Source organism: Chelon labrosus (genome assembly GCF_963514085.1).
Source record: "Chelon labrosus genome assembly, chromosome: 6".
NCBI classification, from domain to species: domain Eukaryota; kingdom Metazoa; phylum Chordata; class Actinopteri; order Mugiliformes; family Mugilidae; genus Chelon; species Chelon labrosus.
Genome location: NC_140342.1, coordinates 20,092,265 through 20,153,212, shown reverse-complemented (window position 1 = coordinate 20,153,212; position 60,948 = coordinate 20,092,265). Strand labels below are relative to the sequence as shown.

Sequence of the window (60,948 nt, the reverse complement as noted above, 5' to 3'; positions counted from 1 at the left end):
ATGTATTAGTTTGTGTAATATTGATACTAATAAAAAAGTACCACTCTCTTCATTTAAATATGTTTGTATTTTCATATGACTCTTATTAAAGCCAAATATCTAGAAAAAAAACTTGAAGTAGTAACACTTTCCCATGTTATCCACTTAGCTTGAAAATGTGTTATCTCATACATGGGCTATGCTTGAGCATACATATAATTTTTTTTTTTAGCAATGGTCATTTATAGTCAGTGGAATGTGCATTAGCTTCACGGCAATTAAACATTTGAGGTCAGGCCCAAGAAAGGTCGAACTGCCTTGCTAGGCCGCACACGAATTAACTTAAATAAAATCAAACAGAAATATAAGAAATCCAAACAGACTTAGTCAGTATTTGGGAAGAGATATTGCCTTTTAAAATCAATACTGTCTGAAAAATAAATTTAAGTAGAAAAAAAAAAAAAAAGCTTTTAAATGGGTCATGGAACCACAAGCAGAACTTTGAGGATGTAAAACAATAATTAAAAATTGTGTGGAACAGTACGCTGTCCTGTAAACACTGTAGACATGCCAAGAATTCATGAATGTTAATCATTCATCAGAGGCCACTATACATAACAGTATTCCCGGACACGATAACCGACTCCCAGTGTAGAATTCAGCAAAAATACATCAATATAATCAATAATAAATCAATACTTATTAATGTCACAGTGTGTGCAGTGTGGCAACAGTTTGCATTTATCTCAAAAGTACTAGAGTAAATCCAACTTAGTTACATTCTACCTCTTAAGAATAGAATGATGTAAATGGAAATGTACTAATTTATAGTTTAACTTATACTTTTCCTCCTACTAGGTTGTCTTCCGTATTAATTTCATATCTCATTGCCAAGAGACTTCAAACTCCCTATTAGGCCGCATATGAATGAACTCATATAAAATCAAAAATAACAGAAATCCCAACAGACGTTTTCAGAGGAAGAGATATTGGGTTGAGAAATCAATAGAGTGTCTGAATAACTGATGTTAAGAAATGTTTTTTTGAGCTGTTATAAAGGTCCTTGGCATCCAGGGCCCGAAACATAACTTTTAAATATTGTACACTATGATTACATGCATGCAGGCAGTGTAGACAGTGTATAACTAATTAATGCGCATTAATGCAACAGCAGTAAAGTTTGAACTAATTTCAACAGCTTTACATATTGTTGTGTAGTTCAGCCTGTGAAGATACAGATTTTATACATTGATGTTGCACATACGTAACCTTGATATGAAAAATCAGTTTTAATAAATGCAGCCAAATAGGCTGGTATTTCCCTCTAAAACTTTCATTTACTCAAGTAAAGTAAGAAAATCTAATAAACTTTTCAAATTTAACCTGTTACAGAACCTACGAACGTGGAATAAAATAATCAGACCAGTGTGGGTTACACGTTAACTTGACCTGCAGGTTGCGTGTTAGATGCTTTGATGAAAGCGGTGAATGCAGCGTGGCCCCTTCGCCCTCGCAGCTAAGGTCAGATGGACGCCACCCCGTGGGAAAAGGCTTCTGTTGTGCCAGGGCTGGTTCAGTTAACTTGTTTTACATAAAGTATTTGACTTCAAGCCAACTTACTCCAGGATACCTTATCAGTATTGATTTTACCTCGTGTAAAGTCCACAATGACACGGCAAAGTCACATAAGATGTTTTGTAACTGCTGCGCCTCCTCTTCTCAGTGTACATATTGATTGATATTTTATTTATTACTTTGCCTGGTTTTGTTATGCTATGCTATGCTATGCTATGCTATCAAATGCTTCACTTTACTATGTTATGTTATGTTATGTTATGTCGTGTTGTGTTGTGTTGTGTTGTGTTGTGTTGTGGGTTACTTTACTTTACTATGTTATGTTATGTTGTTATACTTTAGGTTATGTTACGTTATGTTACGTTACGTTATGTTACGTTATGTTACGTTATGTTACGTTACGTTATGTTACGTTATGTTACGTTATGTTACGTTATGTTACGTTACGTTATGTTACGTTATGTTTTACCTTACTTTGTTATGTTTTACTTTACTTTATTATGGTAACTTAACTTTGTTATGCTTTACTTTTTTTACTGTCTTACACCTATTTTTCTTTTTACTAGTGGTTTTCAAGAGTGTTTTTTTTTTTTTTTTTTTTTGTAAATGCAACTGAGCTACTGTGACCAAACAATTTCCCTTGTGGATCAATAAAGTCTAAGTCTACAACAATACTTTTTCTATATGTTCAGTGAAATCCAACATATTCTTCAACTTTTCCATGCAAAGACTGAGGATTTAGGATTAACATGAAAATGAAGTGTCACTGGTGCGGCCTGCTTGAGATAAAATTGGTCAGTATGTGGCCACAGGCTACTTGGGCAAAGACAGTATTGTGTAACTTTCATGTTTTTATGTTTTCAGGTACGTATGTGAGAAAGAGCCACCTGTTTAACCGCCATACTGCTAACAGCAAGCCTCTCATTGGTCCATAAGAGAGACTTCATGTATATATATATATATATAGACTTCACAGTGGGGCAGCACGTCAGTGAAGTTTTCTCCCTCAACCAGGTCAAGCATGAAGTTGCTCATTCTGGTGGCTCTCTTAGGCCTCGGCCTCGCCCAGCACAACCCTCACACCAAGCACGGAAGGACGGCCATCGTCCACCTGTTTGAGTGGCGCTGGGCCGACATCGCCGCCGAGTGCGAACGCTTCTTGGCTCCCAACGGCTATGGTGGAGTTCAGGTATGTATGGCTGAGCACAGATGGTCAAGAAAGCGAGCCAGAGGAAGGAAAATATTCCTAGGATTTTCATCTGGTAAGACACCTGTAATTCTTTTAAAACCAGGTGTCTACGTTTATATACATAAGTCACTGAATTTCACATTTTCACATATTCTCTGCATGCATGAAATAATGTTTTATTTCAATGAAAAAAAATATGATAGAACAAAGATCTTGCCTTATACTAATAATAATTAACCAAGGGTTAAATAATCCCCCCTGACCTCTTTCCCTCCTCCTTCGCTCCTTCATTTAATAGATATTTGACTTTTAGTTACAAGAAAATCCTTCTTTCTTTAAGTTTATGGTTTCCTATTCTTTAAGTGCTATAACAAAGTGTCTTTTTACCTGTTCAATAATTTTGAACCTGGCATTCCATACGTAATAGTATAAACCCTTCAGATCAACAGTATTACAAGAATTAAGTAAATGTTGAGTTGAAGCCTGGACAACTCAGATGACCTTCTTCTGTTCAAACTTTAGAAATTTCTTCCGCAGTTGCATATTTCTACAGGCTTCTCTTATAAAATCGCTGGAGCGCTCCTCTTAATAACCCAATGCTACGCTCAATAAAACCTATTTAGCAACCATCTCTGGACAGTTGCTTTTCTAAAAATGATAATAACTTGAGTTTTCCCTCCGTGTGGCTCAGATCTCTCCTCCAAATGAGCACATCTTGGTGAACAGTCCCTGGAGGCCCTGGTGGCAGAGGTACCAGCCGATTGGCTACAACCTGTGCTCCAGATCTGGCAACGAGAACGAGCTGAGAGACATGATCACCAGATGCAACAACGTTGGGGTAAACTACATTATTACAGTGATTTAAAGCGTTAGAGCCGTTTGTTCTTCAGAATATGACAGCACCTTGTAAATCTACAGCCTCGTACAAAGGAACAAATTCTTACCAGATCCGTTCTCTGAAGATTTATTGCATTAGTATCAACTGTTTATGACCACGGACAACAATTAATCAGATGTTTAAGGCCTTAAATTGCTGAGTTGTAAAATGATACTGGATCGCTAATATTACACCAGCCCAGTATTGAGCAGTGCACGTTCATATGACCTGAGAATCAACTTAATGTGTGAAGAAAAGAAGAGATATTCATAAGGAATAAAATGTATGCGCTAAAATGTGGCACAGGTCAACATCTACGTGGATGCTGTCATTAACCACATGTGTGGAGCTGGAGGTGGAGAGGGAACCCACTCCTCATGTGGCAGCTGGTTCAGCGCCAACAGGAAGGACTTCCCCACTGTCCCCTTTTCCTACCAGGACTTCAACGACCACAAATGCAGGACTGGGAGTGGCAATATTGAGAACTACGGTGATGCCAATCAGGTAATGGATGTCACTGGGGAAGAAAAAGCAATGGTATCGATTGTTGTAAATCACAAATAACGCAATGAGATGTAAATGCACTGCTCCAGGTGCGCGACTGCCGCCTGGTCGGTCTGTTGGACCTCGCCCTGGAGAAAGACTACGTCAGAGGCAAGGTGGCCGACTTCATGAACAAGCTGATTGACATGGGTGTGGCTGGATTCAGAGTGGACGCCTGCAAGCACATGTGGCCCGGCGACCTGCAAGCTGTCTACGGCCGTCTGCACAACCTCAACGCCAAGTGGTTTTCCGGCGGCTCCAGACCCTTCATCTACCAGGAGGTAGGTTGTCAGTTTACTTTAGATGGGCTTTATTTTCACACTGAAATGGTAGAACACGTCAAGAATAAAGAAGAAAAGTATCAACCAGGATACAAGCACCAACTTCCGGTTCTATACTGTAAGTACATGTACTGTCGGTGACACTAATGGTCTAGTTTTTCTAGACTAAAAGCGCTTTAGTCAGTCACAGATACATCTACCCATTCGCTCACACAAGCACACAAGCACTGGGAGCAATTGGCAACTTGCTCGAGGACACTTCATTGGACAAACCGCTAACCCTCAAGTTTATGGACAACCCACTCTGCTTACTGAGCCACAGCCGCCCCACACCACTCTAAATGTTGTGTAACCATTAACAAAATACAAGCAGTCAGGAAAAGTATCCACAAGCTAGTATACTGTCCGACTGAACAAGCCAGGCAAGCCCTGAAGCTGTAAAGTGGTCTCTTTGGTTTTCTCTGATGGACAGGCTGCAGTATACAGCACACAGGTTTGTAATAGTGACCAGTCTCAGCTGTGAGTGCTGACTCTAAGATACGAGTAAAAAACATGTCAGTCACTCACAACCTGCACTGACTGAAGCTAAACTTGACCACACGGCGTTTAGTTGTAAGATATTACATTATTAGAAAGATGGCAAACGCCTAGAGTGCGAGTATGTCCTGTTTACTGTAGGCAGTAAATGCGTACAAGTTTATATATGCATCAAACTCACACAAATACTAGTTATTTTGTACATTTCTGGCAAGTACAAGAACATAAGTACAGGATGGTCTCGTGTTAATTTCCAAAATTACTTTGGAAACCCAAAAAATTGGTTGCTGTGACAACTTAAAACTGGTCCGTACACTCTGCGTCACTTGCACAATTTTTTTTTAAACTCATACATCAAACCTAGACAATATACCTACATACATTTGCAAACTTATTGTATTGAACTTCATCGCAATCATCATCTAAGCAATCTTGCAAGACACGTACACCGACAGCGAAGGGCAAGAATCATGTCTTGCTTTCTGCTGCTTTTTCTGCAGATCAGTTATTCTTTTTGTCTTCATCTTTGTAGTTAGCTCACTTTTAGCTTTCTTAATGCTGACAATTGTTTTGTAACTTATCGTTGATCCTCCATACACTGTCACCTGGTTTTTAGCATTATGTGCCAAAAACGGTCCTTTGTGAAACTGCCATCCTGGCGGTAGCGATTTCATTTAGCTGGGTAAAATAAATATAAATAACACCTGTATATTCAGGAGATAGTACTGAACATAAAACTGATTGAAACTGAAGGTGCTCAGTTAACCTAAATACATGTTTGGCAACACAATCCTGGTTTGATTCTGATTGTTTCATTATTATTTGTTGTGCATCAGTATTTGTCACTTCACAAATCACATAATCCATTCCTCCGTTTGAACACGGTGGTTTACTGTGAATTCATGTTGTTGTTTGCTCTAGGTTATTGACCTGGGAGGTGAACCCATCACGTCCAGGGAGTACACCAATCTGGGAAGAGTGACTGAGTTCAAATATGGCGCCAGACTGGGAACCATCTTCAGAAAATGGAACGGTGAAAAGCTGAGTTACACCAAGTACGTGTGTTTCTTTTGTTGTACCTAAATCACACATCACACTGACAACAGACAAGGTTATTTAAAACAATACAAAAAAAGCAATAACTATCAGCTGCATGAATTAAATACTGTATATAACAAGTTCTCACTTGCTGATTATGATTCTAGTTACAAGAAGTTTGGCAAATGTATTCTTGAATCATTTATGACTAGAACTATAATACTCCAAGTAATATTATGTCCAAACTTGGGTATTTTAGGATTCCTCATTATTAAAATTGTATTCACGTGTCTCTAGGAACTGGGGAGAGGGATGGGGCTTCATGCCCAACGGCAACGCCTTTGTCTTTGTTGACAACCACGACAACCAGAGAGGCCATGGTGCCGGCGGTGCATCTATTGTTACCTTCTGGGACGCTAGACTCCACAAGATGGCTGTCGCCTACATGCTGGCCCACCCTTATGGAGTCGCCAGGGTCATGTCTAGCTTCCGCTGGAACCGCCACATCGTGAATGGAAAAGTATGTGCTGGATTTAGTGGGAGTAAATGAGAAGGTACAATCGTGCATGGTGTATATTCGGAAGAGTTTACATTAAACCCACTTATTGATGACTGTAGGATCAGAATGACTGGATGGGCCCTCCCAGCCACGGTGATGGATCCACCAAACCCGTTCCCATCAACGCTGACCAGAGTTGTGGAGATGGCTGGGTGTGTGAGCACAGATGGCGTCAGATCAAGTGGGTTCTCAGACCTTAGACGCGCAACACAATTCACTTCTGTTTGGACATATGGATGTGTAAACTATGGACATCACAGCTGATTTTATTTTAAAATATCTCCTCTTTAGGAACATGGCAATCTTCCGTAACGTGGTCAACGGACAGCCTCACTCCAACTGGTGGGACAACGGCAGCAACCAGGTTGCCTTTGGACGTGGAAATCGCGGTTTCATCGTCTTTAACAACGATGACTGGTAAGGTTTTGTTCTCAAATTATTACTAAAACAGTCATTCACCCAGTCATTAAGCAATAGCTATGGTGAAATAAAATTTGCAAACTGTCACCATCTAACAGACTGTTATGCATTTTTACTCTGCTTCTTGTAACACACTGTTGACTTACCCGTGTTCATACATTTAGGCATGACTGACTGTGTGAGACTTGGAAACCCTTGCAGCATTCAGACTACTACAAATTCATAATTCAACACTGCATTCAAAAAGAATAAATCATGTTGCGAACATGTGACTATCTAGACCTTGAACATAAAAGAGCTTCCACTTTCCAAATGTAACTTCCAGAAAAGAATATCTCATATTCTGGAAGTATGGTGTTACTCTTTTATGTTTCTCAGCCTAAGGCAATGCATGGCTCTCCCTAACCAAAATCTTGTAAGTTTACACTGTCTTCTTGTTGTTTTTAAAATAAAATGGACCTCGTCTTCACCTCCAGGGACCTGGATGTGACCCTGAACACCGGCATGCCCGGAGGAACCTACTGTGACGTCATTTCTGGCCAGAAAGAAGGAAACAGGTGCACTGGGAAGCAGATCGGTGTTGGTGGCGATGGCCGTGCCCACTTCAGCATCAGCAACAGAGATGAGGACCCCTTCGTTGCTATCCATGCCGATTCCAAATTGTAAAGACTAATTCTAATGACTTAAATCAAAAGCAAGATGTTTATTGACAGAAATCCCTTAGTTTACTTAAAAAGAGCAATAAAAATATTTTTAAGCACACATTTTTACCTGTTTGCATCATTTGTGGAAAGTATTGCACCTACAAAGCACATTCAACGTGTCATTTCTACATCACTGCAACGAAGTTACCCCATGGCTAGCATTAAATCAAATATGTGCCATTTAACTTTTACAGAAGGTTTTGCAAATACAATGCAAACTGCACATTTAGTGCAATTTATTTAGTCGTACGAAACGTGCCAACTTTAAATGACAAATCCATGAATAACACATATGCAGTGATATGCATATGCATCATAAAGATGATGATACGGTTTGACCATCATCTGTTCAAAAGGCACTGTGTCTCAAATATATTGGTATGCTCGTGGTGGTATCAGACTTACAGTCGGCTAAAAAGTGACAGTTATTCCAGAAATATACATTTAGACATCCGCAATAAAATATCACATAAGCAAAAGTAAAATAAGGTAATTGGAAGCAAAATGTACTTACAGTATCAAAAGTAGAAGGACCATGTTCAGTGTACTGATATTTATTGTTAATTAATGTTGTGGCGAAAGTAAATCTTGATCCCCAAAATGGGACACTTTTAAATGGTAACATCTCCCCAATGAGGAAAAAAAATGAGTTACATTTAAATATACAGATATAAACTGCACAGCTAAGTAAGAATACATTTAGTACAATTAGTACAAGTAGTCATCAAAAAGAAATAATCGATCATGACTCCAAAACTTTCGAGGAAAATATAAATAAATAAAGATAGCGTACTGGCACTCCCACTGACACTCCCACTGCTAAAAAAAAAATATTTGGCCATGACTAACACTTGACATAAGGTGATAAGGACAGCCGAGGGGTGAACATGCACCTGTCATTTTGTGATAAAATGCCACATGATTTTGAATCACTTTGAATGAAGTAATGTTCTACTTACGGCTACATCTGCAAAGCACGGACACGAATTTCACGTAGGTCCCATTGTTACACTCCTTTAAGCAAGTCAGTAATAACAGACAGTGTTCTCTTGAACAAATAATTATTAACAAAAAAAGTATCAACAGAAGATCTTTAATAATTTCAGTATAGATCACTTCCTCCAATCACATGAAAGTCTTGGTATATCTCATTTAAGATGCAAAATTTAGGCCAATTAGAAAAACAATAATCATTATTATTATATAATCATATAACTGATGGATGACATTTTCCTTAATGAGAAAGAGAAAGGTACCAAAGCCCCACCCCTTCACATCTGATATCATTGAAAAGCCCTAAATGTCATCTGTAGATAGCAAAAGGAGTTAATTCAGTAGTATGAAGTGGGTGGGAGATATTCAGGCTTACAAATGTCCTCCACAGAGGACAAATCTGAACTACTGGTAGTCAGGAGGATAAACTAAAATCGATCTGACTAGTTACCTTGTGTGACAGTGACAAACTGTCACCTCAGACCAGCGTTCACAACCGGTGCTCCTGCAGTGTGGTCTGTTAGCTTAGGGGTGAAAGCGCTCACTGGAAGCCGTACACCAGAACTGATGTTTTTGTTTCATCTCGGAAAAAAAAACAAGACGAGCGTATCACCTGCCAAACTGTCAAGGACGTTCGCGCCCTTACACAATTTCAGATTAGGAATGAAAATGTAACACAAGTGGAAAAATAAATGTTGCAGAATGTCGTCTTTCCCACAGACACACACACCCACTGATCAGTCACAACATTATGACCACCTTCCTTATATTGTGCAGGTCTCCCTTGTGCCTCCAAAACAGCTGTGACTCATCAGAGAATGGACATGGGCAACAGGATGTTTTTAGGGGTTTTAATGTTGTCGCTTATCAGTGTATTATATAAAAGAAATTTTAAGGATTAGAGACTTATCTGACCACTTCTGTCATGTTATTGTTTTCATGTTATTTGAGGTGGTGATCTATACTGGAATTATTAAAGTTGAAGGATTTTACATTTTCTTTTACCATGTAGGGGATCTTCTGTTCACACTTGTTTTGATTAATTACAGTACAATGTCTGTTATTACTGACTCACTTAAAGGAGTGTAACAATGGGACCTGTGTGAAATTCATGTTCACGCTTTGCAGATGTAGCTGTAAGCAGAACATTATTAGTGATTCAAAATCATGTGGAATATTATCACAAAATGACAGGTGCTTGTTCAACCCTCAGTGTTAGTCTGTTATGGAAATTCTTTTATCAAGAATGAGAGACTCTCGTTTTAAAGTTTTACTTGCAGCAAGCAGTCAACACATGCACTACAGCAAGTACAGAATCGACTGGCAATAGTAAGGTTACATTCACTTTTCTACAGTAGGTCCTGACCTAGAGACGGTTACAGAGAGACAGCCTTGTTAGGGAACAATCAGCTAACAGTCATAACAAAGGAGCTGTAGACTTGGTGCATCGGTGCCTTATCTGTGGGAACTTTCCCCTACTATTTAATAAGAAGATGAGAGAAAATATCTTGTGCAACAGTTTAACCTCTGTATTTTTCCAACATAGTCATAACCAAATATTTTTTTCAGCAGTGGGAGTGCCAGTACACTATCTTTTCTCACGCTTTTTTTTTTTTGGGGGGGGGGCTCCTGACCAGTTATTTCTTTTTGATGACTACTTGCACTTGAGTATTTATTGTACTAAATGTATTTTAACTTAGCCGTCCAGCTTATATCTGTGTATTTTAATTGATCTCATTCTTTTCCCGAGTGCTGAAATCTTTTTCATCTTTGGATACTTTATATTTCCAAAGATCTATGTATATCTGGTGCTACTCCCCAAATGGATTTTTGTCCCAAATCAAAGTCTTGTATACATTTAAGCTGCCTGTTGCAACACCATCTGGTTATTGAACTCAGAGAACAAATACTAAAAGAGGATCAAACTAAGCTGTCCTATTCTGGGTGGTAAGAGCTTTGAAACACTATTTTATTTCTGAAATGTTTCCTAGTCTTGCAGCTGGCTATGATTGAAGTGTGTGGTCAGGCCGTATGACAAATGTGATTCTTCCGAGCTGCGCTGCAGTTTGTTTTTGATTAGGATCATTGACACATTTGCAGCCTCTTTCAAACCTAAATTTTCTATGTTTGGGTAAAGACATTACTCATACCTTCCATTTCTGTATTTGTAACTTGCTCAGATATGAGCTTGCCTCCGAGTAAACCCGGAAACCGCGATAAAACTGCACCTGTTTAATTGCCATGCTGATATTTGCCAAGCTCTCATTGGACCAGCAGAGGGAAGAATAAGTATAAATAGTGATAGTCTAGCAGAGGGTGAGTGTGGTTTTTTCCCCTCTCATCCAAGGAAAGCATGAAGGTCCTCCTTTTGCTGGCTCTCTTTGGGCTCGGCCTTGCCCAGCACAACCCCAACACCAAACACGGAAGGACGGCCATCGTCCACCTGTTTGAGTGGCGCTGGGCCGACATCGCTGCGGAGTGCGAACGCTTCTTGGCTCCCAATGGCTATGGTGGAGTTCAGGTAGGAATGGCTCAACACAGGTGTGTAGTGTATTTTTATTTCACAGTATTTAACAGTTGGCACACATAGGCTGCTCAAAGTGTAGTAACAACTGTTAAATAATATATATGCAAACACATACACACACACATTAACAGAAAAAAATTGCCTTTAAAAGGTTTGAGTAGCCCCAAAGATACAGGCTGAACTGTACTTCTTATGAAGATTAAACTGAACGTCTTGGAGTGGCCCCTTTAATCATTTATTAATAGTACACAATAACATTTTAAGCAACAATATTCTGCCCTCTGATATTTGAAGTGATAATAACTGTTGGGTTTTTTTCCCTCCGTGCGGCTCAGATCTCTCCTCCAAATGAGCACATCGTGCTGAACAGTCCCTGGAGGCCCTGGTGGCAGAGGTACCAGCCAATCAGCTACAACCTGTGCTCCAGATCTGGCAGCGAGGCCGAGTTGAGCAACATGATCACCAGATGCAACAACGTTGGGGTAAACTACATTATTGCAGCGGTTTAATGAAAAGCATCAGGGGCATTGTTCTCCCGTACTTGACAGCACCTTGTAAATCCACAACCTCGTACAAAGGAGCAAATTCTTACCAGATCCCGAGCTTCTTAGATTGGTGCCGCTTGTTTATAACCACGGACACCTGGCATCTTAGTACGAAACGAACAAAAGCGACAATTTTTCTGATAAATAAACTTGCTCGGGAAATTGGTGAAAGGGATGATGGCTAGAAGGGAATAACTGATTTTGTGTGTCGCACCTTCAATACTGTATATTCCCAACAGGTCAACGTCTACGTGGATGCTGTCATCAACCACATGTGTGGAGCTGGAGGTGGAGAAGGAACCCACTCCTCATGCGGCAGCTGGTTCAGTGCCAGCAGGGAGGACTTCCCAAGTGTCCCTTATACCAGCTGGGACTTCAATGACTACAAATGCAAGACTGGCAGTGGTGAAATTGAGAACTATGGTGATGCCTATCAGGTAAGAGCATTGTTTTTTTACAATGCTTTTTGATTGCATTAGAGGATCAACAGGACACAATAACATACAAAGTTCCTATTCGACCTGGTCCAATCATTTCGATTTTGCCGGATGTTGCACAGATGTTTTATTTGTTGTTGTAGCAAAATGGTAAATTTGGTCCATTGCATCGGTAAGAGAAGTTTACACACATCCATAAATGTATGAATATTCGTTGCTCCAGGTGCGTGACTGTCGCCTGGTCGGTCTGTTGGACCTCGCTCTGGAGAAAGACTACGTCAGAGGCAAGGTGGCCGACTTCATGAACAAGCTGATCGACATGGGTGTGGCTGGATTCAGAGTGGACGCCTGCAAGCACATGTGGCCCGGCGACCTGCAGGCTATCTACGGCAGTCTGCGCAACCTCAACACCAAGTGGTTCCCCAGTGGCTCCAGACCCTTCATCTTCCAGGAGGTACTTTTTCCAGGAGGTTTTCTTTTAGGAGTTTTCTTAGAGGAATGATAAAATATAACCAGCAGCTTCCTCTATACATTCATAATAGCGTTTATTGCCCTCGTGGGTGGATGCACACTTCCTTCTGCACAATGATGCAGTTGGCGGATGTATTTAGGCAGATGTAGAATGATTCTATTTTCATTATATTTAAGAAAAGGCAGAAGTCTCTGCAAAACAATCTGGGTGAATAAAAAGCACTACAGGCTAGATTTTGAGGACTTTAATATACATTGTTCAGCTACGTCCTCTTCTAGTTGACAGCTATGTGGGTCGACAGGACTGGATGAATGCATTTGAACTTGATTTGCATGGCGACACGCAGCGAGCGAGCAGAAAAACTTCCTTGCGTTCAAGAGGGTGATTGGTTAAGGCCCGCCTGTGATCTACGTTTATGCAAGCATGTGACTGAAGCACTAAGCGCCCACATGTCCGATGTTTATGACTGATAACTCAAAGCAGCAGTCAGCACGGCCGTGGGAAAAGAAGCAGAGACATCAAGATGACAAATACAAACACTCTGGGAACAGATGTTGCCATAAATGCAGTTATTTGTTGACATGCACTGGAATGGCACATGCTACGAAACGAAATGTTGAAGCTCAAGGTTCTTAATTGAAAAATCAATGGAATTAAGCTGCAGAAACAGATGTGACCTAAAGAGTAGAAATGTTGCCTAAAGACACGATGGTTTAAACAGCATGGTTCCTGTTACTACAAGGATTTTTTTTGTTGTGTTGATGATATGTTACCATTAATCTGAACCATTCCTAGATTACAGTGCACGGATGCCGTAAACTGTTCGTCATTTTCGCTGTAGGTTATTGATCTGGGAGGTGAGTCCATCGGCGCAAAGGAGTACACCCATCTGGGAAGAGTGACCGAGTTCAAATACAGCGCCAAACTGGGAACTGTCATCAGGAAATGGAACGGTGAAAAGCTGAGCTACACCAAGTATGTGTCAAAGTCTGAAATCACACTGAAACTGACGTTCAACTGATGACAAATTATTATTTAATATAAAAACAGTGTTTATCAATAAAATACTTGTTCTATGTCGCGTCTCTAGGAACTGGGGAGAGGGATGGGGCTTCATGCCCAACGGCAACGCCGTTGTCTTTGTTGACAACCACGACAACCAGAGAGGCCATGGTGCCGGTGGTGCATCTATTGTTACCTTCTGGGACGCTAGACTCCACAAGATGGCTGTCGCCTACATGCTGGCCCACCCTTACGGAGTCGCCAGGGTCATGTCTAGCTACCGCTGGGAACGTAACTTCGTGAATGGAAAAGTATGTGCTGGATTTAGTGGGAGTAAATGAGGAGGTACAATCGAGTATATTGGAAAGTTTACATTAAACCCATTCATTGATGACTGTAGGACCAGAATGACTGGATAGGCCCTCCCAGCCACGGTGATGGATCCACCAAGTCCGTTCCCATCAACGCTGACCAGACTTGTGGAGATGGCTGGGTGTGTGAGCACAGATGGCGTCAGATCAAGTGGGTTCTCAGACCTTAGACACGCAATACAATTCACTTCTGTTTGGACATATGGATGTGTAAACTATAGACATCACAGCTGATTTTATTTTGATGTATCTCCTGTTTAGGAACATGGCAATCTTCCGTAACGTGGTCAACGGACAGCCTCACTCCAACTGGTGGGACAACGGCAGCAACCAGGTTGCCTTTGGACGTGGAAATCGTGGTTTCATCGTCTTTAACAACGATGACTGGTAAGAACTTGAATAAATACAACTAATGTGTAGGACAGGATGTACTGCATATCAGCAGCTTACAGGTTATTCAGACATATACTAAAATATAACTGATGATCAGCCATTGATGGCACCTATGGCACATGGTAAGTGCCAAAATATCTAACTTCCTGAAATCTGTATTGTGATATTGCGGTGATTTGAAAACTAAGCTGGACCTTATCTTCACTTTCAGGGCCCTGGATGTGACCCTGAACACTGGCTTGCCCGGCGGCACCTATTGTGACGTCATTTCTGGCCAGAAAGAAGGAAGCAGGTGCACTGGGAAGCAGATCAGTGTGGGCAGCGATGGCCGCGCACGCTTCTATATCAGCAACTCAGAAGAAGACCCCTTCGTTGCTATCCACGCGGACTCCAAATTGTAAAGACTATTTTTAATGACTTTAATGAATCTTTAACTCACTTAAATCATGAATTAGATCTTTACTGGCAGAAATCCTACATCCTAAGCTGTAAACTGCTCCTGTATGAGTTCAAATAAATTCGACCTTCAAAACTGCACATTTCTGAGACATTTCTTTAGAAAATGTTGACGCTTTTCTTCTGTAATAGACGGAGAATACGCACAAAACTGAGTGAGAACAAGGCTGACAACACTGGTAGAAGTGTGAGAAGTGTTAAATTATACGACAAGTGACGTCAATTCACACCCTATGTACGACAACTTAAAGTAGCATGAATCACACGTATGCAGACAATTTGTCCATCTGCCGGTAAAATCTGGTCAGATCTAGCCCTAGGAACAATAAAATGGTTCTGTTTGACCATCATCTGTTCAAAAGCGAACATTTGACAAACTTCAGTACCCTTCAAACCCTCTGACTGGATGTGTTGCCGTCTTGAGGGGCTACACTATATCTACATAGAACAATATGATGTTAGAAATTCAGAAAAGTAAAACTGGGTAAAATGAGTTCAAACATATAGACAACATTTAATATACACAGATCAGGCATAACATTATGACCACCTTCCTAGTATTGTGCAGGTCTCCCTTGTGCCTGCAAAACAGTTCAGAACAGAACAGAATGTTGTACTGATATATGTAGACTCAAGATGAGGTCAGATAAGTAACTTAACTTATATAATAACTTACTCTAATTTTTTTACCTTTAGATATTTACTAAACAGATTGAAACAACGGGATGGGTCAGATTATATCACACATAACTAGCTAACATAAGCTAATGCCAACACTAAAACTGTTAGCAGTGGGTTGAAAGCACAGATTCTGCTTGATTTTTTTAATGCTATCAGCTCATTTATATTAAAGCATGAACCCCATATGGGGGTCTAAAGTATACTCTTAATGGGGACATACTGTATGTGGCATAATAAATAGACCGAAGCTAAAGTTTGAAAGCTTGGCTAATCTTGCTTTGCGTGTCAAATTTCCACTCCGTACGTCACCAATGCTCACCATTAAAATTGCACCATACTTTTTAAACAACAGTAAAAACAAAGATGAAAAGCAGCCTCTCACTTGTAGCCTTTATCAGCTAAAGTTAAATTTCAGATGCAGTATGGAGTTGATTATTTTTTTTTAAAATAAATTTTAGAGGGTGTTTTTCTTTAGCTACAAGGTCAGTGAGTGTCCTGTACGAGACCTGCGACGCCTGCAAATGTCCTCCCTGCATTGTGTATTCTCCTCCACTGGGACGACTCCTCGCCATCACACTGCAGCCACTTCAGTTTCACCTGAGTGCAGTGTTGGCATCCCTCATTAGGGTAGCTCTGGGGCCCAGAGGTCCAATGTGCCGACTTTCCTTCCTTTACTTCCTCCTTGTCTCTCTCTCTCTCTCTCTTTCTCTCTCTTTCTCTCTCTCTCTCTCTCTCTATAGCCTACCTGTCCCCTCTTTCCGTCTCCCATCTTCCCACCTTACCTACCGGGCACTCCTCGCCATATCTGGGCCGGAGACGCCGTAGAGTGCCAGCCACCGGAGGTGAGACAGCAAAGGTGATACCTGCCAGAACATTCAGCTCATCTTGGTTGTCATGGCAACAAAGCACATGAGCGGAGGAATCGGGAATTCCTGAAGGTCTCATGGAAAGAAAAAAAAAAAAAGAGAGAGACAATGAAATGAAATAAAGGGGTCTCGTTTACTCAGTGAGGATGGGAGTCCTGTGGTTTGCCACGTGCGGCGATATACAGGCGATTTCTTTTTTTTATTAAACCAGTTTTCAAATCATGCATATTATTATAGAAGGCAATACTGTGTACCTACATTCTCCTCTCACCTGAAAGCCTCTTAAGCTTTTTACACCTCTAAAGTTATGAAGTGCTGTTTGATTCAAAGCCCCACGTGGCAGGTGAGGATTCTTTATTCACAAAATGTGCGAGAATGAAAGTCAGACAGAGACAATGAGTACAGGAGAAGGACGGAAGGAGACCTTAACGTTGGACTAGCCTCAACATATTGCAACTGCTGAATTATTGACCCGCTCTCCATCTTTTGGTCCGGCAGCCGTGAGGACCTGTACCTTCCGATTAGCTGCAGGGATGTCAGCGTAGCAGACCGGGGTCTTTGGTCTTGTCATCCTCCCTGATGCTTTGTGACATGGCTGTCAACGGTGTCCCCATCCTGTTTCATATTTCATATGGTGCACCAGACCTGCCTGTCACTTCACCCAAGGAGAAAGACAGTCATCAACTTAAAGCGGAAGAGCTTCGGATCCACGGTGTTCGGCTCTTTCCCGCACCGCTCTGAGGAAGTCAGATTGACGCAGGTGAGGCTCCTCATGCCGTGCTCTGGTAAAGACAAGAAATGGGGACTGAGTTTAAAATAACGCATAACACAATCACAGATCTTCATGTTTAAATGTTTGAGCAAAGAAACAAGCTGTCTTAAGGTGGTTTTAATTTATTATCCATGCATCCTCTGCTCAATTTTTAATTTTGTGTTGATAAATGCGGCTGCCATGGACAGAATATATCAAGGTTCTCCTGGTACCTGTTAATATTCCACTTCCTATCACTTGGGGGCAGTGTTGAAGCAAAAACTATAGGACCCAAACTTTTTCTAAAACAAGGTTTAAAAAGGTCCCTGAGACATTTTATTCTCTGTGCATTTTACTGCTTGAAATTCAGTGCAGAATTATTCAAGACGAAGAAAGTATTCATGATTGATAATTCGGAGAATTGAGCATGAATTATATATATTGTCAATGACAGAGAAAAGGAGGTGAGTGATATATGACTGCATCGCTCATACAAACTTAACACATGCAACACCGCAAAATGCCTGCGTGCCAGTGTTTGTGCTCGCCCCGTCCTTCAGGATAAGCCGAGCAGTCCATTGTTTGCATCGGCGTGATATTAACGTCCGCATTTCCAGCGAAACGTTTCGATGATTAGAACTCACATTACAGCGGAGGGGTATCGATCCCGCAGCACTTGGCAGGGTCTTCATCCATTTTCTGGTCACAGGCGGACCCTGACAACCCTTCCAGCTCTCTCACCCTATAGCCGTCACTCCACATCTCTTCTGTGTAGTGGCACTTTCACCATGGCAACATGCTATGGCAACTTGTGCATCCACGAATAGGCCGCTTTTGAGTAGCTTTAAAGGCAATTTAGAGGGACTGAATGGAGAAATTTCATGTTTCCTCTAAATGATCTTCCTCTAAACCAGCTTTAAGGTTCAGTTTAATTTACCCCAACATTCGTAGCATATTTGTTGTATACTTTTGCCATTGTTTTGTTCCCTTATATGCCGAACTGATTCACTTTGGCTCATTTGAGTATTTGACATTTGATAGACTTCTGTTTTGTTTTGCTTTTTTTTGCTTTTTTTACTGTACTATGTTAAAACTGAATGAAATGCCAGGTTTTTGTCTAATGCAAAGGAGGATGTATTATTTTTATTTTGAACATTTTTGGAATCTCACACCTTTATGCTTCTTATTGAATATTATTTATGTGATTTTTAGAAGATAGGAGTCTTATTCCGTCTCATTTCTGAAGCAAAATGTAGACCTCTTGAGTACAAACAGAACTCAGTGAGACTTAAAATAAATAAAAGGGGTACGTAAGTGAGTAGAAGTTTGACATGAAATGATAAAATAATGACTGATTAGCGCCATTTGGTCGCATGCCATGGTGGTTTTTACTGACCTTGTGTTTCATGTTAACATGGTGCTGAAGGAAGCCCACTCAGCTTTGTCACAGCATCCTAGTGTTCTCAGATTTCCCCTCTATGTGTGACGGTTTTCTCAAACTTAGCTATTTAACCAAACCAAAAGCTAAACTGAAAACATTTCCACATAAAACACTGCTGCAGTATGAATAAGGAAATATGCATTAGTACATGGACGTGTGTCACAGTTACCCTTTTCCAACACCTTTGCTGTCCTTGCAGCGGGCTTATTCATACCCCCCACCGACAGCTTATACAGTAGCACACAGAGCAACGTGAAGGTTGGCCTTTTGTGTCCTCGTGCATTTCTCTGCTTTAGTCTTTAATGATATCATTGCCGAGCTCAGTCATCTTTTATAGCTGACACCCCACAGGGTGGTCAGGCCAGCGTTCGCTCCGTGCGGCGTGTTCATGTGTGTGTACGCCTGTGCGGTCACTACCTCAGGCGTCCTCAGCGGCGGAGAGCGACGGGCCCTCCTTAGCCCTGAATCTTGAAGCCGAGACACTAATACGAAGCTAAAATACCGCTATGCGAGACGGGCTCCCAGCACAACTTTGAAATAATTGAGACAAACTCATTCAGTCGCGGCTCATTTAATATAATGAGCGAAGTGAGCTGTTCAATTTGCATACTGATAAGATGCCTCCATCAGATTACACAGGCCCCCCATCCACCCTCCCCCCCTCCACAGATATTCACTGTGGATATTATGTTTCATCGGAGCATGGATTTACTTTACAAACACACTCTGAGAAGTGCAAACTAAGACTTTCAATTAGTCCGTTGCCAGGTCTTAATCACCTCCAAACCAAATTGGGCAAAGGGTCAACAGCTTCCTGAGTCCTGCTTCCAAAAGAAGAGGTTTATATAACCAAAAGAAAAAGAAAAAAATCGAAACCCAATAGACATTTAATATTTGGCAATTTGTTGTAAACTGAAATCCGGCCAATTTCAGAACCATATATATTTCATGTGTTGGCTTTGGGATCTTGTGATGACCCCTTTCAACTCCTGCCCTTGCTCCTTTTTTTATTGATTCCTGTTATTGCTGTGGAAGTCCCTCGCCGTTCGTATTTGCTCCCTTAAATTTTCTCCCCATTCCGGCAGATTCCGGTCGCGCAGGTGCTCCGGCTGGTTGTTTGTATTGCTCACGGTTATATATTGCCGACACCGAAACAGTGAGGGCGGCGGCGCTGGCTGGTCTGAATCACATGTTTGTGCAGTGACTCCGTGCACTGCTGGAGGAATTGGACCAGGGACGCGCAAGCCCACACAGCCTGGTTCCAGAGCTCACCGACCTGTGGAGCAAGACATCTCTGAAAGGGAGCAGATGGCGACATGAATAGTGCAGCAGGTCCCTTCCACCCCCGCCCATTGCCTTGCGTGCTGCACATTACCTCAACAAATGCTTCTCATAACTGATGTGCTGGAATGGGTCCCATCATCTCTGGATTTTGCAGAGTGGCAGAATCATCAAGGTCACTACTCCTACTCTGACATACTTACTATACTGTAACACTCAGACTTCTTTAAGAAGAGCGGACTACTTGAAACTTCTCAAAAACCGCTAAACTAGATTTGTTTGTCTTTGTAAGCTATAGCTGTAGTACCGGTGTGGAAGATTGATCTCCTGGCATTTGATGCAATCAACAGCTCGAGCAACATGCCTCATTGGGCTATATTTTTATCTAATTTGCCTCTTTTTAGCACATATTTACATCTCTCTGAGTGATTTAAAGAAGAAAAATGTGTTTTTTCAACTAATTCCCTATCTGTCTACCAGGCATTTCAAGGAGGGAAAGCCCATAGAAGTTCCTTAATTATACATGGCAGCCCTGGGCAACATATAACATTAAACTTGCATGGCTTGGTTTAGCCAGAGTGTGTCAAAAATCCGCTCTGTGACCCAGCTTTCCCAGTGCTATTGCACCTCAACCCCAGTTTAATTTATAAAAAAACAAGAAATCTTGTGGTTTTCTGATTAAATCATTTGGAGAAAAAAAAAATAAAAATGAACCTATGTCTTAAATCACTTCCTATATATTCCACATCAATATTTAACAGCGTTCCTGTTTAACAGTCAGTTTACAGCGACTGCTCCTGCAGCCCGCATCCACCACTAGTGTGCACGACGCAGCATATGCAGACTGGCAACGTTTAATCATCTCGAAAAACAAAAAACAAAAAAAAAAATGCGTGCCATCTGTCAATACGAGCTCAGAGAATGCTAATGATAAATTAGAGAATGAAAATCATCCGTGTTTTCAAAATACGGAAAATGGATATTGCGTTTTGTTAAATAAAGTATGGAAGGAGGAAAATATCCTATAACTTGTAAGGGTGCACTGGGTTTCGTGGATGCAAATGACGAACTCCATGGTTTCGCACAGCCATTCGTGAGGTAAAGCTATTAGGTTTTGGTGATCTGGGGTTTTCCTCCACTTGAGGTTGATATTTTTAGTTTAAAAAGAAATGTCGGAAACGGGAAATTTAGTGCAGATATCATGTTCTCTTTGGGATTAATTCTAATAACCTACTATTTGTCCATCATCTGGTCAAATGCGAGTGAGTCTAGTTGAAGTACGAGTCAGGGAATCAATAACATGGTCCACTCTCAGACAGTACCCCGGGATCCTAGCCTCACTTTTGCCCAATGGGAGGAAGTGGAGACGCGTCATCCTTTCTTTTTCTACAGTCTATGATTTCAAATAAGTATTTTGGAAACAATTACTTTCTTTTAAACCCCCAAGAACTTGTTTGTTTAACCTTTTTATGTGCAGGGCACAGCGTGTCGCATCCATTGGTTACCATATTTCCTACGACTGCTGTTTACTAAGAATGTCCTCTGTGTAGTGTATGCTTGCCATGAAAATTAAATCAGCAAGCAACCCTGCCAGCTGTGAAAAAAATAAATAAAAAATTGCTGCGAATCATCAGAAGTATTTGTTAAACTGTCCCTCACAATGCAGGACTTCCAAACTATGACCAACTGGTGGGTTGAAGACATGCAACCCCAAGGGAACACACAACATTTCCTGGGGATATTCATGAGTTTTCTTTTTAAATCTGCATAGGAGAAAACAACAACAGGAAATAGGCCTCTCCAAGGTGAAGTGTTATTTTATTTATGCCCTGCCCAACTCCCACCCTCCCGTCGCCGTCTTCTATGTGTCCTCTCCCTGGGGAGCAAGGCGGCTGTGCCCCAGAAAGCTGACGTGCCCGGGCTGAGGGGGAGCCGGAGCAAGAGGGGGAGATGGGCAGCTCCGTGGTCACCACAGAGCAGAGCTGGCACCGAACACATGCGGCAGTTCTCCTCCGCTGCACCAAGGCACGCTTTCTCCGTTCACTTTTGTGGTGACCTTCAAGGACAACAAGAGGGTGGGTGAGGATAAAGAGAGTCAACAATTTGAGGGACGAGAGGCATGGCACAGTTAATATAGTGTAGGCTAAAGCTTCGTAGCTATAAGTTCTTCTTCTGCTTTATGTTTTAAAAGTGAATGTGTGTGTGTGTGTTTTTTTTTATTTTAAACCTATATGATGATATAAGAAGCAGCCTGGTACTCTTCCATCCCCTCACCCTAGTCCCCCTTCTGCCAGAGATTGATTGGCTGAGAGGCAGATTGACATGTCAACGACAGCTGCCCGGCACATTAGCTCTGTTAGGTCAATGCACCCTGACAGCTAGCTGACACCCCAATTTCCTGATGAGCTGCCTCCCGCTCGCCGTCTTTTAAGGAAAAGCTTAAGAAATCTTCTCCACAGCCCTCCCCGCTCGCCCTGCTTAATTTCTTTCCATCACTTGTCGTCTGATTATGCGGTTGCTCACTTTGTTATGTCAGCAGATGGAGAGGGGGTTAATGACTGGGAGCTGAGTGCTTCAGTACACCCCCGCCTCCCAGGACATGGAACTTCAGAGTGTGTAATGGATTAAAAGAAGAGGGATAGAGTGAGTGCCACATATGTGATTTTAAAAAGCCATATGCACTCTCTTCAGTCTGTTTAACGTGTTGTCTGTATCCTTCAGAATGTGACATGCTTAGACATGGTGGATTATACGTTTGAATTCATTCAAACCCTATTTTTAAGTATATTTTCAAGGATAAGCAAATATATTTTGAGTCAACGTGACAAAATCTGCTTTTTTGCAATTTTATATCATGGCTCATACTGTAACTAATGGTTCATTGGGGAATATATTACAGTTCATAATGAAATTTGCTTTATGCTTTCTAAGTGTTTACAGCTATCCCAACATACCAGCAATGCACAACATGGTGGTTTAGTCCGACAGTAAACTCAAGAAGCATACACACAGTTAGAGGTTAGCAGAAATGTGGTGGGAAAACTGGGTAAATGCCAAGTTGAATTAATTTCAACTTTAAAGCTATGCAACTGAGTAGACAACCAATGGGACGCACCAATTGATTGACCAATCAGGCATAACATTATAAGCACCTTCCTAATATTGTGAATGTTGTTAATTGGGGCCTTCGAGGGGAGGATCCTCTGTGGATCATCCCACAGATACTTGATCTCTTTGGGATCCAGTGAATTTGGAGGCCAGGTCAACACCTTGTATGTTCTTCATGTTTTTTTTTTTTTTTAGTTGTTCCTAAAGCGTTTGTCAGGCTGCATCCTGCTCAAGGAGTATCATTGCTATGGGGTGGGGGTACCTAGTCTGGTTGAGGTGGGTGCTACATGTCTGAGTAACATCCACAAAAGTTCCAAAAGGTCCAAATGTTTCCCAGCAGAACATTGTATTGTCACAAGATGATCATTGTTATTCACTTCTTCTGTCAGTAGTTTTAATGTTGTGGGTGATCAGTGTGTAATGGGAAAACAGACTCAGTGATGATAAAATGATAACACCCACCCTTATATTTAAAATGCTGTGCAAGATATTTAATATTTACTATGGTAGTATTGTTTATGATTGCATGTTGAAGAGTATTTTATGTATGTTCATGTTTTGTTATTTTTAAAGCATCGCTGTAATGGGTATTTGATTTTTCGTTGTATTCTGCATACAATGACAAGAACATCTCTTATTTCATTTCACTTCAGAAATTAAACCCAAGCAGGGTTGGAGCATTGGGTGAACTCAGTTTGGTAGCATTACTTACACTAATTTCTTTTCAAATATAGAGCGGCGACGGCAAGAAGAGTTAGCTTCGTAATGACATACACTAGCATTATTTACACTGTATGTTGGGTTTGTTTTACTCTGAAGCATCTTGGGGTTGGGGTTCACCAAGGCAACCATAGCCTTGAACATCCACCAGCGATCGTCAGCTACAAAGTGACGGGCGATGAGAGTGGCTTAAGAGTTGGTTTCAGCGCTGTTGCAACGCGTTCACTTCAACGAGCTAATCGCTAGCTTCATTGACAGTAGGCCTAATGTGAAATGTAAAAAAAATTTGCTAAATTACAAGTCCGCTCTTATAAAACTGCTTTAATAGAAGATTATGCTCACAGAACGGAAACAAAGAAGATAAAAGACGCCTGGTGATACCTGTTTGTTCGTGTCTCATTAAATGGTGGATGTCTAAAAAAATGTCACCTACACTGCTATTAACTGAGCAGGTAGCTGTTGCTACTAGCAACGGTGTTTAACTGAAACCAGGTGCTGGAAGCAGAAGATCACTCTAAGTCTGTAAAATTACTGATCAGGTTTGCCTATGAATATCTAAATCGATTGTAACATTAATAGTTAAAGTAATAGTTTTAACTTTAAGCAAGGAAGAATATACTGTTTTCACAGATCCTTAGGAAAATGTATTGGAACTGATTGACTGAGTTAAACTGGCAGAATTCATTGTCCTTTTGCGATCACATTTTTTAGTTTTTACTTTATTTCTTTTTAATAATTTGTCTAAATTAAGACCGCAAGCCAAAATGTGCTTGTATTCGTGTTATTTTCTGCATTAATGCAAGCAGTACTTGCATTTCCATCTTTAAAACGTCCACTTCAGAATACAGTAAATGTTTCAGCCCCCAAATAACCTGATAATAGCTACTGCATGTGGCTCTCGTGTCAGGTAACATAAACCTCCACATATTCCTTCTTCCGTACAACAAGAAATATCATCCCCTCAGACATCAGACATGACTTAATGAGTCAGCATTAACAGCCTTCCTCCACCCTCAGATTTGGATCCGATTATAAACATGGCACCCCGAACACACAAACACTGCTGGGCCTTCCTTGTCTTCCTGGGAATGAATTCACTTCGTACCGTATAATGAGAGTCAGTATGGGGTCCATATGGTTACAGCAGGGTTGGGTAGGAGCAAAGATCGGAAGACAGGAAGGGGGTAATGCACGTTTTAATGAGATGTGAGTCTCTGCGGCGCACCTGCACGCCAGCGATCCGTGAGGATTGCTCACTAGAGCCTAGAGAGGAATAAGGCCCGAGTAAAGTGCAATAGAAAAGCCCCTCAGAGTGGCTAAGATGTGGCACTGACTTCTTCAGCAATTGAAAGTGCATTAACCTGACTGATTTGGACGAAATCACAGCTGGAGCTCCCCTCCGCTTCCCAATGAACGGCACAGAAATTTAAGCAGGTATTACTTCTAATTTTCTTAACATGTGTTTGATGGTCATTTGGCTCTCTGCGGGACGCCGTGGGGCTTGGATACGGCCCGAGCGGATTGTGACTCACGCCGTCTGTGACTCAGCCTATGTTATCTGTCTCTGTAGCAGCTAGTTGGGCATTTGCCCGCCGCGCAGCCATCTCGGAGCCATTCATTTCTGCCATGTGCTCGCAGCTTGGCGTCGCTGCCTTTGGGCCGTCTGCGTCCCCTGACAATGATGTGATTGTGAGGGTTTGCCAGCGGAGGTGACAGCCACATCTCAGGTACTGTAAGGACCTGCAGGGGATGCCGCACGACAGTTTAGGTGGGTGTTTAATCTGTTCTGTAAATATTAATGAAGTCAGCTTTGCCAGATCAAAGAGAATAATTCATCCCATTATTAGAGACAATCACACACGCACGCCCACGCACAGGATTGTATCTATGATTGTTTTGACCTTGACGTCTTGAAGAAAAAGGATCAAAGTCCCTCTGTGGCATGGCATTCAGTTCATTCAGAGCAATACAATAACTGTAGGAGCTTTTATTGCCATTCAGCACTGCTCTGTGATTTCATATGGCAGCCCGACTGGACTAAATTATCGTGGTTTGACTGGGAAATAGCCGCTCAAGGTCAAACTAAGACAAACAGCATGTTATCCCGAGCCAGAGGGGGACCGAGTTGACTGATCTCACACAAGAAGACCACACCAAGACCACCGGGGGCCTATTAGGGGCTACAGATTGTAGGGCCTTGTCATGCATTCACTCTATTTATGCCTCTCAGTTGTCTTTTAAATAATGCATCTCGGTTTAAGCAGAGTCCTGCTTTTTTAAACGCAGCACCTGGCACGCTTTGGTATTCTGCAGTTCGCTCTCTCCCGGGGCATAGATTTTTATAAGGCTTTGTGAGGGGGCTTTAGTTCGGAGATGTGAGGGGAGAATATGACTGAACTGGGAGCTACTGCATGACAATGATGTTAGTTGGAGGAACGGTTGGTTTGTGTAGTCGTTGGAATGCACAGTGCATAGCAGAACAGGAGAGGAAAGAGGAGGTTAGAAAAACACAAGCACGGCACTCTCACAATTATGATTCAGTGAATATTTCTGTCTTTCTAAATATTCCAATTCAACTCAGGAACTTTAACTTAAAGCATTTTCAAATGCTACAAATCTACAAATGCACTCCTACTGAACTGCAGCTTTCATTGCACCCAATTTAATATTATTCTCCAGTTGATTGTCTTGTACTGTATTGTCTCACAGGAGAAAAGATAACATTAATATCTTCAAGTGGGAATACATTTCTTCCAGCAGCAGAGCGAGGGCTTGTATTTAGGTGCATGTGCCTTCAGATTTGGCCTTGGAAGTGTGTGTGTGCATCATTACAATTCATTCCACGTTACTTTTCATTTCTTGTTCGTCTTCATTCTTGAGTCAGACATTTTAAAACTTGGGCTTTGCTAAGTTCAAATGTATGCAGCTAATGAGGCCTCACTGTTAGAGACTCCGGCCACTCTGATCTGGGCAGTTAGCGCCCCTTTCCCAACGGACCTTTGATTCTGACTCAATTTGTGGGAAAAAAGCATAATGAGCCGAACGCTGCTAGGTCTGTTCTCACATTAGCTCTGACCTGCGACGGCCGTCCTCTACAATAGAATTTACATATTCTCTATTGGTTCTCCGTTAACTTGTTCAAGCATCAGTGAGTAACTGACAGGAGAGATGCCTGCTGAGAATTTGATACTGTTTGTCAAAATTTTTCCATACATAAGTTGCAACCGTGATGTCACCCGTTGGTTCGTGGACTACCGTATTAAAACCACTGGTTTGGCGCTTTGGCCATTGCCATTTTGTTTGGATTTGACTGAAAACTTGAGGCCACTTTGCAAACATAACCACGCGATAAAACGTACCCTGCTTCACTGTATATTTTAATCTTCTTTACAGTGCCTTTTACTTTTGAACTTGAGGTTTGTTTTCACTCACTGGGTTTTGGGGTTAAAATAGACTTATACAGTGATCAGGCATAAAATTATGGATATGAGAAGTGAATAACATTGACCATCTTGTGACAATTCAATGTTCTGCTGGGAAGCTTTTGGACCTGGCATTCATGTGGATGTTACTTAGACATGTAGCACCCACCTAGACTAGACCAGGCACCCCCACCCCATAGCAATGATACTCCTTGATGGCAGCATCCATCCCCAGCAGGATGCAGCCTGACACAGGCACGCACACAAAAACAGTTTAGGAACAACACAAAAAAACATGAAAAACAGCACAAGGTGTTGTCCTGGCCTCCAGATTCACTCCTAAACTGATCAAGTATCTGTGGGATGATCCACAGAGGCCCCTCCCCCTTAACCCACAGGACCCGACTGGTTTACATCATTTGGACATAACGTTGGATATGGTGTGTCATGGCACCAGTGCCACCGGATCCTTGTGTGTATCTCTGCGACAGCTTTGGCAAACCGTACCCAAAAGAACAAAAGCCGGAACAAACAGGAATTTTAATTATGAACTCCCCGCGGTTTGCTTCAATGTCAAATAGGACTTACCAATTATTCTTACACATTATGACACCGACATAGTACCTGCTAGTAAATTAAATCTTGCTTCCAAAGATCTTAAAACCTACATTTCATGATACTCTGGTTCTAGGTATCAAAAGGACATTTCCACATTTTTTCCTTCCCGGGGATCACAGCAGCACTGCTATGATTGGTTATCAAACACATGTCTTCTCAATCACAGAAGGCTGCACAGCGTGGGAGCGTCTGACTCTGCAGTTGAACAAAAAGTCCTGAGACAGGCCTTGGATGGAACTGGAGGTAATTAAACAGGTTTTACAGTCATTTGATTCCACTCTGCTGGAACCTGAAGAACATTTTCACTCAAATTTCAGGCGGATCACAGACTGCAGGCTTGTGGGCTTTCGGGTCAACGGGATAAAGTTCAACATCAAATACGGACATGGTGCCCTGCGGGGCTTGTGACTAGTGAAAACGGTACAGTTTGTTGAAATGCATGGCTGCTTGTCTGGGGAAGAAAATAACTCAAAGCTTCACTGTTAAAGGCGGATTTTTTGTTCTTTTGGGTACGGTTTGCTCAAGACACTTCAAGACGCTGGGAAAAAGAACAAGCCTGTTCACGTTGCTAATGCACCATATACTTTTGACACAGCTGCTGGTGTCGCAGAGATACACACAAGGATTCGATGGCACTGGTGCCATGAGACGCAGTATTTGATACATTAACCCACCCATTAGATTTGAACCAAACGATGTACACCGATAACATTATGACCACCTTCCTAATATTGTGTAGGTCTCCCTTGTGTCTCCAAAACAGTTGTGACTCATCAGAGAATGGACATGGGCCTTCTGAGGGTGTCCTGTGGTGTCTGGCAACAGAATGTTGTTAATGGGGGGCCTTTGGGTCCTATAGGTTGAGGGGAGGGGCCTCTGTGGATCATCCCACAGATACTTGATCAGTTTGGAATCTAGTGAATTTGGAGGCCAGGTCAACACTTTAGTTGTTCCTAAACTGTTTTTGTCTGTGTGCCTATGTCAGGCTGCATCCTGCTGGGGATGGCTGCTGCCATCAAGGAGTGTCATTGCTATGGGGTGGGGGTGCCTGGTCTGGTCTAGGTGGGTGGTACATGTCTAAGGGTGTATTCACACCTGCCTTGTTTAGTTCGATTAAAACGAACTCAAGTTTGTTTCCTTGCTTGGTTCGGACCTTTTTGACTGGTGTGAATACAATCACTCGAACTCTGGTGCGGACCAAACAAGCGGACCGAGACCCAGCTGAGGAGGTGGTCTCGGAGCGGTTCCTACCGAACCCTGGTGCGGTTCCTTTATGGTGTGAAAGCAGCCCGACCTCGATCCGACCCAAGTTGCAAAAATCTACCTTTTTGGATTTGACGAGCTCCCGTAGTTTTCGCGCATCTATCAAGAAGCGTCTGTGTGTCTGTCTGTCTGTGGCACGCATATGTCGCGAACCGTTGGCCCGATTGATTTGAAACTGGGCAGGTGTCTCGCTACGGGCACGAAGATGTGCACTGCTAAGTTTGACGTTGTTTGGATAAGAAATGTAAAATATATCGGTAAAATAGAATTTCTCCGCTCTAATATTTCCAGTTGCCTGATGACAGTTCTAAATTATTGCGCTGGCTCAAACGCTAGATGGTAACCATGGCAACGGAGACTCAACGCTATTTTACAGTTTACAGACAAAACATGAGTGATTTGATCATCTATCTATAAATCAAGAATTTATTTTAACTTATTTGGTGAGTTTGTGTCTGTGGCACGCTGATTTGAAACTGGGCAGGTGTCTTTGTGGGGAGGAGACATGGGTCACGACAATGGTCACAACTGAAAAATCTTCTTCAGCTCCCACTATAGGAATACATACTTCCGACGGGCACTGCACTAGTTATGGGAAATGTAGGATAGCCCAGTGACACACACAACAGAGAGAGACACGTGAAGCAAACAAACGCAGGTAGGTTAGGTAGAGATGAGCCGTGGCTTAACCGAGCTCTGAGGAGACACGCTGCCTCCTAGATATCTGGGCAGATGTCCAGATATCTCAAATGCTGGAGAAAACACATAAAAATGCAGAAGTATATAAGATTTTTAGTAAACAAATGAGAGAGAGGGGATTCCAGCGCTCAGTTTATAAACCATATTGCTAGCATAATAACAAGTAGACCTACAGTACGCAAAGTCTCCATTGTTGCCTATTTACGTGGGACATTTGGCTTCCTTCTTTACCCCGCCTATACGTTTACCAGCCAATGGCTGAACGACCTTAGCACATGTGTTTTTGTTTATAAATTCTGGTCCGGTTGCAATTAATCACAGTGTGAAAGCGAACCGCACTAAAAAAAAAAAAAGAAAAAAAAAATTGGTCCGGACCAAAGCAAGTGAACTAACGGACCTTCCTGGTGTGAATACGCCTTAAGTAACATCCACACAAATGAATGCCAGGTCCAAATGTTTCCCAGCAGAACATTATATTGTCACAGGATGGTCAATGCTTTTTAGGGTTAGGACTTCTCCTGTCAGTGGTCATAATGTTATGTCTGTTGGGTGTATATGTCTATTTTAACCCAAAACTGTATAGTTTTAGTGCCTAAACCTAAAAGGTAAAGGCTGTGACACATCAAGTCGACAGCCGGCCATTTGCAGGAATGGGTGAGTGTCTGTGGTCCTAGCACCGTTGGCTCTAGTTGGACTCTCCTGTTGGCAGCTTGTCAGCTGATTCAGCAGGTTTAATCTGCGACAGAATGAGCCAATCTGGGAGATCACTGTAACTGGCCTACCAGTTTAGCAAGCCAGTGCACAAGATGAGAAATGGAAGAGGCCAACAAAACAACTCTTCTTCTTTAACATTTATATTTTGCAGCAGCATCTAGAAAGAAACATGATTCAGGAGAGACACGCTCTGTGTGACAGTCTGTTGTTGTTCCTAGCTTTCCAGCCTCCCAGCTAATAGTGTCTCTCTTGGTTTAACCTTTTGAATGACAAATACACTTTTTCCACTTGCTGATATGAAAAGTTATTTTATTTCTTGCAGGCGCAGAACATATGTTCTAGCTGGCTGTTTGCTGTAGTCTTTGCGGTGTGTTCAAGTGCAACTCTTTGGTCTGAACATGGGCTCTTAACTCTGCAGTTAAAACCTGGTGCATCTTTCTGAGACACCAATGGCTTCGACCAAAGAACGAGGCAAGTGTTTACTTCTGCAGCCCTTTAGCCAGTTTACTTACGTTCTTATGAAGTTCTCCCCAAACTTAGAACGAGCAGTAATAGACTTTAAACGGGTAAAACTCCAGCCGAGGAGAATGGACTTGTGTTTTAAAAATGAAGCAGTGTCTGGAGAGCTCAACCTCAAAAGAAGATTACAAACACTGAAGCACACAAGCCTCCCGGATTCTTGGAAAAGGCTGGAGTAGGATCTTAACATGTGAGAGAGCGATAGAGAGTATACACACTAGTATAGAAGAATGGAAGAACGTGTGTACACACATCTTCACTATGAGGAGATTACATGTCTCAGCCAGAAAAGCCATTTAGAAATCAGCTCAGTACAAAGGCAAACATCAATAATAGAGGTATTAAGAATTTTAATCATGGGCTTATTTAACATGGTAATTGCCGGTGACAAAAGCAAAGGACCAAGTGATTAAACGCTTGATGTTGAAAATTCTGCATCCTTTATTAGTGGTATAATTTAACAGCCATCCCCTACAGAGCGAGTCCTGGTATTCTGGAGGGGCGAGGATCGCTGATTTTCAAAGCTCCTCTGTCAGACAAATGTTTAGCATATTCAACACCCCGGGATCAATATGTTGTCCGGGAATAGCGTTTCTCGCACCCGGCAATTAATTCACCGCCGTCGACCTCTGGCTTGAGTTTTAGTGGAGCCAGCAGCACCTGCCTGCTGATGGGACAGGGAGGGACATAAAGCAAATGACCTGTTTTAATACTCCTCATCAAAACCCACAATAAAAGATCAAGCGGGGCAGCGGCAAACCGGGATCCCTTACAATGACCTTAAAGCTGAGGCGCTAAACGTTTTGTAGGTTGTGACAAAGGTCGGTCTGCTATCGATCTGTCCACGGCAAGTCAACATTTACCTTCATGTTTGATGGCAGCCAATGCAAGTTTGTGGAGTGATTTTTAATAGCATATGTACAGTACACAGTACATATATATATTCAGTCATTCATCTTCGGTGCACCCTGGACAGGTCGCCAGTCTATTGCAGGCCTAACACAGAGAGAGCATGTCTTTACGTCTCTTTTTTAATAATTTTCTCCTCTCATCTACGTTTTTTATAAGCAGTGAAGGTAGCTTCACGCCAAAAAAGGTGCAATATAACCATAAAGATGTATCATCATGACCTTTGTCTTGATATCATTTACCACATCCTACTCAGTATATTTTCCACGTGATATTTCTAACAACGACAATGAAACAAACCAGTTTTACTTTTCAGTATTGACGCATCATCCGAGCTGTCCGCCCATCCCGTCCTTGCAACTTTGATATTGCAGAAATAGCCTGACTCACCTGCTATTAAATACCGCCGTGATAATGTTTGCCAGACATATTCACTAATTTGTTTGCGCTCCATTTGTAATTACAATATTTCCAGCACCACTTTGAGGTACAACAGCTGAATACTAAGCAGTGACATTACACTTCTGCGCGTTGATGGGAGTCCTACTTGTTGCTCTTGTTTTTAAGCTCATGGTCATCAAATGAATGATTCATTCACTGTCTCCTCTGCTGCGTGAGTGACTGAATGCTGTTTCATGGTTTTAGTCCGAACCTAAGGTTATGCCAGATGCAATTATCCAAGTGTCGGGAAGATGGATGGAAAGGCTCTCTCCCCATAGAACCGGCAGTTGTTAGACAAGTCAAACACCCAGGAACTTAAAAATCTTTTTCTTCTTTACCTCACCTGCCTACAGGTTTTTTTTTAGTACATCACCAGCCGGGACAATGCAGTGAATAGCAAGTGAATGCAGTGAAAATGTAATCATGTTGATAGCACATAATCTAATGCACAGTACTTTGTGAGGCTTTTGTAATTACTCGATACATGTCTGCTTATTATGATAGCAGAAGTTATTTCTGTGTCGGTGCCGACTGCATTCAGGAAGCTTCATTACGCCACCACATCCTGAAATCCTATTTTCTCAGCCGGCTTGTTAATGAAATAGATACGGAGCATGTGAACACACACACAGAGCTCTGCTGAAGTTGCATCAGGTTTTGTTCATTCACATGACACATTTATATGTTTCCGTTCTGACTCTTGAGTTAAGCTCTTAACTTGAACTTTGGTTTTGACTGTTTTATATTTGGTTAGCCCTGCGATAGACTGGTGACCTGTCCAGGGTGTACCCCGCCTCTCACAGCTGGGATAGGCTCCAGCATCCCCCGCGACCCTTCACAGGACAAGCGGTTACAGAAGATGAATGAATGAATGTTTTATGTTGGTTCATTAATATTTAATGTCATATGAAGTTTTCCACGAGGGTCCAGTTGTGGATCTCAGATCAAAGGACGTCTGCAAGTAGTAGTAGGAAGAAAATCAGTTCCCCTAAAGTGAGATGCATCACTGGGTTTTCTGAGAGTCACCTTAAATGTGCAGTGCATTGTAGAATTGTAGTGCTAGACAATTCTAGTACTAGTACAAAGAATAAGAAAGAGTTGCCTTTGCTGAAACCAAGGTAATCCTTTAAAACATCTACTATTGAGAAGGCAAAATAAAATTCCAAGAAAGGCATACAGCGTGAAATACCCAGGTTTTACTGGGCAGATACACTGTAACTTTATCTTAAGGCTTTTATAAAGATGCCATTGTCACAAGGTGTAAATAAAAAAGGTGTAAAAGGTATTAACATTTGTCTGCAGCGCAGTGCTATCCTGAAAGAAGAGTAGTGGCAAAATGTTGAAAAAACTGTACTATTGACAGGACAAAACGGGGACAAAAAAGAGAGACAAAACGATTCCTGAAATGATTTTGAAGCTCAGTGTAGTGGTTCTGGTCATCGCCATCTTGGCAGTGCTAGGCTCCTCCTACCTTCTGACTATCCCAAAAATGGGTGATGACGTAGAGCTCAACTTAAAGCTAGTGACTTCTGAAAACCTCCACTTGTCTCTGAAACCAGTCACCTTTTTTTATATACTGAAAGCCTTGATATGTTAGAATTTAAACATGCAAGTTTAAACATCGCAGGATCAATATGTCTTAAACTGTCCTGTGAATTCAGGCATTTTAAAATGGAAGTCAATGGGGACTGACTCACTTTTGCTGCTTGCCTCTGGTGGTCGTTTGAGGAACTGCACCACTTTCACATTTTATTTTCGACCACTTCGCAGGTTACATTTTAAACAAGAAAGATTATTTAATTTTGCATCACAAAAAAAGTCCTGAGCAGACAAATGTGATCAGATGACCACTAATAGATGTGATTCCCCTGGGAATGTTGCTCCTGTTCCCATTCTCTCTACCGCTGGCTTCCAGACCTGGACTCCCAAGGCATTAGACATGATCGTAAGGTGTTACTTCTTAGTATTTAAACATGATATTTAAAAACCGGTGACCAAATAGGGCGATCATGTTATAGCAAATATAGCAAATATAGATAAACTGTCTGTCTGTCTGACCATTAGCCACATGTCATTTGTCCTGGTGGACTCTCTTTTGCGATGCTGCAGAATTGTAAAATGTTATAATGCCTCAACACTAATAACTACTTAATATGGTTATAATAAAAAATATTTTTTTCCACTCATTCAAACTGCAGAGTATGACCATCCAAATATGAATCCACCTCACTCACCACTTTTAGTCATCAGTGATCTGGGTGATCTGGGGATCAGTCTCTGCTGGCTATCCGACGCCAACAATGACAAAGATAGAAGGAACTAGGCAGATTAGAGGAGAGTGTTATATTTTTGCACCCTCTGATCAGGTGAAGGAAATGATGGATGGACTAATACCCGACTACGTCTTCTCCCTCTCCCGTCTTGGCGGTTAACCGAGGTCTTTAGATTCACTTACCTGCAGGCCTGCCGTTATCTGTCTCCGCTCCTTCAATGACAAGTGCCACCTCAGAGAAGCCCTGCAGACGCTCTCCCCCCTCGACAAAGGAATTCACGCTGCTGCCGTCGCTGTCCTCCAAAATTTAGATCAAGTTGTGCTCAGATGCGCCGACAACAGAATCAGTTTATTGCATTAAGGGGAGAAACAACTGAACACCAATTAAACCAGAACTAGTTATTATTAACAGACTTGATGACATCTTCTGTGTAGGAATGCTTTGTATGTATGAAAGTCATTGCATTTTTTATTTTTTTTTAATGCCGACTGAAAATTCCCCTCTGTTGTTCCAATGATCATTGTTGTCATTTTGAGTTTTCTTATCTAATTCCGCACACTGGACCACAACCAAATAAGCAGCCATACCTTTGCAAGGGTTTGAACATCTGTGTTTGATGATCGTCAATATTATGCCAGCTGTCCCTGTTTCTGGCCGACAGTGCAAACACACAGTGGATGGAAACCGAGGTGGCAGTCCACTTCCGTTTGTTTCCCAGTTTATCCTTTTCACCAGGCTGTATTTAAACTAATTTTGTAATCTCGCTGACTGGCATCTGTAAGGGCTGACCCAACACATTTACTGGGGCTTACATACCTCAGCTGGAATTAGCGATATGTTTCGAGGAGCCAGTGTTTGCCCTGAAATCGTGCGACAAACAGTTTGTTTTGTTTGAGTTCAGAGACACGCTCTTTAGAAGCTTTATTCCACACGTCAAATTTAGTTTAAATTGAAAAGTACTTCTCGCAAAGATGGCTTCTTTATTTGTATCAAAAACCCACTTTTGGATCGACAACAATTTTCCGTTTGCCGTGGTCATCCCCTTCAGACAGATGGGAGCCACGCAGAGGCATGCTTATCTAGCTCCCCTCCCACTGCCTCAAGGGAAAGTAGCTCCACTTTTCCCCATATGAGGCTGGATGGTGTCATTATCTAGGATCAACTCTAGATTTCCGTCACCATCACCACCAGGCACGACTCGATGGAGTATTGACAGCATGGACTGCTGATTCCTCTCACTGACGATAAACCAACCCTTAACGGATCCATTCAGTAACTAAATATGCATGCAACACACATCTGAATCTTACAAGGCACCCAGTCCAGTTTTCATCCGTGCACCCTGCAAAAGCACTAATCATTTCTAACGAACAACATACAACTGAAAGATTTTTACTGACGTGAACATTAAAGAACGGGTTAATAAAGGGAAATGCTCCACTGCAGCACACTCCTACCTCAGCAGAATCCATGTCAAGACAGTGCTGGAAAGTTTTGGCAGACACTTGGCAAAGTGTGACACTTTGCAAGGAGAAGACAGGAACACCGTGATGTCACCCGGCCCGCTTGCTTCAGATGTCCCGGCTTCTCTGCCTCAGATGGCTGAGTTGTTTCAAGGGACGCCCCGGGGCTACGGCGCCACAAAGAACTCCGAGAAATACCCTTGACCGTCTCAAGAGCACTCCCACTTCACAGCGCCGAGGCATTCAAGCAGAGAACAAATACCTAGCTGACTGTGCAGTGTCCACGGTAATGTTATTTATGTCGGAATTATACGGCTGCACGTTGACTTTGAATCTCGCGAGTTAAAGCCTCAAGAAATGCGACACAGATGCAGAAGAAAAGTAAAGAATTAAACTAAAATCTTTGTTTTACAGCACTGTTTTCCTTTAGTCATGTAAACGCTTTTATCTTTTTCTGGGACACAGCTCATTTAAGGTCACCTGAAATAATAATAATAAGATGAATAATTTGGATTCGTCCACAAACGGGTTCAGTGGCAATCCCTAGCTCAGTAGCAAGCTAAATATCACCGGTAAGATTCTGAATTGTAGTCTGGTCATCATGTTGGGTTTGTTAAAAATAAAATTATTAAAAACCTCAACAAATAATCTCCTAATGAGCACAAAGCTTGGTAAAAACTGTTACAAACCATGACAACTCTGCATCACTGACATCTGTGCGCACTTCTGATTGTACCATATTAAAAGTCCCTGCACGTGCGTGCCATACAACACCAGCAGGTGATGTATTTCAGTCACAACAGAGGTACCCACCCACTCAGTCACCAACAAGTTCACTCTGAGATACACATCTTCCTACATACGTTACCTGAAGTTAAAGAGTGGTGGTTCAGTGGCGTCGCTGTCTTGGCAGAGTGGGACTCTGCCTAACTCCCGTATAATTCAAAAATGGTCAAAGAGGTGCAGCATGAGTGGAGCTGAGGCAGGAGGCCTAGGAAGTAATCTGTGAGGGGAACTCTTAGCAGCCTGTCACTCATTGTTGCCATGGGCTTAATTATACATATGCCTTGATAGAATACATACAAATGAATGATAAAGAAAAAGAAGCACAGTTGTTATGAATGAAAAAATAAATAAAAAATAGCTACGGAAACTGCTCAAGGCAATAATCATGTCTGCAGCATTTTACCCAATTTTGGATCTTGCCTCAAGTGGACATTTGAGGAACTGCAGTATTTTTGTGTGTGTTTTTTTAAAACTCTCTCTCGCTCTGATTGCAGTATACTGGAAGTTTAAAGGAGTAGTTCGACATTTTTAAGGACTATACTTAATTTACTTTCTTGCTAAAGGTTAATAGAAGATTAATACAACAATTATATTTATTTAAGACCAGAAGGAACTGGTAGTAGCTTTATATTTAACAAAGTCTTAAAATTTGCACACACTATGCTGCAGTCAAACGTTTACAATCACCCTAACTCATACTCTGTTAGTCTTTTTATAGGTGCATTGTCTCCCGGGTGTTTTGCTCTGTCTCTTGTTCTTGCACTGTTGGCACTGTTTGTCTGCACCGTTTGCACTGTTCGTACTGTTTGCACTGTTTTGTATCATCTGCATAAGCTTGCACAGGCGCACTTTATGCTCAGTCCCTTGTATCGTACTTAGTCCTGTGTCTTGACGTAGCTCCACGGTCCTGGAGGAACGTCCTCTCATCCCACTATGTACCGCACCTGCAGTAGAAAGGGCAATAAAACCTTGAGCTTAATGCTGTTAGCATGCCAGCTGAATCAAGCTAAGTGTCCACTGGCTGCAGTCTTGTCAGACACCGCTGATGGTTTCCAGTCCAAAAGCTGTTCATAAACCTCCAACACGCACACAAAACCGCCCAAAATATTAGATCGATATTGTTTAGTACTTCTACCTGTCTGCTGTATTTTACTCAACTTCGGATCTAGCCTCAAGTGGACATTTGAGGAACTGCATTTTTTTTCTTTCCAGCCTGGAGGTTGCCACTGCCCCTCAACCAGTCTCGACTCCCCATCCCAATCCCAGGTTAACCTGGGGTTTCAGAGAAAATGTTAATTGTCTAGAGCTGTCTGTGGTAAATAACAGCCCAAGCAGTAGAACGAAAATAACTTCCGCTGTGAACAGACTTTTTTACCAACCAAACAAATTATTTGCAAAATATCACACCACTAATGTCTAAATCTTTGTCGGACAGACATATCTGATACTAATATGCATTCTCTGAAGACGATTATAAACCCACACCGAATTATAGAGGTTTATTATAGTACATTTACAGATAATCCAAGCTTAATTTGTGCATACCCTGTTACTATTTGTCATGCACATATTGCTGTCTGTGTATAATTCTAAGGGGATTTTCCATCTTTGAACAACATTCAGTCTTTTGGTGACACGCCTGTAGGTTTGTGCTGTTCTCCTCTGTCGGCTGGAGGCCCTGAGGACGGTTGAGTCTTTGCCCTCTGTCATCACATTAGTCATTTTAGTGTAAGGACAGCGACATCTGCAACACTGCTTTTGTTTTGTAATGGTGTTGGAGACGAATTCTGTTTTTGATATTTGATGAAATACACGTAAATATAATGAGACACGGTGTCTGCAGATAGATTCATTTTTATTATCTGATTAAGGAATGTCGTCAGGGTTCAATTGTTTTCACGTACCTTTTGTTTTCTACCTAGATATCCAGCCTTGTGTAGGTCATCCGGAACGAGACAGTGACACTAAAAGTTTTTATTCTTATTGGCAACAGATTCCACAACAAATGCGCCACAGTAATGAAAAATAAAGCCACTGATGCAATGATGAAGCAGAGTGAGGAGGAATAATGGGCGGTTTAGGCTTCGGCGTCAATCTGGCGACAGCCCAGACCCTACGCTGACCCCAACGCCATGGCCTGACGTGCACCTCCCCCAGAAAAGTAACTACTCGCTGCAAAAGCTGTGATTGGTCCGCTTGGTAGTAACGTGTTTCCGCTTTAGTATTTCCGGCAGCTGATTGTTTTGGATGCATAAAGATGGATCGAAGAAAGGTTAACTGAGGAGGTTCGGAGATACAGACATTTGTTTGACTTCTGTTCGGCTAAATTTCGGCGAAAGTTTCAGTCGAAAAAAAGGAAGCAGGAAGTGGCAAGCGACTGGCAAATAACACACAGCACCGACTAGAGTTTGGGTGGTGTTGTTACAGATCGGGCTATACTAACAAGCGCACAAGTGTAATTGGCGTGGGCTACGTGCGTAGGCTACGTGCGTAGGTTACGGCGTCTGATCCTGCAGTACTTTAAATGAGCCTTTAGAGGATACACTTTGTAGTTTCAGGCATTTTAAAATCAGCGTATGAATGGCGTCTAAATAAGGGCTATCACACTGGTTTGGACAGAATACAGAATTCTCACTGAGGAACTTATATAGTTGTAAAAGTTCGAAAACACTGAAACATGTTTGTCTAAAAGTGAGGAAAAAACTGCTGGATCAGCAGCGTCATGCATTTTGAAGATTAAAATCTCAAAGAGGAGCTGTTTTTTTTAAAAAAGTATCTGCCAGCTTCCACCAATGCATTCCCCGAATCCAATCTAGAGCCAGCAGCCGTGGTGACAGTCACTGAACAAGGGAGAAACAATCTTTAGCTCAACTATAAAACTATGGAAAGAATACCACCTTGTTCCGCCGAGATGGATCTAATTAATTTAGCAGAACAGGTGTTAGACAAAAACAATTATTTCTTATATTTATTATTATATATATTTTTTTATTTTTATGTTTTTGCAGTGAATACACAGTAGGTGCTGATTTCCAAGTAATTACCGCGCCATGCAGCTCCTTTTACCCGTCTCGAAAAACAAATCCCCAGTCTGAAAATTTCAACCTTAAATTCATCATGAGTTGAAGGACAATGTCAGATGAAAGATTATCCATCTGTTCTCCGTCCACTTGCTCTTCTCCCTGTGCCTCTCTCCTTCCCTCCCCTGGTGAGGCCGAGGCGACCTGCGCATTACAAGTAGAAGGCTGATGATTACATTGTTGGACTGAGAGCGATGCTCATGGTGCTGTAATCCCAGCAGTAATCAATATCTCTGGCCGCTTCCCCCATCGTCCCATCCCTTCCACTGAATGTAAAATATCCCCCGAGCAACACTTAGCCCACACTTTAATTATTCTCTCAAAGTCATCAGCGGCTGGAACCAGTACGGGTCTGGCGCGTACTTAGAAGCGAATCACAGTTTTTGTTTTTAGCGTCAGTTTACGACACCAGGGACCATGACGATGAGTACGTAAGTATTTAATTTCGGAAACATTTAGTGAAAAATCACTGGGCGCAAGTGAGACAATGACATCCAAAGAGTCTTCAACTATGATAAACATTTAATGGCCGTGTTTTCCGGCTGCAGCACAGATATCTGTTTGTTGCACAAAGCTGCACTAATACATCAATAGCTGAACGTGGCAGTAACATACATAAAATTCAACTATTTTTAAATGAAATACACTTTAACATTTAAGCTCACTTCTTGACTTGTCTGGTAAAGTTTGACCATGTACTTTAGTCTTTTTATAGGTGCATTGTCTCCCAGGTGTTTTGCACTGTCTCTTGTTCTTGTACTGTTGGCACTGTTTGTCTGCACTGTTTGCACTGTTTTGGATTGTCTGCATAAGCTTGCACACGCGCACTTTATGGTCGGTCCCTCGTATCGTGCTTAGTCGTATGTCTTCGCTTAGCGCCATGGTCCTGGAGGAACATCCTTTCATCTCACTGTGCACTGCTATATATGGTAGAAATGACAATAAAAACCTCCTTGACCTTTGACCTTCAATGCTGAGCTTAATCCTGAGGTCAGCATGCCGGCTGAATCAAGCTCACGTGGCTGCAGTGTTGCCAGATCTAATATTTTGCCACCCAAAATATTAGATCGATATTGTTTAGTACTTGGACTTAGCTCACACCTGCGGAAAAGGCAATACATTCGAAGCAAAGAAATCTACTCACACCCAGCTGCTATGAAGTCATTTAGTGACGTCATGTAGTCCACTGATAGGCAGATTTAGCACATCTCTACACTTTAGACAGCAGCACATTCGGTACGCTATTGCACACACACTGTCTTGGGAAGAGCAAATAAAAAAACACCTTGGTTCAATTTCAAATAATCAGCAATAAAAAGTAATTAGAAAAACTGCCAAAACGATTCTGTTCACCTGCCCAACTCTATTTTTACCCGCAAAATTAAATTAAAAATTGGGCGTGAAACCGCCCGATCTGGCCACACTTCCTGGCTGTGCTCTCGGCCGTGTGGCACAGTGAGTAATCCAGATTTGGATATGTTTTCTGGTGTGCAGATCTGAGCCAGTTTGGGAAAAGAATTGGAGACTGTGGCTGCATTTGGAACAACTATAGACCATGTGTGGTTACCTGAATTTGGGTAAGAAAACGACCTGGTTAATAAGCTGTGTTTATTATGTCATGTATCATAGTCGAGGCTACTGGACGCATTTAGTGCATAAACATGTTTGGTTTTTTTTGGTATAGTTTAACAGTTATGGCACCTGATATCGACTGAACACACATATGAGTGTTGTCAATCACAACTAAAATCTGGTTAGTGTTTGTAGCATTCTTTTGAAGCTATTACCTTTGAGTAAAAGTAATAGTTTTATAACCCATCCACACCTTTTAATTTCTAATACACTGCCCGTACTCAAGTTAATTCATGAGAACAACCACCAGGATGCCCTGTCTGAAACTGGGTCAGAGCTAAAGATCACCACTACGCTGACGACCACTGCTGAGTCAGAGAGAATCTTTTCAACGCTGTAAAAGCTTTAAGACATTTAAATGGACCACCGCAGGACATCAGAGGTTAAATTCACTGCCCTGGTTATCAATTAAAAACAAGCTCAGTTATTGACTGGTGGACTGAACAGTGACTGACAAGTTTGCTCAGATGAAAGATTGTCATGCAACTTTTCCTTTCAAGTAACGGACGTCCCTGGGGAGTCTATTTTACGCTATTGCAAGGTTGTTTTGACTAAGAACCTTATATCAATGGGTTTCCCTACTCTCAAATGCTGGATGCTTTGCTTTGGATGTGTTGTAACAGAAGTAATTTGCATATGGATAAATTTGGATTTGTCTCCACTCCACTTCGTCTCCACGTATGCTTACTTTTGCCCCGGTTGCATACGTGTGTTTGTGACCTAAGTGTGGTTTATTCCTCTGCGGGACATAGACTCCGTAACCTACGTACGTAGCCTACACTTGTACGAGCCATTTATACTTGTGCCTTGACATTCTGGTTTTGCTCTGTAACAACACCACCCAAACACTAGTCGGCGCTGTGTCTTTTTTGCCATTGTATCTCCAAACCTTTTGAATTTGTATCTCCAAACCTCCTCAGTTAACCTTTCCTCAGTGTGTTCCTTGTTTAATGATCCAAAACTGTCGATTTGAAAATTGCGAGATGGAGAAGCAGCCGGAAATACTAAAGCGGAAACACGCTACTACTAAGCGGACCAATCATAGTTCTTGTGGTCTGCATCACCTCAAAGCGTAGTTACATTTCTGGGGCACATCAGGCTACAGCGTTAGTGTCTACGTAGGGTCTGGGCTGTTGCTGTAGCTACAGCGTCAAAGTGGAGGGGATTATAATGAGGAACTGGTTAGAGGAGGACTCAAACGCACGACTCAGAAATCAGGTGGTGGATAGAAAGTCTTCACTTCCAAAAAGTAAGCAAATACAAAGTTCAAAAAGTAACAAAGAAAAAAGTTATCAGGCGCACAAGGAAAATACTAGAACAACGCAGGCACAGGGTACAATGACAAACTGGCAAAGGAAGGAGGAAGGAAACACTGAGACTAAATACAAGGGAATAATGAGACACAGGTGAGACACATCAGGGCGGGGCAAACAATCAGGGACAGCAACCACATGGTGGAAGGGAAGACATGTGAAACGATAGAGAGTTGGTGACTACAAAATAGACTAATGCCTTTCCCATTTAAGGGCAGCACCACTAACATGTCTACATTTCAAAAATTTGTATTATATAAGTATTTTTTAACTGGAAAATTCAACTGGCCTATGACGTGAGTGTCAGCTATGAACCTTATTCTTACACTTTCTATGACCACATTTCTTCCGTCTCATACTGGAGCCTGCAACACAGTCGGGAGATGATGATGAGTCCAAGAGACCCTTTTTTTTAGACCACAAAACTTAGAAAGTGATGATGAAAGAGCCAGGCGCTAAAATTAGACGACGGCCTACTACATATTTTATTTCCTCTCATCATGTAAAGGCGAGTTAGTGAGAGGTCAGCAGTCCAGCAGTGAGGCAGCTCCTCCAGCTCTGTGTTCCACCGCCGCCCGCAAAATGTGTCACTCCGGTCGGGCTTGAACTCCTCTTGCTTGCTTCGCAGCTGAAAATCCAGGGTTTTATTTTTGTTTCTGTTGCTGCCGACGTGTCTTTGAGTTTGAAAAATAAATGAGCATTGACTTATTAGGGTCATTCCACATTATACAACAAACAAGACAGGATTTAGCATATTATAAACCTTGCATGTCTTATTGTCTGTATTAATTTTATTTTTTTCAACCAAACAATTGTGTGGTGCTCTTAAATGCATCTCTAGACGCCTGCAAACCGGTATAAATGTGATAGCTCAGGTTTTTTTTGGCCTCAGTGACCCAGCTAAACAAAATTTCTTTTCTTCCAGCATTTATTTATGTTGATGCAGCTATTGATCACGCTCAGAAGAAAATTATGTCTCTAGGCTGCAGTGCTAGTAGGTGGGCCAGGACATTAATCAGGAAATCAATTGTACTGTCGATTGGCCTGGCTGCGTTTGGAAAAGGATTGCGATCTGAGGACTCGGCGGGATAAGAGTTGAAAAGCTACTCATTCTGCAATTACACAGCAATATTACAGATTCTGAAGAATTTGGAGAAGAAGGGTCACATGTTTAAAATGTTTTATAGTCTGATCCTAACTCTGTGCTTTCACCACGAAACCTGGACTGTGGAATTATTCAGTATGACAGTGTTTATTGGCTTTCTGTTTATGGTTTCACAATTTTTTAAATGGCAAGGCATTCGATTATCTATATTTTTCTTGTTGTGAACAAATCCCTTGAAAAAATAAAAAATCAGATATAGCTCAGTCTTCTGTGCCTTGGCGATAATGTTGTCTAAAAACTGAGCCACACTGGGTTACATGACGCTTAAACAGGAGCACTGTAGTTTATTTTGAATCAGTCTCATAAAAAAATGACAGACAACTGCAAAATATTCATCACAATAGCACATGCGCAAAGTGGAAGACCTGAAAATGTGTTGTGCAGAATGCATGGGTTTATTCCAACCAGAGAGAGGTTGTTAAGTGTTTGCATGCTTATTAGGTGCTAATATTTTCCCATTGGATGGATTATCAAAAGAGTCACACCACCCCTCCCGACCTGACTGACACTTCCGTTCGATCGTCTGTTCTGATTCAGTAGACGCTTGGTTTCCATAATCACTAATCACAGACATGTAAATGAATATTATTGGTAAAGGATTTTGCAAAATGTTTGATATATGTCAGAAGCCTCATGACGTCATTTGATTTTCGTCTGTCATATTGCATATTATTTCTGTTTCATATTTTTATTAATGTGTATACAAGAATAACAAAGGCACTTACATGGTGCATTGATGTCAGCTTTAAACATGTTTGCACACACCTTTGGATCTAGAATTGCGTTTTACAAGAACAGACAACGGTTACAAAAATTAAAACCGAATAAACTATACAATGTCTGATTAAACTGACATGACAGAAGAAATACATAAATAATAATAAAAAAGAGAGGGGAAGAGGGAGAGAAAGAAAGAAGAAAATAAATAAATAAATAAATAAAATAAATAAATTAATAAAAAAATAAAAAAATAAATAGCTTAAAAAAATAAAAATAAAAAGGGATGGGGGTGGGGTGGTTACATTGTTGCAAAAAAGTCCATAAACGGTTGCCATTTGTTATAGAATTTGCTCAAGTTCCCCCTTCTTGAATATCTAATTTTCTCGACTTTCAAAAAGGACATAACCTCTTTAATCCATTGTGTACTGGAGGGCGCAGTTGTAGATTTCCAATTCAGAAGGAGGTGACGTTTAGCAATTAGTGAGGTAAAAGCTATTACTTCCAATTCTTTAGTGGAATATAGGGTATAGTCATCCGGAAGACCAAAAATGCCAATGTGTGGTGAGATGTCTGTCAGTATTATTTCAAGGACCTGCTGACAACCAAAGACTGTAATATTCACAAAATACTACATACATTGAAGAGGCATAACATTATGACCACCTTCCAAATATCATGTAGGTGTCCCTTGTGCCCCCCAAAAAACAGTTGTGACTAATCAGAAAATCAACATGGGCCTTCTGAGGGTGTCCTGTGGTGTCTGGTAACAGATTGTTGTTACTGGGGTCCTATGGGTTGAGGGGAGGAGCCTCTGTGGATCATCCCACAGATACTTGATCAGTTTGGAATCTGGTGAATTTGGAGGCCACGTCAACAACTTGTGCTGTTCTTCATGTTTTTTTTTTTGTTTTTTTTTTTAAGTTCGTTTTTTGTGTGTGTGCCTGTGTCAGCCTGCATCCAGCTGGGGATGGCTGCTGCCATCAAGGAGTGTCATTGATATGAGGTGGGGGTACACGTCTAAGTAACATCCACACGAATACCAGGTCAGAAAGTTTCCCAGCAGAACATTGAATTGTCACAAGATGGTCAATGTTATTCACTTCTCCTGTCAGTGGTTTTAATGTTGTGGCTGATCGGTGTATTTCTATACTACCGTCAGTTGAATGTGATGCCATAATATTCTCAGAATGTGCATAGTTCCTTTGCACAGTCATTTGCTTCATAATCAAACACATCCAGAGCGATCCCTCACTCTTTGTTGTTACAAATTGAGATGTAAGGCGCACTAGTTCAAATATTAACACTGTACCACATCAACATGCAGACCACATGTGGTTGGGAAAATGATCAAGAGCACAACACTGCCATTGTTCTTGGGGTGAGGTTGAGCTTCTCTTCCCCCCCTCACCACCATCACAAGGCTCTTTGACACCGCATGAATCACCGCCGTCTGTCAGTCTGTTTCTCCTTCTCCCTACCTGGTTGTCACTCTCCCTTTGGACGCCGTCAAACCTACCAGCTCCAGTTGACAGTTAAAACTGACTTTGAGCACCGACCGCAGAAAAATGTAAGATGTAAATTTATTCTAAATCCTGGACAAAATCCTTGGCCCTATTATCGTTTTCAAAGACGCTGTTAAGTAATTTCCCAAACTCAACCCCGCAGCATTACCATCTCGTTAAACCTTCCCTTGGACACACAAGTTTCCCCCTAGTTGCACACCTTCTCACTTCCTAGCTTTGAAAATATCCTTGTTAGGGGTGGAGTATGCAGAATGAAAAGAACCCGCAGAAACAAGTTTGATTGTACAAAATCTGTCAGGGTAGATCATTATCTCTAGGAAGTTTCCCACAGTGAGCAGCTGGGAAATTGTCAAAAACCATCTTGTTGTGGATGCAAATGAACCCCTTTGAACTCCATTTTATGTGTGTAGGTGTTTATGGCTGTCAATCACCATTAAGATTTGAGAGTCTAACAAATAGTGCACCGATTCTCATCTTTAGTCACCTTCTGTTGTTTGGATGCTGCAGCGCTGTAGAAAGATTTTTGCGATATTTGCCTTTAACCCTGACTAAATATTATGATAAGGAGATTCATGCATATGGCTTCAAGTGTTGAAGCGTTCAAGAGGCCTAACGCAAACCTGTCTCTCATTACGTTTTGAGTTCGCGGCTGCGGGCTTGAATTCGACAGTTGTCGGTGAGTGAAAAATTATCAAGCGTACATTAAAAGGAGAAAATGTTAGAATCTCATGCAACAGAAATACAATCCCAAACTGCTTGTACTAAAAGATTATAAAATGCAGTTTCATATGAGGCTGTAGAGTTGAAGTGAGCATTTCAGGATTGGTCCTCTGCTTGTTATTAAAGGATATACAGCTCTTGGTGTCGCCGTGTATCTACTGATAGTACTTGGCAACAAGCAAAGTAGATTTACAGCCACTGGAAGAGACATTACTAAAAATAAAGGTATAAAAATACAAAACATATAGTACAAAATCCATAGGGGCAGTATTTAAAGGGGAGCTACTGTTTTTTACAACCTGGACCTTATTTCTGGCATAAAATACAATCGTTGACTCACCCATATAACTTTTGTGTTATTTGGAGTCATTCGGACAATGTTTACATCTGTGTATATCCATATAGTGGGAGTGACTGGGGCACCGAAACGCAGCCTCTAAATAACATATTATCTGCCATGAAACTCGTTCATTTCACCAATATTTTGTTATGATACGCAAGTGCTATTCCCCGTTGAGTCCGGAGTTACCTGTTATCTATTCGCAGACGTGCAGCGGTTTGTTGTTCTTTGGCCAGCTGTTCCTCTCTCTGCCTCCGCATCCTCCTTTCAACGAGCTCCTCATCCGTATACTCTGGATCAAAACGGTAAGGACGTCCATCATAAACAAAGTTGTCATCCACAACCTCAGAATCTGAAAAATATTCAGCCATGTTGCAAAAAACTAGCAGTAGCAAATTACAGGTGGGGTGTGTGTGGCACTCAGAGATGACATCATCCAGGTCAGAGGTTAGTAGGTCAATCTACAGACCCCGGATGATGATAACAGGTAACTCCGGACTCAACGGAGAATATCATAACAGCATCATAACAAAATATTGGTGAAATGAATGAGTTTCGCGGCAGATAATGTGTTATTTAGAGGCTGCATTTCGGTGCCCCAGTCACTCCCACTGTATGGATATACGCGGATCTAAATATCTGACGAACGACTCCCCCTAACACCAAAGTTATATGGGTGAGTAAATGATCCTATTTTATGCCAGAAATAAGGTCCATGTAGTAAAAAACTAGTAGTTCCCCTTTAACTCTATTTGAGAGCCATACTGACATAGTCTCCAAATATTATCTCATAACAGTCAAGATTAACAAATGGTGTCTGCGTGCAGGGTACCAGAGTTAAAGTTATATTTGCATGGCGCACCGGTAGTGATATGTTTTATGTAAAGTCAGAATTGACTGTTCGCCGGAACTGAAGAGGAGAGCAACCACAGCGAGTATGGTGGAGCCCACGGTGGGAAACAATAAAAAATAAAAAAAAACTTTCCAAGAAAAGTCTCTAATGCTTGAGATTAAAAAGAAACCCGGTGTTCAGGGGAAGGATAGCCGTCTAAAAAAGACAGGATTGATGGCTTTTCCTCATTGGAGAGCACTGAAAAAAAAAGAGAAGGGACTGAGGGCAGACAGTCATGGCCATTCTGTTCTTGGACTGGTTGGTTTTTCGAAAATATTTGTAGTCGACGATTGTATTATCTCTACCTAAAGGATTATTGCATTATTAACTGTGGAAGTCTTCTGCAACTACCTCTGAACAGGAGTCTGGGACTTTTCGGAGCTTGCGGGCACATGTCAACGGCGTTTGTGTAATTAATGTCACTGCCAGATGGAGACAAAAGTCCCATGCTGCAGCTCTAAGGTGAGTTCTGTGCAGCTTTTTCTGCAAAGATGCTGCAGACATTCAGAGCTCTGAGAGAAATCTGTGATATTGTGCTGTATAAATTAACCTGACACGTGTACATGAACTGTTGATCACCCCTTTACACATTCATACATTAACATATAAAGGCAAAAAACTCACATGTTGTTATCTATATTGTGCATCATCTGCTACACTGTACCGTCACCTTTTGTGTTGTATTGCATGAAAAGTAAAGAAAGAGAACAAAAAGTTTTTTGCCTTTATGTTCCTTTGTTAACACCCACAACTATTAACACTCTTTGGTGGGTAGTTATTTTGCATTGTGTTACAAACTAAAGGCTGCAGACACAAAGGCTCATTTCAGCGCCGCACAGGCGACTCCATCTTGTCTCGGACTATTCCTCGCGAGTGTCAGGGCAAACACGTGGGCACAAGTGCTTTTGCCGAAGCACAGTTCGACGCTTGTCAAGGCCCTCCTCTTCCACACAAACCTTTCAGATCGCTTCACGAAAGACGGTTTATATTTCATGCAGTCGTTTATCATCACGTATTCTTCCAGTGAAAATATTCTGTTTCTGTCTCTCTCACACACACACACACACACGCTGACAAATTTACAAAGCTTCCCCCGTAGTTTGGTTGACTCGTGTGGAGGAGATGGATGTGACGAAGGCTCCCCGATGCTTTGGTCGTGACACATTTGGAGCGCAAGACGCGAAGATTGGCGATCTCTGAATTTGTGCATTTTTGCAGACAGTGACTCGACTGTTCAGGTCACAGAGTACGCTGGTGATTTTAAACCAGATTAAAAAGGAATATGCTTTTTGTGATTTTGTGTTCCTGAGGGTTATAGTCACAGTTCTAGTGCAAGAAAACACTTGTCGGCATAAGACTGCACACAGCTTTGTGCTAAACACTGCTTACAGAAATAAAATTTAAAACACCTGCATCTACACATAAATAATGTTTGAAGCTAACCCATGGGAAAGATAAATGGAAGTAGAGGTTTAATGCCGAGTGTGCATCTGTATATCTACTACTGATAATTATAGCCTACTATTCATTGTGAGCATTCTCACTGTGTTAGTTAACAGAAGTTGCTTCCCTCTGTCTAGCCAGACCCTGAAGAACTGTCTCATTGCACAATTCATCCTCGTATGATGAATATTGCTCACGGCTATTTGAAAGAAAGAAATAGATTTTTATGAGCTATATTTGCAAAATCACCTGATGCACTTACAGTGGCTTTTTTTTTGGGTTTGAGGACAACTTAAGAAGCACCTGATATTGTGTAGGTCTCCCTTGTGCCTCGAAAACAGTTGTGACTCATCTGAGAATGGACATGGGCCTTCTGAGCGTATTACTACTATGGGATGGGGCTGGGGTTAGGTACGATCGTAGCATGTGTTGGTTCTAACTCATTATATTTATAATTTTCTGAATTTAAACCCGAACCACCAGGAAATTCAATGCCCGCCCCTCCACCACTGTAATCTGTTCATCCTATACTTTGTCTTTCAAGACTTTCTTAACACTTTCTCACACGTCTGCATCACACCAGGGTAAACACTTAATGTTGTCCCTCAATGTGAATCTCAGTCACATGTGACTGAAATTCGCAAGTGGAAAGAGTTCCTTAATTAGAAATGTAACAATGAAAAGATGCCTCAGACGTTCGGTGCTCTAAGAAGAATCTGTGACACTGTGCTGTATAAATTAACTTGACACGTGTGAACGTACTGTTGATCACCCCTTTACACATTAAATGATAGAAAGATTTTAAGGTTAAAAAAGACGTCTTCAGTGTTTGCAGTATAAAACAAAATACAAAATATAAACAAGATAAAGATAAGATATGTACAATTATACACTGATATCAGCCAGAAGATTATGACCAGTGATTAACACTGATCATCTTGTGACAATTCAATGTTCTACTGGGAAACGTTTGGACCTGGCATTCATGTGGATGTTACTTAGACATGTAGCACCCACATAGACCAGACCAGACACCCCCACCCCACAGCAATGACACTCCTTGATGGCAGCAGCCATCCCAAGCAGGATGCAGCCCGACACAGGCACACACACAAAAACACTTTAGGAACAACTAAAAAAACATGAAGAACAGCACAAGAATTCACAAAATTCAAAGTCACAACTGTTTTGGAGGCACAAGGGGGACCTACACAATATTAGGAAGGTGGTCATAATGTTGGCGGTGTATATACAGTCAGAAGTATGAACGTAGTAAGTATGGGAATAAATAAATAGAGATAGTACGTTGTGCAAGTAATGCAGAGTTTGTTGTGCAAGTTGTGCAAAATTGTAATATGGTAATATGATGTGTGAAGAAGTAACGGAGCGAACTAACGATGGTGCAGGATTGTTCACACAGAGGTGAGCTGTAGTACAGTAGTACTGCAAACGGCAGGAAGGATTTCTTAAACCTTTCTTTATGACAGCAAAGCTGAATGAGTATTAACATATATAGGCAAGAAAACTCACATGTTGTTATCTAAACTGTACATCATCTGCTACACTGTACCGTCACCTTTTGTGTTATATTGCATAAAAAGTAAAGAAAAAGAACAAAGTTTTTTGCCTATATGGTTCTTTGTTAACACCCACAACTATTAACTTTCTTTAGTGGATAGCTATTTTGCATTGTTACAACTAAAGGCTGCGGACACAAAGGCTCATTTCAGCGCCGCACAGACGACTCCATCTTGTCTCAGAGTATTCCTTCGCGAGTGTCAGGGTAAACACGTGGGCACAAGTGCTTTTGCTGAAGCACAGTTTTCAAGGCTCTCCTCTTCCACTCAAACCTTTCAGATCGCTTCACGAAAGATGGTTTATATTTCATGCAATCATTTATCGTCGTGTATTCTTCCAGTGAAATATTCTGTTTCTGTCTCTCACACACACGCTGACAAATTTACAAAGCTTCCCCTGTAGTTTGGTTGACTCGTGTGTGGGAGATGGATGTGACGAAGGCTCCCCGATGCTTTGGTCGTGACATATTTGGAGCGCAAGACGTGAAGATTTCCTGCAACCAGGAAAACTCATTTGTTTTAATGTTTGGATCACTTACCACAAAGGTTTTATCAATATGTGTATTTCTGGAATTACACTTTCACTTAACAGTAAATTGGGATGGGCATGAAAACAAACTTTGTCCCGGGTTTGTTTTGCTTCTTGTCAATGAGAAATACTGCGGTTTCATACCAATTAATCCTCTATTACTCTACAAATGCCTTCTTGTTTCTTTTCTTCCACGTCTTGAATATCAAGCTGGAGCGGCAGAGAGTCATCACATGGAAATAAAAGCTTTTTGTTAGCTCACTCAGGCACTCGGGTAATTATGCGAGATGTCTATGTCAGTTCAGATAGTAAATGTCTGCATATCACCGCATGTTTGAATACATATTTGTCTTCCGTGATGAAGTTGCACCTGCTGGGAAAGAAGCCTTTAGGAAATTATTTCTAAAGAATGAATGGTTTGCTTAAGCTTCACCAATGTAGGTGACAATGTGGTGACTTCTCTCCATAGACAGTATAAAGGTGGACTGTGGAACTGCTCCTCAAAAGTGAAGCCAAAGCAAGTAGAGCTCCCCCTGGTGGCTGGATGCAGTATAGGTCATAAGCTCCACCTCCTCCATGTTAGCATTAGTAACTAAAACACTAAAATACACTTCAAATATTTTTTTTCAAGGATGGTTTCTGTCATTCTAGGTAGTTATTATAATGTTGATGCATGCTCAAGTGTCAATTTTTTGGATACATTTTGTTTTACTTAGTTATTTGACGCTATAGAAACAGGATGTGACATAATGGCGACTACTAGTTGCCATGCCAACTGCTCCTTAATGCAGTCCGTGGGACCGTGAGAGTTTAAAAAAATAAATAAAAATAAGTACACTGTATAATCGAACATTTCCTTGTAACTGGTAGAGCAGAGCGTAGTATTAATTAAATGAAAATGCGCATGAGTCTGGCAGAAGTGTGGTCGGGTCATAGATATCGCGGCACTGTGTGGCTCTACTCTTGAACCGCTGCCCGTATCCCCGGGAAAATAGCATCAGTTTGGCCGATACAAGGAAGTGGGGGCGCTTTGTCCATATTTATATACAGTCTATGCTTCTCTCTCATAGAACATAAGCTTTTCTTTGCATGAAGTGTCCGAGCTGCTCACCAAACACAAGCCAGGTTGGAAGGGCAACTGCACTTTAAACACACATCCATCTCAAACTACCAACTTGCTGTTGTGTAATAATCAGTTTGATGTGATTCTGCAAACAATTTACATGTGTCACACACAATGCAGCAAAGTCAGAGTCATTGTTCTGTCCCCAAATAACCAGCTGGTTGAGGCCATTAAAGGTGGTGCCGGAGACTCTATACTTTCACAGGTTTTCTGAACTGCATGTTTCCTGCTGCAATTAAAGTGCAAAGACAAAGTTTCCAAGGGAAGTGAGACATAGTGTACTTCTTTTCAGTGGTAATGTTTTTAGGAATGGCAGAAGGGTTTGTTTTTGGTGCATGTCTAGAAATTGTATAATTGAATTTTATATCTGAGGCAACAGCCCCATCGTTTTGTTAGCTTGCTAATTTGTTGGCATTGGTTGCTTTTAGATTGGTAATTCAAATTTTACAAAATAGTTGCAATTTCGAGTACACACAATTTTATGTCAAAATCCATGTGTCTCACTTGAAGGCACCATTTTTATTGTTCCTCCTGGCCTCTCCTGAGTGAATTTTCACATTAGCATTCTTAGCTACCATCCACTATCAAAAGTGCCAGCCATATTTAGCTTGCTGAGTTTACGCTGATTTTTTTGCGAGCAGCTGAAACACAAACACTACACTCTCTCTACCTGAAAATACCTGCGAGTTATATCTTTATCATTCCGCCTCCATGCTTAAAAGTCACATACAGAACTAATCTAACAAGAATCAACCAGGAGGCAAACGCAGGTGTGGTAAAAACAGTTTGTACTAAGCTGGTAGGCATACGACTGGTAAAAGAATCATAAAGAACGGCAGTCTGCAGGCACAGATGTTCATAAGAAGAAGAGTGCGGAAGCAAGACAGAATAGAGATGAGACGATTTAAGGAGGCGACATACTCATGCAGCAACCTCCTAGCATTAACTGGGCTCAGTATATAGAGACTGATTGATGATGAGGAGCAGCTGGGTTAGCAGGGGATGGAGTCAGGTGATGAGGAAGAGCGAGATACTCAGTGGTGACGACTAGTGGGCAGGTAAGGGATGGCAGGTATGAACCAGCAGGAGAGATTAGTCATAAAAAGGAGAAGAAAAATAAATAAAAGAAACAAGATAAGATAATCCTTTATTTATTCCACACACAAAAGCTCAATTCCAATAGAATGCATAAAGTATATGTGAAGAAAACCTGTTATAATCTTGTTTAAAATATTACTGAAGGGCAATGAACAGAAAAAAAGTGGATTTGTGGTGTAAAATTTCATTTGAAATATTTAACTCCAGGAGATAAGTGTTTGCCTGGAAATGGATTTAAAAAATTTTTTCATCTCACTGCTCATTTGATGCATCTGAATAAAGAACATACACTATACAGATACGGAAATATATGTCAAATCGTGCAAGTGGAGTCTCTGAGGAGTTAATCCGCGTTGTTTAAAGAAAATATCAATTTATGGCTCATATCGTGCCTTGTGTGCATAAAACAAACATTTGTCACCAGATAACGGCACCTGGTATATCTCAGCAGGGTGTTCTCCCATTATACTGTGGAGTGATGGCCACGCCAGGGAATAGTTTCTTCACCCCGTAATGTGTAACATCATTCTTTAAATTTAAATATCCTATTACGATTCAATGGATGGAGGAAAAAAGGGATGCGCATCTGAGGAAAATGCACCGGACCTGCCTGGGAATACTAAACAGATTATATATATGCACGGGGGCCAGCACACCTCGGTGAATAGAGAGCTATGGATTTGTCCAGACTCCGTCTCTGGCATTTTAATCCAGTGTGGAGATTAAAGCAGTTATCCACCTTCATCTCAAATAATTTGACACACGCAGTAAAGTACAGCATATCTTCATCCCTCCATTGCAGCTTTGGTCATAATATCATTTGGAGAGTTTCAGTGAATATTGTTCATATAGATTTCAGAAGCAATGCACAGCACCCATTGTATTTATTGCCTTTAAGAGCCTTCATTTAATTTTTGTGATGAAGGGAGTTTGAATTTTATGGTTGTGATTAAAAAAGATCTTTCTTAAGGGAGTTACTCATGAATGAAAATTTAATCAGAGATATCTAACTCACAGATTGCGTTTAGTGTTAAGGCCAAGTTTAGAATCAGTCCAAAAACTCCCAGCTGCAGAGGAGAATGACACCAAAAGTCATGAAGGCTTGTGGATCTTTGATCACCAGTCTTTAGTCCCTAAGGGCAAACCTGTCTTTCAGCTGTTACTTCAAATGTATCTAAATGCAGGGAATTTCGTGACACAGATAGCTGCTGAACTTTATGTCATGCTATTGTGTGCTACTGGTGCTCTCTTCAATGACATTCATGCACAGAAACTCCATGCTCCTTTATCAGTTTATCCTCATTTTAATCACGCTTGAATTTGACACCTTTTGGTCTACATCAAGAATTAAAAAAGGGGAAGATTTTTGTTACAGGAAACAAATGTTGACTGCTGGTGCAGCTTTATACGCGGCAATGAGATTAATGTTTGTCAGCACATCAATTCTTTTAACAATTTGTCAGCGCACAATGTGCCAGAAAGCAGAGCATCCATCATGTAGCCTGAAAAAGGGGGAGCATGGTTTGATGTCTGACTTTTCATACAGGGATCTAGGGTACGAGTCACGGTTCAGCAATTAAAATTGCCTTTTGTAAATATATATATTTAGGGAGGGAGGGAGGGTTGCAGGGGTGCTGGGGCCTATCCCAGTGGGCGAGAGGTGGGGTACACCCTGGACAGGTCGGCAGTCTATCACAGGGCTAACACAGAGAGACAGACAACCATTCACACTCACACCTACGGCCAATTTAGAATCACCAGTGAACCTAATGAGCATGTCTTTGGACGGTGGGAGGAAACTGGAGTACCCGGAGAGAACCCACGCAGACACAGGGAGAACATGCAAACTCCACACAGAAAGGTCCCAGTCAGCCGGTGGATTCAAACCCAGAACCTTCTTGCTGTGAGGCATCAGTGCTAACCACCAAGCCTCTGTGCCACCCAAGTGCCAACATCTAGGGATAAAAAATGAAGCCAATGTAGATGGGCCCAAAACTGCTGTTTCTCAAATGGTCACTCAGGGCAGGCTAAAAAAAAACCTCCATAGACTTCCATGTTAAAATTACAGCAGAAATAAACATGTTTATAGCCAGGCAAAAATAAATTAAATGAAATATAAAGTTATTTCTATTTCACAGTGCTAAGATGACGTGTAAAAATTGTTTGGGTGGCAAAACATTTCCAAGCTAATACATAAGTACTCTAACTTCCGTCATAGTGACATATGACAATAACAAGCAAAACAATTACAAAAAAAAATAAAAATACATAAATAAACTCATCATCAACCACAAATGACACATACTGCATATTAAACTTCTATGTTAGACTATATACACTGCACGTATTACACATCCAGTAAAAAGTAATAGTAGTTGGTATAGGACATTAAAAAATTGTCACTTTAAAACACTGAGCGCAAGGTTATAATTACCCTCCAGGAAAAAGAAATACACCCACATGCCCACATTTAAATGATTACTTCTGCTGCACCACTGGAAACTGTTTTGGAACATTTTTTTGGACCAAATTTTTCTCTTGTTGTTTTGCCCCTATTTTCAACTGTGTGCTGCGAGAAGAGAAAAGCTCTTTCCTTGGCATGGAGACCTTAATGTAAGTCTGCAGCGCGGGGAGATGTTGCATGCAGTCAATGAACACCCCATCCTCGGGTTTACAATATACATTCACATGTGAAATGGAAAGAAGGTATTATTTTCTTCATTCCCTGTCAGAAAGGACACTATGGGGTAAATCTCTCCTCTGTGATAGCCTCAGGCAGTCAGGCTCTCGCTGCTACCAGCATGCTCCATCTTTATAATCCTGCCTTATTCAAATGGTGACTGTCTGCCAAATGTTTGGTATGTTTTATTAAATCCTCATCTTTCCGCATCCACTTGGCTGGATCACGGAACACAAAAAGAAAAAAGATGAAACAATGATAATTGAAGACAAATTAGACTTGAAACCAATTTCAGCTAATCTAATTTCTTATTATTTTTTCCCCGAAATTTCAGTTTAATGCCCCTGAATGCATTTTTTAAGAAGTCATCGAGTTAGTGTTTGGGAGTGCGCCTTGCTGAGAACTGTATGCATAAATTGTTCTGGAAAGAGAAGCTTGAGGGTTTTTAGCAATATCCAGAGTATTCGTGTACGCATTAAACATTCATTTAATAATCATCACCTGCACCGTGGAATGATTCGTGTTGTCTCATGGACTCCTTGCATGCAATAACCCAGCACAGTTGTGTGCATATATTGTAAATCGTATACACTGCTGCCCTAATAAAAACCCTTAGTTGGATATTGTGCATAAAATGAGCCAGTTTTGGTTTAAATTACTGGCTTGAGATCAGCAGCTACAAGACAATAAAGATGATGCATTTCATCCATGCCCAAGCATCTAATTGTATGCCTCCTTTAAATTAAATTAATCAAATTAATCAGTCTTTAATCCGATAAATCACCACGGTAGTAAAGCCGGGGGTAACAAATCTAGAGCTTTAAAATAATTTTGCAGCTCACAATATTGAAAAATATACCTTCTGCAGTTTTAAGTGTGTGTGGCTTTGGTTACATTTCCTCAAAGTGGACATCTTTTTTTTTTTTTTCTCTTCTTCTCCTTCTCCGTGTGCCATCTACAGCTTAGAGCAAAGGCAGCGCTCAGGAAACGCCAAGACAGACAAAGTTTTCAAGAGGATTACAGGCAGACTTTGTCAAACAACCCAGGACATGGAAATCACTTTCGCTAATCCCGCTCTCTGATGTCCGCCCCACAAAATGTCCCTTTCATCAGCAATAATTGAACATGGAGCAGACTGCTATTGTGCCGGAGTCATTTCCTATGCCCTTAGCCTTTTGACTTTCAAAGAATCTTGTCTCTCTGTCTTGTCTCAGATTTGGGAAATGCTCTGTCAGTGCCCTGATACAGTATTCTCTTTGATTCCCTGCGGCAGAAAGAATATAAAGCCTGCGATTGTTTGTACGTCGGTCTCCATCCGAAGCAGCCATTCCAAATTTCAAATAAGGAATATCCTTACTTAATTTGTATTTGGCTAAGCCTGTCTCAGTTAGTTATTGATACTACCTTTGTCATCCTATATCTCGCATGATACATTTATATTGACAGCAAGAGCTGGTTAATTCTGACGTATCCAGTAAAAGTCTGCTCACATGCCACAGAGATTTCATTACGGGGCGTGTTGCAACCAAATGAGAGAAAAAAATAACTCTTTACACCTAACTGGATAATCCTACAACCAATCAGAGCCTTTTTGTTGTAAACAAAATCAACCCCACGGTGCTCAGATGATTCCTTGTCTCGTCTATCACTGCATAAAACTGGCCGATCTTTGCCAGCTCTCCCTGCAAAAGTGTTGTGGGTGGGTAAAACTTGTGCTGGAGGAAAAGGAAGACATCTAATTTCTAGTTGACTTTGTCTGAAGTATTCCACGTGTCATTTCAGCTGATATGATTTAAAGTCTGTAAAACTGTGTTAATGTGAACTCCACAAACTCTCATTAGCTGATGATGTGGTTGATTGATTGTCACTGTGCAGACCTGGCCACTATACACTGGATTCATTGATTTCGCTGTTGAAACCACTCATAGTAACAGACAACCACTGAAATGTTCACAATATAGGAATTAGCAGCAAATTTGTGCGATAGACTTGAGGTGTTAAAAAAATCGCGGACGATGTGTGTCTCCAAGCCGGTGCGGTCTGTGTGACTGGAGACCGACCGACATCAAAAAGGGACTCCAGAACAGCTTTCTATGTTCATTGGCATTTACACTCTTGCTCTTGTGTATTTTTTTTTTTTTTTTTTTTTTTGAAAGACTGGGAAAAAAACACTCTTTTGCTCTTACTGCAATGTCATGCACACTGGCGACGCATGTTGAGAAATCCCAGGCTCAAAGTGCCATGTTCAGTCGCTAAGCCGCGTTTGGACGATCATTATTCGGAGAAGGGGCTGAGCGGAAAGAAGCAGAAGTTGTATTTTCTTTTCTATAAATGTCAGGCTTATTTCTAAAGAAACTCAGGTGTTGTTCGTCTAATGAACCCACTGTCCTTGAGCTTGTGGATGTAACTCTAGTATTCAGCAGGATATTTTACTTTGACCTAGAGTGGATCAGTCTGGCAGAACCTGCATGTGAACCACATTTTCAAAGTGCTTCATCCCGTACCGAGTTAGTGAAATGTCAAAGTGGGCTTTGGGTATTGCTCATGCATTTACAAGGAAGGACAGGGTGTTAAAGTTTATACATTTGGGCTTGTTGTTTTGTCTTGTTTCCCCAGCAGCGGGGAGTTCTCAGGCCTTGCCTTCTTCACACGTGATTTAGCCCGGGGCACTTTAAAACCCACTCCTCTCCTCCCGCTCCCACTCAGTCTCTGCTTCTCTGTGGGTGTCACTCTCCCTTGCTTCATCTGTCTCCCCTTCTCCCTCTTTCTCTTCAGTGTCTCCCTCGCTCTCTCACATATTCTTTTCTTCCCCTGTTCGGTGTTCAGTTGGTGAATCCCTCAAGTCTATAGCGGACCACTTCCTTTGACACACAAAGCTAAAGCTCGTCTCTCAGCTCCTGCACTGACAGGATGAGGCCAAGCTTGCCCAAAAGTTCTGTAAGTTTATGTGAGAATATATGCAAGATTGTGAATGCAGGACTTCATTGTAGGCTTTCGAATCCATGGGTTGTTATGTTATTAAGTTAAAGCGACCCTACTTCAAGTCATGCCGTGTTTAAAATGAAAAGAATGCGACAAAGGCAATAGAGCAGGGGTGTCAAACATATGGTCCGCGGACCAAAACTGGCCCACGTGAGGGTTCAAAAATGGCCTGCGAGATGAAAGAGTTAAAATTACATATAAGACATTAAGTGCATTCATTCATTCATTTTCTGTAACTGCTTGTCCTCTGGAGGGTCGTGGGAGGCTGGAACCTATCCCAGATGTCGTTGGGTGAGAGGCGGGGTTCACTCTGGACAGGTCGCCAGTCTATCACAGGGCTAACACAGAGAGATGGACAACCACATAGAATGGATGAATTAACTGCTATTCCTGAGTAACCCCTAGTGGACGCCCACTAGGGGTTACTCCATTTTAATAAACCATTGCGTTGACATAGCAGGCTGTTTTCACGTGTAGCCGAGAGGTCAGTGATGCAGCAGTGAAAGCTAGTGACCTTATGGCTAGGCGAAATAGCATTAGCATCAAGGCAATGTTGTGAGGGTGACATTGTGAAAACATTCACACTGAAGGATGCAGGAATCACGTGCCCTGAGAGACGACTCGTCAAAAATGGATCGCTCTGATTGTTGGAAAAACCGTGGCTGATGCCGATCACCATCACATCATATTTTGGGCATGCCCATTGATAGTTTCTTTCTGGCACAGTATCCACACAGAATGTGAAATCATACTAGGCACTAAAATGACTGGATAGAACTGTATACTGGACTTCTAAATTAATATAAAAGCATTAATATAAAAGAAAAATACCTATTTGGTGTAGCTGCCAGGAAAGCTATTACTAAGAGGTATCTTAACCCAGACCCACCTTCTCTGGATGATTGGTAAAATCAAAATTAAAAAGGGTTAAGGGTAATCATTATCTATAGGTTATTCTGCTGTTATTTTACTTGTTCAGTCCATTTGAGATCAAATTGAGCTGTATGTGGCCCCCGAACTAAAATGAGTTTGACACCCCTGCTGTAAACCACTGGCTCACTATTAAGTGAAATAAAATTTAAACCTGCTTCGAGTTTCGTAATCTGTTTTTAAATTGCGTGGAAAATTTGGCATGAGAGGTTGTTCACGAGATGAGAGAGGGGCAGCCGAAGTGAATGTGCTGATTTGACACCCAATCCGTGCACAATGACTGAGCACAAGCACACTTAATAACATGTAAAAGCAACCCGTGAGCCATGATAATAGAACGATAGCATG

General features: G+C 41.5%; 2 protein-coding genes across 3 annotated transcripts; both read left to right on the top strand.

The window, feature by feature from the left end:
* Window positions 1–2,575: 2,575 nt before the first annotated feature.
* Window positions 2,576–7,712, top strand: LOC311489274 (alpha-amylase-like; the record flags this gene model as incomplete). 2 transcript variants are annotated; one of them, XM_084546278.1, is made up of 9 exons in its annotated part: window positions 2,576–2,743; window positions 3,435–3,581; window positions 3,927–4,124; window positions 4,214–4,444; window positions 5,903–6,036; window positions 6,317–6,527; window positions 6,644–6,759; window positions 6,870–6,995; window positions 7,475–7,712. In XM_084546278.1, the coding sequence occupies 9 exons, from the start codon at window positions 2,576–2,578 to the stop codon at window positions 7,662–7,664; spliced, it is 1,521 nt and encodes a 506-aa protein (XP_084402404.1). In that variant the 3' UTR covers window positions 7,665–7,712. The 2 variants fall into 2 exon arrangements, with proteins under 2 accessions (XP_084402404.1, XP_084402403.1); XM_084546277.1 differs by having other exon boundaries at window positions 6,317–6,539; window positions 6,638–6,759.
* Window positions 7,713–10,910: 3,198 nt separating this feature from the next.
* Window positions 10,911–15,412, top strand: LOC311489272 (alpha-amylase). The gene is made up of 9 exons (XM_084546274.1): window positions 10,911–11,216; window positions 11,558–11,704; window positions 12,007–12,204; window positions 12,428–12,658; window positions 13,518–13,651; window positions 13,767–13,989; window positions 14,079–14,200; window positions 14,311–14,436; window positions 14,654–15,412. Exons 1-9 carry the CDS (start codon window positions 11,049–11,051, stop codon window positions 14,841–14,843), a joined length of 1,539 nt encoding a protein of 512 aa, XP_084402400.1. The 5' UTR covers window positions 10,911–11,048; the 3' UTR covers window positions 14,844–15,412.
* The last annotated feature ends 45,536 nt before the right edge of the window (window positions 15,413–60,948 follow it).

Bases quoted from the DNA above. Each gene is read 5' to 3' on its own strand.
- LOC311489272 (XM_084546274.1), top strand. From the start codon at position 11,049: ATGAAGGTCCTCCTTTTGCTGGCTCTCTTTGGGCTCGGCCTTGCCCAG. The intron at 13,652-13,766 runs GTATGTGTCAAA...TCGCGTCTCTAG, and splicing joins GAAAAGCTGAGCTACACCAA to GAACTGGGGAGAGGGATGGG. The intron at 13,990-14,078 runs GTATGTGCTGGA...TGATGACTGTAG, and splicing joins GTAACTTCGTGAATGGAAAA to GACCAGAATGACTGGATAGG.